At 42.3% G+C, this 72089-nt stretch overlaps 1 long non-coding RNA gene across 1 annotated transcript; it reads left to right on the top strand.

The window, feature by feature from the left end:
• Nucleotides 1-20153: 20153 nt before the first annotated feature.
• Nucleotides 20154-56865, top strand: LOC308475951. Its single transcript, XR_013985576.1, has 5 exons — nucleotides 20154-20337; nucleotides 20562-20608; nucleotides 45163-45308; nucleotides 51260-51379; nucleotides 56702-56865. It is a non-coding gene; the product is annotated as an uncharacterized lncRNA (long non-coding RNA).
• The last annotated feature ends 15224 nt before the right edge of the window (nucleotides 56866-72089 follow it).

Genomic DNA, 72089 nt, shown 5'->3' on the forward strand with positions numbered 1-72089 from the left:
TTCTAGGACTAAACTAAAATGGAGCTACCATGAAAGAAGGACAGTTTTTCACTGAGAGCGGATAAGAGTTTAATAAGTTCTGAGTGTGCACAAACAGTTACCATTAACCTCACTGGCCCGTTCTGATATATGTTGACCATACAGGTACAAAAATGGGACATCAGTTTGAAATATACCTTATTATTTGTTGGGAATGGGGTAAGAATTTGGAATAAGGCTGCTTGACTTGTAATGAAAACAACTATTATCAGTGCATATTCATACTGCAAGCCTGCTTGCAAACTTCATTAGAATCAGTAGTTAGAGACCAAATTTCATGTTCTGTGGAGCAATTACAGTCAAAACAGCTTGCTGAATTGTCTGGCCACAAGAGAATAAGCTGAAGAAAAATATAAATAAAGGAACTGCAACAACTTTAATGTGGCTCTCTGTTGTATATGTGGCTGTTCCTGACTCGTGTACACTTGATAGTAGCGGCTACTTTTACAAATCAATGTTGACAGCCTGTACCTTATTTTTAAATAAAGACTGAAATAGGCTAGGAAACCAAATGCCTTTAATGTGGAAAAAGGGATTTCCACTGGCCCATGTCAGATACTTTTTCAGTATCAAATATGGCAGCTGGCTATAACCTATTTTTATTTTGTATTGTCAAACCTGAAACTTGCCTTTCATTTCCTATATATTGTTTTTCCTGCTTCCTTTCTATATACTTAAGGTGCGTGGGGTGTGGCTGTGGCTGTCTCTTTTGTAGTGTTTCAGTTAGAACTACTCTGAGAATCTTTAAACTGTAGTTTATCAAAGGAGCAGTAAGTTTCTTCTTTGCTGAGTTGTCATCTGCCTGATTGGTTCTGCAGAATATTAGTTTAATTGCCCTTTTTTCCCTTCATTGCCATTCTAGACCATATTCAATACGGGACAAATCCTATAAAGAAGAAACTAGCAAAAAGCTAGTCCGTATAAATTAAGATGTCTTAAAATTACACCAGATCCAAACTCTGTTCAGTGGTGGGTGTGGCCTAAGCCTAGCAGAGGGAAAACAAGCCTTTAAAATAGGCTTTGCTTTACACAACCCTTTTTGCCAGCTTAATTTATGCCAAGTTGCCAGGTCACATTCAGCCTAAATCCCCCCTCTCTGGCCCTGCCCCCACCATGCCACTGGAACCTCCCCTTTTTAGGGTTATACTACTTTAATATCCTCCAGATTTGCTTAGCTGTCTAGGTCCTGGCTGAGCTGGGCTGGGAGAAGTATGTCACTGCATCTCTGCCTGAACTGAGAATGAGGGAGTTAAACATGCATAGCTAATCAGATGTGCTGGGAATCTCCTGGCTCATCCACAGATCCACTGGATCATAACCTGCGCATCCCAGCAGATCTTGCTATAGAAGTGTACTGTAAAGCCAATGGATCTAAAGATAGAGGGCGGTATACAAATTTTATAAATAATAAAGACTTCAGAAAGATGTATGTGCTGCAAAAACTGCTGCAGAAAATTCATTTCAATTCCACTGAAGTAAGGCTCACCGAGTGCCTAATAGGTTGATAATTAACTGAGAATGTATCTCTGCTTTTTTCATGTGGTGTTTAACTTTAGATTACATGGGAGAGATATTCAGTTGCAAATCTCCATTTTTGTGAGAGTGGTCTTTGTGTGCTAATGATTTCCCTCCAGGCTGGAATGCAGACTGTGTGAGAGACTGAGCCCCCCCCCCCCAGCTCTGTTTGATATTTAATATTTCTAAGATGCTGTAGCTGTGCTTAGACCAGTACATGATACTATGCAACTATTTGGATGTAACTTTTTTTGCTTTTGTGTCTACTTTGGAACGAGTTCTGTTAGTAAAACCTTTGAACCATATTTTTGGACTGGACAATTTTTCTTTCAAGAAAAGTCAGTTTTTATTCATTCTATTGCTTACAGATGTGAAATATTAATACCTGCACTTGGCTGTGAGCAGTTTCAGTTAAGGTAAGGTTACCAGACGTCCCTGTTTCCCAGGGACAGTCCCCGGATGTACAAATTAGTCCCCTGACAAAATCCATCTATTTAGTAGGAAGTTGAAAAGTGTCCCCGGATTCATTGAAAAAAAATCTGGTAACCTTAAATTAAGGTTTAATCTTGGCAATCTCTGCCAAAGGCCCTGTACTATGCTTAGCAATGTGTGAATTATGTATTATTTGTCAATTCTGATATGAAGCAACCTGATATGAAGCACCTCCTGGTACATACCAGAACAGGTTGAAGAAATTTAAAAGGGGTTCCTAGACTGGCGGTATCCCTTGCAGAAACCCAAAAGACAAGCATGTAGGCTCAAAATGAAAAGAGAAGGACATTATTTTTTTGAGGGACATCCTCAAAAATAAGAAGGAGGCTCTGAAGAACCATGCCCCCCCCTAAAGCAGTGTTTCTTATACACTTACAAATTACGCGCACGACTTCTATTCACTAATCAAAAGATCATGGCAATCTTAGCAGTTGCAACTCAATATTGTCATCCTGATCCAATCAAAATCCTTTAGCTCTTCAGACCAGCCTTCATCATAATACCATGTGATTATATATAATCATTTTTCAATGTCTTTCTTTCTTAAGACTTTGGCTAATTTTCGTTTTCATTAAATGTCTCCCAATAACCAATATCTACAAAATAATTCAAGATTAATCACAATTGCCATGCCTACTGTTTCTCTTTCCATGTTTAATGCCCATGCATTCCATCAGTTTTCCAGAACGACCATCTGTTACATATAGTACCTGAAAACAACTAGTTCTATACTGTACAAGCTAGGCCCAGGCATTCCCAAATTAGCTAGACCAGGGGTAGGCAACCTAAGGCCTGGGGCCCAGATGCAGCCCAATGACCTTCTAAATCTGGCCCACAGACGGTCCGGGAATCAGCATGTTTTTACGTGAGTAGAATGTGTCCGTTTATTTAAAATGCATCTCTGGGTTATTTGTGGGGCATAGGAATTTGTTCATCCTCCTCCCCAAAATATAATCCTGCCCACCACATGGTCTGAGAGACGGTGGACCGCCCAGGGCTGAAAAAGGTTGCTGAGCCCTGAGCTAGGCCATAGGTTCAAAAGAAAATGGAAACATAAAAACAATACAGTTTTATCCTATTGTTATTTTCTCAATCATATACAGCTAGCAAACTGAATTTTGTGATACAGTTTCTGGTTCAAAAATGCATTGAAATTGTTTTTTTAAAAGTGTATTTTCAGTAAAAAGTTCAAAAATATGTATATGTAAATGTATTTAAATACAAATTTTCTTGCAGATTTTATAAACATATTCATAGGTTACTGTGGAAGCTGGATACAACCAACTTGAACATATGCAAAAGTGGCATAGACCAGAAACTAAATCCTTCTTCCCAATATTATATAAGTGTGTGTACTTGGTATCCTGTAAGCTGATTTTATAGCAATTCTGGAATTCCTTATACTTTGGTAATTACTTCCCCAAAATGTATAATTAGAGATATTAAGACAGAAAAAGACACAAAGGGTCATATTTTCTATTTTCACCTTGTATACAATTTCATTAGAAGTAAGCCAAGCAGAAAATGCTAAGATGTGAAAAATGTTTATTCAGATGGAAAGGGAAGTTTTGATGCCCAGGTTTCTTTTAATGTATTTCCAAATGGTTAATTTGTTTGACCCATGATATCATACTGTGTTTGTGGTTTGATCAAGTTGGCACCATCAGCATAAAAACACAGTTCATTTTAACAAAAATAGTAGAATTTATTGTATGCCCCGCTTTGTGTTCACTGTTTGCCAGCATTTCTGTGTGCTCTGGCACGCACACGGTGTCCCGTTGCACCAGAAGCGGTTTAGTCCTGCTGGCCACATGACCCGGAAAGCTGTCTGTGGACAAACACCGGTTCCCTCGGCCTGAAGTGAGATGAGTGCCACACCCCATAGTTGCCTTTGACTGGACTTAACTGTCCAGGGGTTCTTTACCTCTTTGCCTTTACCTTACCCTGTTTGTAGAGAATCTAAGGATGTATTTGCAACATGCCTTCTCAGGTGAAGGGAGAGCAATTCAACTTCCCCTTTGTGCCACTTTCCTGTCCTGGAAGTATGAAATTTGCACAGATAACAAGCAGAAAATTTACAAGTTAGCAGCATTTGCTTTTTTTTTTTTAAATGATATTTATTGAAAAAATTTTAGAATTACAAAAGAGAACAAAGCAGAAAAAAAAGAAAAAAACAAAGAAAAAACAAACCACATCAAACAATACAAATTCAAAAAACAAAAATACACCACAAACACACAAAAACAAATCCATCATTCTTGAATCCTCAACTTTCATTACCTTCTTTCTTTGACCTCCTCCTCCTCCCTTTTTTTGTATCCTAGTTATTAATTGTCGCAGCAAATCCTTTCCATATTTCATAATATTCTGTCATTACATTACCTTAATCTATTTTCATCTTATCTTATAAAGAACCTTAAAACTTAAAACTTAAATCTTATTTTTACCAACTTCTCATAACCATAATATTCTTACATAATTCTTTAAACATTTTTGCTAAAGCCAAGTAATTTCATTCCAACATTTTTCTAACATTCATCAATTTTATAAAACAATCCTAGTAATAAAAAAAGAAATAAAAACAATCCAATCTTCATCTAGCGTCCCTTCCTCCTGGTCCCGGGTTTTGTCAGTCCTTTTTATCCCATTGATCTAGCACATTAACCTGGTAACCTTATATCCGAGGCCCTTAAGTCCCTTCCATATCCCTTCCGCGGCTCTTCTTCATATTCTCCTTTCACTCGTGGGGACTCCAGCTTGACAATGTTTTTGACCCTTTCCAACAAATCAGCCCCTTTTCCATAGTCCAGACTAAACTCCATGTGGTATTTAAAAACATGTTTCAGAATCCCTCCAAAATTAAGAGCCCCCACAGCCCTAAACATCTCACGGCCCATTGCCAGACTTGAAAAGTCCAAACATCCCTGCATAGGGGATTCTATCCAACCCCCCATTTCCAAACCAGTCCAAACTTTATCTTTCCAAATCTGGCTTTTTCCAAATTCATTTGTCAAATCCAAAAGCTCATGTTCCTGCAGGGCCACAGCTCCCTCATCTCTGGCGCCCAAGATTCAGCAACATCCTCTTCTCTCATCTGTTCTGTCGGGGCACACTCCTGATTTAATTCCTGGGTGGGCTCCATATAGTTTCCCACTGCCTGTTCAAAAATTCTGATCGCATCAGTCATCAAATCCGTCTTCTCATTTAGCTGTTGCAGTAGGGCATTTGTTTTACAGAGAGCACACAACAGAGCTTCTGAATACATTGTGCTACAAGGTCAGAAGTCTATTCCCATGATTGTAATCTGTAACAGCTGCAAGCTCCCTGGAATTGGTTACAGTTTCACAGTCTCCCTCTAGGGGGAAAACTTCTATTTGTTCTTTCTTTTAAGGACAAATCTAGCAACAAAGTTTCCTTTTTCAGATATTTTATCAATATTTGCTCCTTTAAAATGCGAAGGGGAACAGTGGAATCACTATGTTTCTCTTCTTTTAGCTATCTGTCAAAAACGTTTGTCTCTGGTCAATGAGCTTCAAAAAAACGTCAGTCCTGACACCCCGCTCCAGGATCAAGACGGTGGAAAGTTACTTTACTTTAAACTCACTTCTGCAGGTTTAAACAGTCCGAAAGAGATCCCCCCTCTTCTCCTGCTTCCGAAGGGGGTTCAACAATTTTAAATGATGAAAGTTAATCTTTTAGAAGCGATTTTCTGAGCTCTAGTTTACCTTGTCTTTGCTTTAATCTATCTACAAAGAAACGGAAGGCTGACTTCCTGTTTAGACCTTCCCGTTTCAGTGCCAAATTGAAGTAAATTTTTAAGTCCAATTCCTTTCTGCTCGCAAGTCCTTATTTAAAGTCCAATTGTCCGAAATTTAAGTACTCACGGGTGATTATTTTAGAAGCCAAATTGTCCCAGGAAAAAGGCAGTGCTCTCCGGCAACGGCTATGCAGCTTCGCTCCACGGAAGAAGCAGTTGACTCTCAGCACCGTGCCACTTCCCCCTCTTCGCTTCGGAGCCCGTTGGTGGGTTCCTTTGCGGGTTGGGGGCGCGCTAAGGGTGCCTGCCGAGTCCCATGGTCACAGGCTTCATCCGCCTGTGATTTTTGAAAGAGTCCCCACTTTGCCGTAGCGGAAAAGACCCGTTTCGCGTGGAGCTAGTCCCTCCAGATCAGAGGGAGTCCACCATTGCCGAGGGCGCCACCCCGGAAGTCCAAGTTAGCAGCATTTGCTGAGCTGCTTGCTTCTGAGGATGGTGAACTGTTTGAACTGTTTGTTGGCTATGAGAGATTCAGACCCAACTTGGAATGCTGTCCTTTGCATCTGGCAGACGGATCATAGCACTTGTAATCAAATCTGACTGCTTATTGAGGTGCGGCTCCATTTCAAGCAGCAAATTCTTGCCTTTGATGGTGGCTTCTTTCATTACACCTCTGCATTGGGTCTGATGGGGTTGCTAGAGTTTTCAATGCAGAGATAATTACTCAGTTTAGAAGAGTGTAATTTGAGCCATTGCTCTGGATTTGTCTTTTTTTCATTCTGGAGGCACTCTTAAAACAGGTGTGGCCCTCTTAGAGAATACAGTCAAGAACCCCTCCTTTCTCTTTTGTAAAGGCAATGCTGTCTCCCTAGGGGCAGTGGGGCGCTGGCCACCTTGCCATCTGAAATGCTCACCCTTCCACAGTGGGGAGGGAGGAGATGTTTCCGCATTTCCACATCATTCATGAACTATTCATGTAAACCTCTCCAGACATCAGATTAAAGCATGCCTCCAATTTTAATTTGGAGAAAAGAGGGTTTCAGCTCTCAGAAGTTTGGGGATCAGTGTCACACAGTAACGTCCACTTTAAATGCTATAGCTTTTTATTAGGTTTGGGTTTAAGGAAAGCTGGCTATAACTTTCAAGCTGTATGAACTCCGTAATGTACAGTGATTACTACAGCCTCTGCTAGCATATAAAAGGTATTGAAGTTGTGCTAGAGGCTTAGTGAACACCACCACTTGAGACCTTTGCAAAATCCTCACAAGTGATCAGAAATTCCAGCACATGAAGAAGATAGGGGAGGGGTGTCTAGAGTGCGATGGAGCTTTAATTAAAAAACATACTTTGTTTTCAATCCAATTTGGGAACAAATACCAAAAAGAAAAGAAAAACCACAAGATGTAATTTTTTTACAATGCTTGGTGATATATCCAATTCTGAGCTGAAGAAAGAAGCTTATAAGCTGAAAATCTAGAAGGAATAAAGCATGTAAGATAAATAATAAAGCTGTGTTCTGTGCTTAATTCCAATCGTCTCCCAACAACTGGAGCTGCTGATAAGACACACACTCAGAGTAATGATACATAATGCGAGCAAGCAATAGCCCGGGCTGCATATTGAACAAAAAAGTTTGGCAAATGTAGAGCTCCATTAATGTTCTGAGCGATTTTGTCCCAAGGTGGTGTTTGTGAAATATGCTATCATCAATTTACCAGGGCAGAGAGAACAATAAATGTAACCATTAGTAAGTATTTTGTCCACCTAGCATCATGTAAATAACTGTTTTCGATTTAGGTTTAAACTGGAAAATTCAGTGTCAACTCTATCCCAACACCCAGTCCCAAGAATTTTCAGAAATGTGGGTGGTCTCTTGTTCTCAGAGAAATGTCTGATACGACCGTATTCAAATAGTTCACAGTGTAAAAAACAAACAAATCAGGATCGTATTGAACAGGCCATGAAGCTTCTTTAATTCCCCCCATAACCAGAAACTTGAAGGCATTTATGAGGCAAGCATGTGGTCACTAGATTCTGGGTTGCAAGGAGGTTAAAGCTGTGCAGGTTTGCAGGACAGGGTCACTATTCTTACAGAGCCAGATCATACCCATCAACTGCCCCAGAAAAAACAGGACATCCCGTTTTTTCTTGCAAGAGGACAGGGGCCCAAATGGCTGCTGCAATCTTGCATGGTTTCAGGCTGCACTTTTGCGGGGCATGGTGCCTCAGAACACACATGTTGAGGTGCTGTGAGAGATCACTGCTCATTTTTCTGGGGGCAGCAATCTTGCACGTCACCCCAGAATGCATGTTTTGGGGTGCTGTGCCAGAAAAGTGTTTTTTTTTTGAGGGGGGGGGCTGCAATCTTGCGTGCGTCACATGACGCACATGGAAGTGCAGACCTGGAAGATGGCTCCCTGGATTTGGAGCATGTTGTGTTGGAAGGTAGGCCTCGTTGACACTGTACAGGAAAACATCCCAGTAATTAACTGAGGAATCTATACCCCACTTTTCACTATATATCTCAAAATGGCTTACAGAAAAAATAAAACATACAGTATACAAACTTTAAAACATAGATTTAAACATCATAAAATAGAAACATTAGAAAAGTGATCATGGTACAAAGGCCTCCTGAAAGAAAACCATTTTCACCCGGCACCTGAAACTTGCTATGGATGCTGCCATCTTGATTTCTACTGAGCGGGAATTCTGTGGAGAGTTAGGCACACAACACTGCAGGCATTACTACTCGTTGAAGGTTCCTACTTTGCAGTTTAGCACCATGGTTAGTCCAGGGTTCTGGGAAGAGGATTCTATGTACGGAGCAGCTGAGACATAAGTACAAATCTTCATGAAATGCTTGATGAATCAATCCACAGAAGGGTAGGTATGTTAGTCTCATGTAGCAAAAAGAACAAAAAGACTTGTGGGAGCAAGACAAACAAATTTATTATGGCATAAGCTTTTATGGCCCATAGTCTATTTCATCCTGAGGATAGCTTTTCGTGCATCCAGTGAAAGTGGACTGTCATTCACAAAAGCTTACACCACAACAAAATTGTGTCTTTAAGGTGCCACAAGACTCTTTGTTATTTTTAATGAAGGGAGGAACCAAGAAAACTAGAGTGGTCTTGCTGTTATTCTGTTTAGTGCTGATGAAATACTGAGAGTGTAGAAATAATATAAGAAGTGATTAGTTAAGATTATGCTGGCAGTAAAGATACTCATGTTTTATTACATGCTGAGTCTTACTTTGAATTTTATGTGGGGGTAATTTAAGCTGCAGGGTTGTTTATCCTTGTTTTATGAAGGCCATTTCCCCCTCAATGCTAAAAATTCTCATTACCCTGTCACGGCTTCCTCCTCTTTCTTCCCTGTCATTCCATTTAGTTAAAGGGGATGTTCCATGTGTGTCAAGGCCACGGAATGAGCCTTCAGTACGTATCCTAGCATTTTCCTGTACGCTAGGGGAAGTGCGCCGTAGGAGAGGCTTACGCAACAGGGAGATCATATTATCAGATTAAAGCACAGCTCTTTGAAGGTAGTATTCTGCTGCAAATAACTCAGCTGCCCCAAGTAAAACATCCATGTTTTTCTTGAGAAACTCATCATGGTCTATCCAGAAGAAGATTATGTATATACTGGTAGGGGCATCTCTGCCATGCTGCTCACTCCATTCACCAGCCCACAATAACACTGCTGATGTTCTCCTTTACACCCCAAGCAACTACTAAGCTCCCTTTTCACCTTCCCAATTCCAGACCTTCCCTGTTTTCCAGGGACAGTCCTGGATTTACAGAAGTTGCCCCAATTTCTGGTTTGATCCCAGAATGTCCCGCTTTTCCTTAGGACGTCTCTATTTTCCTCTGAGAAATGTTGGAGGGTATGGAGTTATGCGATCCCTGAGTCAAGGAGATAAGTAACTATACAACCTTTAGAAGATATCTGAAGACACCTCTGTGTAGGGAAGTTTTTTAAATGTTTAGTTTTTATTATGTTTTTATAAATGTTGGAAGCCTCCCATAGTGGCCAGAGAAATGGAGGTTTGTTGTTGTTTAGTCGCTTAGTCGTGTCCGACTCTTCGTGACCCCATGGACCAGAGCACGCCAGGCACTTCTGTCTTCCACTGCCTCCCGCAGTTTGGTCAAACTCATGCTGGTAGCTTCGAGAACACTGTCCAACCATCTCGTCCTCTGTCGTCCCCTTCTCCTTGTGCCCTCCATCTTTCCCAACATCAGGAAATGGAGGTTATGCAATTCTATTTCTGAAGCCACTTCTCTTTTCTATTCTGCACTTCCTTGAGCCCCAGCCAATATGGCCAATGATCAGAAATTATGGGAGCTGTAGTGCAGCAACAATCTGGAGAGCCACCTCTATTCTGAAGTTTCAGTGGTTTCAGTGGAGTTGAGTGCATGCCAGTCTTTCTCACTGAAACATGTGGGTCCTTAAAGTGACCGAATTATGACTGCATCATGCCCTATTATTTATTTTAAAATGTTGCAGACTATAGGAAAATGCAAATCCTATACCCACTTACATGCAAATCCTATACCCACTTACCTGTGAGGGAGAGAGGTGGCATTGAAAGGAGTGGCTTCTGTGGCAGTGGGGCACACTCGTCCCAGTGGCTGGCAGCCATTGTTTATTCTCTCAGAAATATTAGAATGAGGCTGTGTCACATACTAGTGTTGACATGAGGCATTCCAGAGGGCAGGGGAATGATGGGTGCTAGTGAAAGCACCATTGTGAAACTGGCAGATAAAGATGGATGGTGGCAGAAAAAGCCCAGGCTCACTCTCACAACTACCGAAACGTTTGAGCTGAAATATATACAATTTAAAAAGTGATGGAAGAATCTTCATCTCAACAAACCAAACCAGAGAGCTGCACATGTTTCAACTTACATGAACCCCCCTTGGCAGCTGTGTGTGTCTCTGTGTGCATGCACACACACGCTGAGAAAATAGATGAGTTGTTAGTCCCTTCTCTTCCTTGGGAAATAGGAGTTAGGGTAGAGTTGGGCGAGGAAGCATACATGCCCAGCAAGTAGGATGCTCCTTTGGCAACTGCCTCATGACCATCTTTCTGCCTGGGAACTTGCTCAGAGCACTGCTTGTGCTTGGGGTTGAACCACTGGATTCAAGTGGACCAGCTGATGTACTGCACCATACCTACCTCTCTGTTTTTATGCTGAATTGATTCACCCTGCTTTTAGTTTTATGGCACTAGGAACTTTAATTGGATTTTATGTCTTTTATGAACTTTCTTGTAAGCTGCTTTGGGTTTGTTTTATGAAGAAAAGAGGAGTTAAAATAAATAAATAAGTCCCTTTTCCAGGATACAAGCCAACTAAGACATAGTTTCCATCATACAGTTTTAGTCAACATGATGTGGTAGTGCATATTTTTCTTTGTTCAATGTCACCTGCTTTGTTGTCTGAATAATTAAAAAATATGTATATGTTAACTTTAATTCAATTAATGACCTTCAAATCTTTCTTTCTTTTTTAAGAGGAAGAAGAAAAATGATAGGGCAATGGTTCCTATTCCTTATACCATTTTCATTGCACAGGAAAGCTGTTAAGTGCTTAATCTTTTTTGCATAGCTGTTCTATGCTTTTAAGAGGATTACATTATTAAGGGTTTAATTATTCATTATTCTATATTTTGCTAATTGGTACAAAAAGTCTTTTTTATATAGCTCTATCCCCTCTTTACAGCCATGCCTCCTGTACTTCTCAGAATATGATTTTTTTCAAGAAAGAAATGCAAGGCTGCCATCCTGAAATTGAAGCTACTGATTGCTGTAGACAGAACTCTTTGCTGGTGCAGTGAAAGCCCACTAAGACGGCCACACTGCACTCCAGAAAGGGTGGCTGGGTTTCTGTCACTGCTGATGGATCATTAATCATAATCGACAGCAAGTTTTTTGACCTCATCACAAAAGGCAAAAAGGTCACTTCAGAGAACAGCACACGTTGTTCAAGGAAGGGGAAGGGGCTAAAACTATTGGAGATTTCTATTTTGTCATCTACACTATTCCTTTCCTCCTAAATTTTGCTGTAACATGAGTAAAAACTGTGAAAGATCCAGGGAGACAGGTTCTGACTTTTTGTTGTTCTTTCTTTTTCTAAGCAGGAAAAAAACATAACCTATTTGTAGTGCCAGTCACTAAAAGATACTCAAATTCTTTTACATAGGAATATAATAGCTGAGACTAAATCCTCATTCCTAATCATGTTTACCTGGGAGTAAGCCCCATGGATTTAACTCTGAGTCAACATGCTTCATTGAACATCACCTTCTGACTCCCTACAAATCAACAACCCCATAATTTGTTTAAAATAAAAGGAAATCTAAGGAGAGCCTTATTTACTTGAGTAAAATGGTAAGGAACCACTATTTCTTGCAGGGCTGAGTGGGAGACAGACAACATCTTTCTCCAGACAGTTGAAATTGACATTATAGAACACAGGTTTCCAGTTTTTGTAGTGTTTCAAATATTTATAACAACTGTTTGACAGTCGAACGAATGACAAGACTGCTTACAGCATTGCAAATGTTGCTTCTGTGTTGTACCTGAATGCCTTGGATATTAGCTTAAGATAGCAAAGCTAGGAAGTTTGTGCTGTCACTAGGGATGGGGGAATAAATCAAATCACTTTGCATGTGGAGGTGAACTTACCTAATACACAGTCTGCAAAACAATGAGCACTTGAATACAGCGATCTTTTAGAATTTGCAGTTCTTCAGATTTTGCAGTGCAATTATCCAGTCAGGTTATGTGCACAAAGATTTAGCAGGGTAAAGTGTGTATGAAAACACAAAAATGCATTATACTAGACAAAACCACATACAAATATGTATATTATGAGGAATTTATATTGGAATGTTGATGAATTTTCAAGAAGACTTTTTCGAATAAAAATCTCAAGCTGATGTTGAAATGTGGAGAATTGAATTAGTGGCATAGTGTGGGGGGCACAGGGGTGGTAGCCCTGGGTGCAAAATTGTTAGGGGTGCAAAATTTCAATACCCGGTGCTGCCTTAATACAGTACAGCTGTGCGCCTCTGTCACTGGGCTCCATTGAAAACAGATTCTCCATGTGAACGAGGAAGTGACCTCTCCAGACAATGAAGTGAATCTTCTTTTCTTAACTCTGCAGCTGCAATCCCCTGGGTGAATGTGCATGTGTATTCAGTCCGCTTCCCTCCCTCCTACCCACTCCCCCCACACGGCCCAAGGCACTTGCAACCCATGCTATGCCACTGAATTGAATTTAAGATTAGAAAAATGAAAATCAGAGCTGAAATTGACTGATTTACCTATCTCTTGCTATCACTCACTGGGGTTGTGAATTGTCACTGTACACACAGGTCCCGCTTACTGAACACAATGCAGTCCCAGGAAATTGTTCCTCAGGCATGCATTCGCACAATGAGCTGACCATTGCCATTATTTGTATGGGAACATTTCTAATCCATTGTCTCCTCCTCCCTCCCATTTTTTGCACGGTTTCTTCTTAAAATGGCTGCTGCCTACTAGCAAAAGAGAGACAAAAGGAAAAGTTGATTTGCCAATCTCTCCTGCTCCATGATTTGTCTAATCTCTCCCCCTGCTCCCTCTTTCCAAGGATTCTGCCTGAAAATGGCTACCGCCAATCAACAAAGCGCAAACAAAAAAGAAAGTAAATAAGTGGGTAAACTCTGGCTGTTGTTTTTTTAAATAAAGTTTTTTATTTATACAACAAGAAAAAGACAACAACAAAAACCACAAATACCAAATTACACACAAATTACAAAAATAATCATAGACACATAATTTTCTTAGCAAACAATAAAACATCTATTGGTCTTAACACTAAAGACCCAACCTCCCGTCTATTCCATATTTCAAATTCACATTACTTATTGCCAATACACACTTTTATCATAATTAAACTTATTCTCAATAAATCTAATTTCTTATATCTACCTTGCAACTATTACTGAAGTTCCTCGAATGCTGCGACAGAATTTAAACTACTATATTTATTTTTCAGATATTCTTTGAAAACCTCCCATTTAGAAACAAATTCCTGTTTTGATTTATTCTTTATTTTTTCTGATAAACCATCTAATTTGGCATATTCTGTCAGCTTTTGGATCCAATCTTGTATAGAGGGGCTCTCATTCCTCTTCCATTTTGCTGCGATCAAAACTCTTGCTGCCGCCGTCGCATATAAAAAGATACCCTTCCTCTTTTGCGGAATATCCAAATCTGTTATTCCCAGGAGGTAGGCCTCTGGTTTTTTATTGAAAGACATCTTTAGCATTTTTTTGCAGTTCTGCATGTATACTCTCCCAGAATACCTGTATTTTCCTACATATCCACCACATATGGTAGAATGTTCCTGAGTCTCCGCATCTCCAACAATTACTTGACACATTTTTATACATTTTTGAAAGTTTCCATGGTGTTAGATACCATCAATGTTGCATTTTTTGAAAGTTCTCTCTAATCGTGTAACAATTTGTGAATTTCCAATTGATCTTCCATAAATTTTCCCATTGGGCCATGGTTATTGAATGGCCAAAATCCTGGGACCACCTCACCATTGCCACTGTTACCTCCTCCTCCTTGACTGTCCAGTCTGGCTGTTTGGATATCTGAATCAGCCATGCATGTAGTGAGTTCAGATAAGTGAATTTTTGGATAACAAGTGGGTGGATAGCAGGACCTGTGTGAACTTAGTTTAGTATCATTTGCCTGGCCACTCTGGGTACAATAAATGAATGTTGAGGATAGAGTGGAATTGCAGCAGGTTGGGTGACCCCTGACTGCCCACCTGTGGCCACTTGGTTTGTACAAACAGTGTGTGCCCACTGTCCATGGGCAGAGGTCCTGCTTCAGCTAGAAATATCACTTGCTGTACCTCTTGCATTTCATGGCTATGTGTTGTAATATTTCATAATATCTTATTAAAGAAGATTCCTTCTTTCTGCATTCAGCTGCTTTCTCTCCCAAGGAATGTTATGGAATGATTTACTTGTTTCATTTACTCAAAGATTTTTGCTCTTTCCTCTTAACTGGTTGCTCAGTTGGCTAATATTGTAGCCCTTTATTCTTCTCTGCCCTGCCTTCTCCGTCATAGGCCTGCATGATTCAACCTCAGCCCTATACACAGAGTTGCAGATGAGCTAATTTGAGTAAAATCAATGGCATTGGTCAACATGCAGCACAACTTGACTTTCCCTTCTTCAATGAAGTATATTGGGTGTGCTAAATTCAGGATGGTGTAATCATTTGGATAATATGATTACATACTTGCTAAATAATTTCCTATGACCCATACGTAGCAATAACCGGGTTTCTAAAACTGTATGCAAAAAGCATTTTCTGAAGACAAATCCAAGCTACCTGGAACAAAGGGGAACACATGGGTTTGGCTTGGCTGAGAGGCATGACAGATGTGGTTTCCACAAGTGTGACCCAGCAGAGGGGGAAGACTTTGCTTTCTTTGGAAATGCTGAGATGCGTTTGGAACGGTGTGAAGATCAGCTTTCTGTCTGCATTATGCAGGATGTGTATTGGATTTTTGAGTAACAGTAGCCCTACTTAGAGCTAAACTATTCCTATAACATTGTAAAGAGGATAGGGTTGCCTTCACAAAACCTGTTCTAAATGGTGCATTTCTAAATTGCAAGCACATTAATTGAATGGATTATCTTGTAAATTTCTACCTCAGCACCACACCTTTTCCTGTGATTAGTGTTTCTGGTCTTTCCACCCTATGTAATTGCAGCCAGGAACACCAGGTTAGGCAGCTGCATGGAGCTGCCATCATGCTGAATACACATTGCCGTCTGTGCTATGCCTAAAAATTGTCTTGGTGAGAGCTTAGACTGACAAGCTTAATGCCAATATTGGTAGACTTGCATTTGGCTAATGATATTTGAGCTTTTACTCCTCTGCCTGCTATGAAGGCCTGTGGATCAGAGACAGACCATTGCCAAGGTGGCAACATCAGGGACATTGAGACTTTGGAAGCGGGAGAAACCTGTCAAAAGATGAGCTAAAATTTGTGAATTTGTCAACTGGTGCAGGGCTGTTTTGGAAGCAACACTGGCAGATTTATGGTTTCAGGTGGAAACAATTTAAAGAAGGTCATTTTGAGTGAGTTTTGCTTGGAGGTTTGTGATTGATTTGGACCAGAAATCCAAAGTGAAGCTGGAACAAGGAAACACACATAGATCAGAATGATTGGAAGACTGAGATAAGCTCTTGTAAACCTAAATCACAATTGATTTATCCCATATATATATACATATACACACACACGCGCAAGAACATTCAATTGATTTATAATGGCTAAATTCCCAGAAACACCCAGTGTAGAAATTTTATTCTTACCTTACAACAAGGTTTCATGATCATTATTGGCAGGGCTGTGTGTATCTTGCAGGTCCCACAGGGAAGATGAGAAAGCACAAATATTGTGGTTGGGTGCAGAATTCAGCTTTGTAAAGACAGCTGACTTTTAAATTTAAAGCGAGCATTTACCTCCTACGGTTACAAAGGTATGTTTGAAAATGAGTGGGTCTACCTCTATCGTCAGTGTCATTCGGACTATTGCTAGGATGTTTAGAAAGGCTTATATTCCAGAAGGTTTACAATAGTGATATTTTGGCAGATACAATAGAAGTAAAGTATTCCATTTTTGGGATTGCAACTCTCCTTACACGGGGTCACCTAGTGGAATTCACTGATGGTGGAACAAGATGAAACATGGGAGAACCTGGCCATGAAGACCACTAAGTGATCTTGTGTCAGTCTAACTTCATAGGGTTGTTGTGTCAATAACATGGCGACAGGGAAACTCAGTGAATATCACCTTAAGCTCCTTGGACGAAAGGTGGGATGGATATAAATGTAATACTTTTTAAACATTATTTCTCCGTATCTCTCCAGCCTGCCTCCCCCTCTTTTGAACTGGAAGAGACCAGGTTGGCCAGGTTTAGAATCAATCACCAATCAATCAATCATCATCATCATAATCTGGGACACAGTCGGGAAATCAATGTCTGCAAACATTTTTCCATAGCAAGGCCGATTTGTGGTTGTCTGCTGGGACAGGCTTGCCTGGGTGGGGTGTGCAGGGAGGGGGCCCTCCATGCTCCCAGACTTCATATATCTGCACTATCCCACTTTTGGTAACAGAATTTCAAATTTGCCAAAGTGTTTTCTAGTCTTTAATCCCCACCACAACCCAGCAGCACACTGTAATTTTAACAAAGCAACAAATGCACTAGCACCTTGAAGACTTAATGAATATATTATGGCATGAGCTTTATTAGAGTACAGCACAGGTTCATCTTTCTTGGTTATCTGTGAAATTTTAATGAACAATACATTTGCTAGGCTTTAGGTAGGCACTGGACTTTTGGGCTCAGCTATACAGCTGCAAATAAAACATTTTAAGTGTGTTTTAAGTGCAATAGACAATGTGACACTTGATGGCGATGGTGAGCCGTATGAAAAATTCAATGTATTTTTACAAACGCTTTTTTTAAAAAGCATTTTCGGAACAGTTTTTATAGGTGTGTAGATTCCACCATTGTTTCATTTTTTTGCTGAAGCCATGGCTAGTTGGCTGCCCCTTTGAAAGTACTGAGCACAATACAATGAGGCTGTGACAGAAATGAAGGGTTTTAAATAAGGTGCCAAAATAAGTGGGCAGGGATTTTATTTAAGTGTGAAGACAAGAGGCTTGGCCGTTGGCTTCAGAGAAGGAAAATGTGTAGGCAATATCCTATCAATTCAAAGCATGCTGCTGCCTAGGGTGGTGGAACTATTATACCAAGAAATCATTCCTATCCACCACAGAATATGAGCAGGGGCAGGCATGGTGAAAAACTGCTTTTATTTAACAAGATGATTCTACAACAGTACCTTAAGCCTGAAATATAAACTTCTGAAGACAGCACAGGCAACAGGAGAACCATGAATGGCACCTTGAGCAATTTGGGGGAGATGCCATTCATGATTCTATTTCTTCCCCTTGGTGTCTTCAGAGCAGCCCTGTAGGCTGTACTGAGAGACAATATTTCTGTTGCCTGCAGATTTCAGAGCTTTTAGATGCCCCTCCACTGACAAATCAGCTTTAAATGACCCAAACAGCTTGCATAATTTAGATTACTAGATTTGACCCATTCTCTTCACATTTCCCTCTTCCAAAAAGAAAAAAATGCCCAGAATTTATGATTCCAACTGACTGATTGATTTTACTTACATGCCATTTTCCCACAACGAGGTGTGCCCAAAGCAGCTCACATCAAACATGCAAAACCTCAAAACTGGAAATACAGATATACAAAATACAGAACATGTCAGTAACTTCAGAATAACAAAAACCAACAATTTAGCAAAACGCTGGATAAATTCAGTATTAACGCCCCCCCCCCCCAGAAAAAAATATCTAGGCTGATGGGTTTACTAAAGTTTGAAAGCCAACACCCTAACATTAGACTCCTTTCCTAATTTATTCCAAATCCCAGTTAAGAGACATGAGAAGGAGGCGATGCCAATAAGGCCCCCTGAATTCCTAGGAGTTGCTAACCGTGTATTTTTCTGCCTGGAGATGGGTGGGAAGGACCACCTGGCAATAGCAATAGTTTTGGCATGGAGTGAAAAATCAATAATTAAGATTTAAAAAAAAGTTTGGCTGAGCATTGCTAGGTTCTGATTGACAGGAAATGTCACCAGGAGTCCTTCTATGAGTTCAAATGGAAAGATAATGAATTGGGGTGGGGCAGGACAGGTTTGGCTTCAAGGTTGTTCTGATTTGTGGGGGCAACTTTCAGGAGTTGCTTGTAATTCCAGCCGGTAGGGCAGTGCCATGGCTCCCCTGGAGGGCAAACCTCCGCTGGGTTTAGGGAAGCATTTTATGCTGCTTTACGTACTTTGCATTCTGTACCTGGAATAGTAAACGGTTCATGTAAATGTCATAATATTTGCTATGGTTAACATGTTTAGTATAAGAAAACCCAGAGGGCCAGAACCCATTTTGTTTTGCTTTGACGTAATTTAGCAGGATCTTCTTTGGATATATTTTTCGTGCGTGACCTGCTGTATGTCGTCTTCCTGGAATTGACAATACAGATGTACTGGGTCCTCCACACAGTGCCTGATGTTTTATTGTTATTGCATTTCATAAAAATTGTCAATAAAAAAGAAGGAAAGAACTTTTTAAAAGGAAATTACATTCATGAAGCAATTTGGGTGGGGGAAATAAATACACTGATATTTTGTTTAATTGTGGCCATAAAAACGTGTTTCTAGTGTGTTGCTATAAATCTGAAAATAAATTAAGTGATATTCCCTCCCCCCCCCCAGTTGTTGGGGGGGGAATAAGGGGATTTTCCAAGGTGTGAAAAAACCCTGTGTGTGTGTGTGTGTGTGTGTGTTGGGAGGGGGGATTTACTTTTTTCTGTTTGGGATAATGATAATAATTTATGCTCCAATACTCATATGCTAGAGATTGTGTGCACATTATATCTTTAAAGCACAATATTTCCCTCAAAGAGTTCTGGGCACTGTAGTTGGTTAAGGGTTTCTGGGAATCATTGACACTCGGTGAGCGGAGGGGTGAACTGCAGTGCCCAGAATTCCTTGAGGGAAATAATGTGTTTTGAAGGTGCTTTCAGGGTACAGTCTTATGCAAGCAGAGTCTTTCCACACCATCTCATGTATGATGTCTATGCCAAACATTTCCAAATAAAATTTAGAGTTAATGCTGGCATAGGTTTCCTCATCCCCAGCTCCCTAGCACAGCAGCAGAAGTGCCAGGAGCTTGTGGCAGACAGATAGCTCAGTGCGCAGAGCATGAGACTCTTCACCTCAGGGTGAAATATTCCTGCATTGCAGGGGGTTGGACTAGATGACCCACACGGTCCCCTCCAACTCAACAATTCTATGATTCTATGTATGGTGGTGGGGTGGTGGTGGTGGTGGAAACTGCTCTTTTTGCTGCTGTGAGAAGGGAAACTGGCAACTGGTTCCAGCAAGTGTCTTCCTTTAAACACATGATGTGAAAATAGCTTCTCGGCATATTACTGCTTTGTGCAGAACCATTACTGGTTGCGGTAAGTAGTGTTGCTTTCGTTGTATTACAGTATATCAATTCTGTAGCAGGTTTTGCTTGTTGAGTGGCTTAAGACTGAAGATTTGGGGCTGAAGCAACACATTTGATAGAAATGTGGCAAAATGGCAAAGGGAGGGAGCGGTTTTGAAAGGGAACCCAGTGAGAGGAGGTGGTGCTTATACCAATTCTATTCCATTTGCATCCCACCTATTTCTCGTGAGGAGCTCAAGGTGATGTACACAGATCTTCCCCCTCCTCAGTGGGTGGTGACTGGCCCAAGGTCACCAAGTGAGCTTCATAGCTGCGTGGGGATTTGAACCCTGGTCTCTGAGGTCCTAGTCCACTATACCATGCGGGTTTTGTGAGTGCAGAGAAACAGTGTGACAACAGGGGCCCCTTCTGAACAAAGGTGAGACATCTTAGGTGCTAAGCATTTGGCAAGGGAAGAACTGTGAATTATAATTTTATATTGCTCTGTACATTGAACACTGCTTTTCTTTTATATACTGTAAAAAATAAATACAATATAAAAAACCCAAATAGTGATGCTGACACAAAACCCCACACATAGACTATATAAAAGAATATTGTGAAAATAATACTTTATTGCAACCTCTTCCTTTTTGTTCCTAGATTTTCTAGCAAGAAAGCAGCTGGTCTTTAAGGGGGCAAAAGCATTGGTAAGTTTGAACATTCTGGGACAGAATGGCCATTAATTAATTCTGATGTATTTTTAGTTATGTGCCATTAAATATGTACAGTGATGTGTCTCTAGTATTGGTGAGATGGAAAAAGGGGGCATAATTAATAGAGGAAAGAATGCACCCTTATGAATAGTGGCTGTGTTAAGTCATCTTCGATGACATGGAATTTCTAATTTGAGCCCTCAGAGACATATTTTAGACTGACTACCCTCAAGCTTGGGAAGTGAGTCTCCCTGACTGGAAAAAAAACTACAGAGGAGCCTTGTTTAGTGTCTCAGCAGGTAGCCGTACATTAAGTGTAATTCTAAATGACAAGAGAAAACAAAGGCCAGGTTGTGTTATTAGAGGCACACTGCCGCTTCCTGACAGATGTGTGCGGCAAGGGAGAGAAGAGAAAAGAGTCCACGCTTCAGATCCTATCAAGCTTTAAATATTTTTGCTTTAAACATGTCAGCTTACGTTCTCTCGCCTTTTTCAAATGCATGATAATGGTGTAAGCAATCTCCTCTGCAAAGGGGAAGATGCAGCCAATCTCAGCACATAAGAGCAACCCTCTCTAATCCTTTGTGTAGGCTGCAAGCATTTCAGCCTTGTCTTTGGGGCTTGTGTAAGGATTTCTCTCCTCCTGCTCCCAGCAATGAAAAGGTCCGTGTAGTCATTTGAAAGCCACTGCAATAGCACAATACCTGATTACTTAATTTTGAGCAAGGAAGTTTACCGTATTTCAGTATTTTGCATATATGATCTGTGATGAGCACTGACTGTTGACCACCAGGGAGATCTCTTTGGAGCACAATTTTCTCAGTCCTGTAATGATGTTCTGACAGTGAGGTAGTGCTATTGGTAGCTGTGCTGTTGATAGTTTATCAAATAGATTGCTTCGTGCTGATTGTGTCGGACTCGTCTAGGCTGCTTAGCTCTGCCTCTGTGACTATAAGCAGAGTAAGCTGGGGGTGGGGTGGGGACTGGATCCAGCCTCTCCCAAACCCCACGGTCCATTTTAACTCAATTTCCTTGCAACACTTGGTGTGGTTTCAAAATTCATGGGGCAAAGACATAGAGCTTTGCAGATACAACCAGTCAGCTGTTCAGCAGTGTCTGAAAATACTGCTGCCTTTGCCTGGGCCTCTGCTACTATTGTCCCAAGTTCAGATATACCCCTCACATTTCCCTTTTAGTGCAAGTCTGTGCCAAATTGCTACACACACTCTATCTAGGCTTTTGAGGTAGTCTGGGACTCACCTGGCTGAGAGGGGGAAAGGTGCCTTTGGGAAGGATCAGCTGCCTGTGGGAGAAGTTCCTCACACAGCCAATCTTCCAAAATGCAACTGTCTCTAAAAGAGGCTACTTTCCCTGGCTGCACATGCCTGAACCCAGGAGGGAACAGGCACACACAGCCAATCTGAGCCCTTTGCAAGTCACCCAAATTTCAGAAGTTGAAGGGACTGCTTAAAATTGACACGCTGGAATGTGTGCAGAGGAGGGTGAGCAAGATGATCAAGAAAACAAGCCTTATGAGGTTGATGGAACTGGGTAAGTTTAGCCTGGATAAGAGGAGGCTGAGAGGAAATAGGATAGCCATCTTCAAATATCTCAAGGGCTGTCACATGGAAGAGGGAACAAGCTTGTTTTCTCCTGCTCCAGAGGGTAGGGCCTGAATCAATGGCTTCAACTTACAAGAAAGGAGATTCTGACTAAACATCAGGAATAACTTTTCGCCAGTAAGAGCTGTTTGACCGTGGAACAGACTCCCATGAGAGGGGGTGGACTCTCCTTCCTTGGAAGTTTCTAAGCAGAGGTTAGATGGTCATCTGTCATGGATGATTTAGTGGAGATTCCTTCATTGTAGAGGGTTGGATTAGATGACCCTTGGGGATCCCTTAATTCTGTGATTTTGTGAAAGAGGAATGCTGGGAGAGAGAATGGAAACTTGGCAGGCCAAAATTGGTTTATGGGCTGGAGGTTTGCCACCCCTGATCTGCAGATAGCCCTGGCATCCGAGCAATGCTCTTTGACCCACAAATGAAAGGCTTATTTCTTTCCCTAGGTTTCTCTATGCATTGCTTCCATGTTTACCTTCAAAGATGGGACTACATTTGAGGGTTGACGTACTCTACTCGAATTCCCCATCCCCCCAGCAAACCAGTGCTATTTTTCTAGAAAAAGAGGTGCTAGAACTCACCATGAACACCACCCTCGTTCTCTTAGAATGGCAATGGCATCCACCTGAGAGGTTCCTGTGAATTCCCTCTGAAAAAACCCTTGGGTATTATTACACTATTATTATGCAAGGTGGTGTAAGCCACAGCACAGTTCCCTGCAATATGGGTATAATATGGATTTGTGACAAATCATTTGTCTGCAATAGCATTAAAAAAAACAACAACTTTACAAGCTCAGGAAAAATAATAAGCCATGTTTGAGTATGAAGTAAGTGTTGGGATACTGCCAGGGAGACAAAGTCCATCATGACTCCACATCGTCTCTGGACGTCCATCGATCTCCCGTAGACACGCAGTATCAGCAATTAGCGACACGAGCTGCAGAAATAGCTTGCCACATTCCAGAGCTGATGCACGCTCTATCAGCAGATAATGCACAGCGAAAGATGCACTCAGGAGAGCATTATTTACAAGTTTATTCAGCGTTGATCAGAACAAAGAAAACATGACTGCCTGCTTCAGTGTCTCAGACACACAGAGAGAAACGAAAGCATAGACACAACAGAAACATCCTGTGAACAGGAAATACACAGGCTGTGACACAAACATCCTGCTCCCTTTTAAGGTGGAACAGAAATATCCTAACAGTAAGACCCAAGTTAAAAAGAGTTGTGAACTCCAATTTTTTTCTTGCAGTCTTTTGTTTTTGAGTTGATAAAGCACTCTCCAATCAGAGCTAGACTAAAATCTTGGATAACTGAATTGTTTTCTATTGGATGGCAATCACTACTCCAGCTGGAAGGATAGAGAGAAAGGCTTAAAAATAAAGCAAAAAGTTCTTTCTACGTACAATGGGTGTTTTCCTCTAGACTTCTTTTTGTCCATTTGGCTATATAGGCTATTCTTCAATGTCAATCATTGTTCAGACTTCTTTCATTGACTTAATACTGAGGCAGGAACAGGCTAATTTCTCACACAGAAAGAGAGAAAGAAAGAAAGAAAGAAAGAAAGAAAAAGAAAATACAGCCTGTATATTTTGTCTTGTTTCTCAGGTTCTACAAGGGCAAAGGATCAGGTTGCTGTTTATTTTTAAAGCCGGGAATCCAGCGTATATGGTTGGGGGGGGGGAGCAAATGCCACCTTAACCCCCATGACCAGCCTGCTGTCTATTCAGGGCACCTCCATCAGCAACTGTGATTTTGTGTCAGGAGCAGAAAATGCATTTTCACAGCTTCCCTGCCTCAAGTACTACTTATTATGCTTTGTCACATGCACTATTAAAAGCATGTATTTGTAGTAGCCTTAGTGCACATCTCAGCAGGAAAAAATACAATATAACATATTGTTTTGTGGACAAGCATCACACCTTATGGTACAATAGTATATATTGTGGACTGTGCTATTGGTTCCTTAAAATTTATGTTCCTGCTACACAAAAGATTGGGAATACCATATTGAGAAATGTTTGCATATAAACAACATGTTAAACTTGATTTGGTGTGACATGAATGCACTGCAGCAAGACTTAGTCTTGCACAGACTCCCCCTCCTTCTGCTGGGCTGTGAGGAGGAGTCTGGAAGGGATTGCTTCCACTTTTGGATCACCAAGGCTTGTTGTGTTGTCTGTAGTAACAAACTGTAAAGGTAAAGGGACCCCTGACTGTTAAGTCCAGTCGTGGCCGACTCTGGGGTTGCAGCACTCATCTCGCTTTATTGGCAGAGGGAGCCGGCGTACAGCTTCCGGGTCATGTGGCCAGTATGACTAAGCCACTTCTGGCGAACCAGAGCAGCGCACAGAAACGCCGTTTACCTTCCCGCTGGAGCGGGACCTATTTACTTGCACTTGATGTGCTTTCCAACTGCTAGGTGGGCAGGAGCAGGGACCGAGCAACAGGAGCTCACCCCGTCATTGCGGGGATTTGAACTGCCGACCTTCTGATCGGCAAGCCCTAGGGTCTGTGGTTTAGACCACAGCGCCACCCGCATCCCAGTAACAAACTGTAGTTAACATTAATTATGGTTAGTTTCAAATAGTTTCAAGCTGTCATTCCTGAAGTTGGCTGGTTTAAGCTAACCTTTGTTAATGTTAACCACAGTTCTGGGTCTACATGACATTGCTTCTGAATTCCTTGCAGCTGCACACGAGGACTGCAATTCACATCATCCCTGCTTGGGGTTGATGTAAGAGGAATCTGTGGATTTCTTTCCATTCACACATTCAACCCCCATCATAGCCCAGCATCATGCTATGAATGCTTTACACTTTAGTTCTCTACAATTTGTAGAACACGTGCACATTATACATAAATCGATACAGGTGGCGACCATTTTAGGCACATCCAATTGACAATCGATCAATCAATCAATCAATCAATCAATCAATCAATAATTTATACCCCGCCCATCTGGCTGGGTTTCCCCAGCCACTCTGGGCGGCTCCCAACAAAATATTAAAAATACAATAAAGCATCAAAAATTAAAAACTTCCCTAAACCTTGCCTTGCCCTGAAGGGTTGCCTTCAGATGTCTTCTAAAAGTCAGATAGTTGTTTATTTCCTTGACATCTGAAGGGAGGGTGTTCCACAGGGCAGGCGCCACTACCAAGAATGCCATCTGCCTGGTTCCCTGTAACCTCAATTATTGCAGTGAGGGAACTGCCAGAAGGCCCTCGGCGCTGGACCTTAGTGTCCGGGCAGAACGATGGGGGTGGAGACGCTTCTTCAGGTATACTGGGCTGAGGCCATCTAGGGTAAGGTTACCAGATTTTTTCCAATGAAAAAACTTTTCAACTTCAATGGATTTTGTACGGGGACGGATTTGTAAATCTGGGTACTGTCCCTGAGAAACGGGGACGTCTTGTAACCTTAGTCTAGGGCTTTAAAGGTCAGCACCAAGACTTTGAATTGTGCTCGGAAACGTATTGGGAACCAATGTAGGTCTTTCAGGACTGGTGTAATATGGTCTCGGTGGCCACTTCCAGTCACCAGTCTAGCTGCTGCATTCTGGATTAGCTGTAGTTTCTGGGTCACCTTCAAATGTAGCCCCACATAGAGCGCATTGCAGTAGTCCAAGCGGGAGATAACTAGAGCATGCACCACTCTGGTGAGACAGTCTGCGGGCAGGTAGAGTCTCAGCCTGTGTACCAGAAGGAGCTGGTAGACAGCTGCCCTGGACATATAATTGAACTGCACCTCCATGGACAGCTGTGAGCCCAAAATGACTCCCAGGCTCCGCACCTGCTCCTTCAGGGGCACAGTTACCCCATTCAGGACCAGGGAGTCCTCCACACACACACACCCCTGTCCTCCCAAAACAGTACTTCTGTCTTGTCAGAATTCTACCTCAGTCCGTTAGCCGCCATCCATCTTCCAACTGCCTCCAGACACTCACACAAGACCTTCACCGGTTCTGATTAAAAAGAGAGGTAGAGCATCCACATACTGTTGAACACCCAGCCCAAACCTCCTGATGATCTCTCCCTGCAGCTTCATATAGATGTTAAAAAGCATGGGGGAGAGGATGGAACCCTGAGGCACCCCACAACTGAGAGCCCAGGGGTCTGAACACTCATCCCCCCCACTTTCTGAACACAGCCCAGGAGGAAGGAGCGGAACCACCGTATGACAGTGCCCCCAGCTCCCAGCCCCTCTAGACGGTCTAGAAGGATGTTATGGTTGATGGTACCAAAGGCCGCTGAGAGATCCAGCAGAACTAGGAAACAGCTCTCACCTTTGTCCCTAGCCTGCCGGAGATCTTCGACCAGCAACACCAAGGCAGTTTCAGTCCTATGGTGAGGCCTGAATCCCAACTGGAAGGGATCCAAATGGGATCCTCCAGGCGTGCCTGGAGTTGTTCAGCAACCACCCGCTCAATCACCTTGCCCAAGAATGGAAGATTTGAGACTGGGCGATAGTTGGCCATACTGGCTGGATCTAAAGATGTTTTTTTAAGAAGCGGTTTAATGACCGCCTCTTTCAGCAGGTCTGGGAAGGTTCCTCACATAGGGAAGCATTCACCACCTGTCACGGTCCGGTCTACGGGCGATCGAAGTCCCAGCTGAGGACATCGGGACTGGGGGCGAGATGGCGGGGTGGAAGCAGGAAAGAGTCCAGAAGCCAGGGGTCCAAGGGTCAGGAAGCAGGGAGTCACGAAGTCAAGGGTCCGAGGGTCAAGAAGCAAGGAGTCAAGAAGCCAAGGTCCGAGGATCAGGAAGCAAGAAGCCAAATGCAGCAAGGCAGGAAATGTGGCAAAGGGCCGAAGGGAAATGCTGATCTTATATCCCTTCTAGCTTTAGCCACCAGGTGCAGTGAGTTACCAAGTGGCCTCACCTGTGCGGCCGCGCCTTGCCTCTCCAGAACATACTTAGGAAGGCCCCAGTCCTGCAAAGCCCTACTGGTCACAGGGCCCGGCTCCTGCATGCACTCCTGACACCACCCTGCGAAGCCCATTGCCCAGCCTTTCCCGGCTCGTTTTTATGAGCCAGGATGGGCAAGGATCAAAGAGACAGGTGGTTGGCTTCACTCATCCAAGCAGCCCTCCCACATCCTTGGAGGTAACAGATTGGAGTTGATACCATGCAACTCGACAAGACAGGACTCTAGCACTCTCCCTCTCTGGCCCTGCTCCCAGGGTGGAGTCTACTTTTTCTGAATCGGAGCAACTTTATCTGCAAAAAAACTTTGCAAAACCATTGCAGGAGATCTTGGGGTCCGTACCAGGCCCTGATGGCAAAGGTGGTTCCATTAAATTGTGAACTACCTGAAAAAGTCTCCCACTGATGTTTTCTGCAGCTGCAACAGAGGCGGTGAAGAAGGTCCTCTTTGCCACCACCACTTTGTAGGCTTGACGTTGAGCTCTAACCTGTGTCCGGTCAGATTCAGAGTGAGTTTTCCACCACTGGCGCTCTAACCATCACAGCGATTGTTTCATTGCCCTCAGCTCCCGGGAAAACCATGGGACTGTCTGGGCTCCATGCAATCGGAGAGGGCGCTTTGGAGCCAGACAGTAGATAGCCCTAGTTAAATCCACATTCCAGCAGGCCACCAGGGAATCAGCTGAAAGGCCATCAACATGGGATAAAACATCCCCTACCACTCTCTGGAAACCATTTTGATCCATTAAGTGGTGGGGGTGGACCATCCAAATCAGTTCCACCTCCCTGCAGAGGGGAAGGGTCGCGTGGGTTCTTTTGCACCCAGAAGAAGGCAGAACGGAGGTGGAATGGGGTTGAATGGAAGGGGGGCAGGCCTTGCTTATATGTGCTCCACTGACGAGCGCAGGAGCTGGGAATGAAACTCCCACGCAAAATGGTTCCAACTTTTTCATACATTGCTTAGCAAAGAATGTTAGTTACCTATTCACCAATGTACAATTGCTGCTGTCCCAACTGGTGCCTCGTTGCTCTTCTTTTTCTGATGTTGACTTCTGTAAGTTGTTGTTAGAAGCAGCCTATATATGTATTTCGGCAAGGGCATTTTGTTATATGTATTCAATGCCTCATTGATGATGATGATGATGAATAAATAATATCTGCTCACCTGGGACTCCAAGTAGGCAACCATTGTTGCATGGCGCGGCCGTGGTGGGTTTAAGGAGGCTGCCATCTTTCCAGGTGTGGCCTGGGGAGGGGATGGCTGGCACTGCCCACCTCTGACTGCGTCAGACTCTCAGGTAAGGGTGAGCAGTGCCCACTCACCCAATCAGAGACTGGCCTATTTAAGGGGGTGACCAGGTGTCGGCTGCCCTCTGGGCCGATAATTTAAAGCTCCACTCCATCATAGTTGTAACTTGAAGCTAGATGTGGAAACAGCACTTTCTGACTGAAATAAGTATAAAATTACAGGGGCAGGAGGGAAGGAAGAAAATGATGTGCGGGGGGGGGGGAGTGAGTAGTTTTTTTCCAATGTACAAGTGTCTCTACTAAATACTTCTGTTCCCAGTGAGTGACAGTAAGATGCATACAATTGAGCATTGAAAAGCTACCCTTCTCCCCCAAATTCTGTTACTAAGGAGACTTGAAATACGGGCAGAAAACTACTTGAAATAATGAAAACACCACTTGATTGTCGTTTGTTAGAAATATTATTTTCATCAAGGAAATAGACTTCAAGGGTGCTCATGTCTCAGACACTCAGATGAGGACGAACCTCGATGAAAGCACGACCCTCACTTAATGCCAGATCATAAAGCAGCTTTGCAAATAGGAGTCAGCATTGGGGCCCCAAAAGGGGGCATCTAAATACCAATTCAAATGTGAAGGCTAAAGCCAGCCTTTCCCTAATATTCTGCTTTATTAGAATAAGGTCCTTGAGGGGTTGGTGTCAACACATTTTCATAAAACTGCACATGACAAAATTCCAGAGAGCAGTCTGTCATTCATATCTCATCTTCTCTCCACAAACGTGTCTTGACTATTAGTATGACAATCTCAGCACATCTTTTCATGCTACTTTCGTAGGCATATGTTAAAACATCTCCCCCAAAATTGTGAAAGTGACCAATGTATTTTGTAATCTTGTATATCTTACAGATAGGGAGCAAGTAGTGATTAAACAATGTTTCCTCTCTTGTCAGCTAACTAGAACTCCTTCAGCTAAGGATGGAAGAGAAATTGGATTCAAATGTAAATACACCCTCAATTTCTCATTGTTCCAATCTTAAATACTGTTCTTCACATTTTGCAGCAATTTGTTTTACTATTTTAATATTTTGTGTTAGTATTTGAGTGATAATTTCTCCTACCAAACACATTTTATATGCAGCTTTGACCAATGTACACATATCTGCAAGTGGTTCTCTCTAATATAATACATTTTTTGCACAATGTTTCCAGTAACATATTTATTTTTATGCATACTTTACCCTTGTACATGCATTTTGGTAAACATTGTGCTTGGAAAACTATACCACAAAATTCAGATAAGTGCAGATTTTGAAGGATAGCTGTGTTCTGGTCTTTGAGATCCAAAATTGACATATTCGTCTATCTCTCCCCTTAGCCACAGTGAGTTAAACCTGTGTTCTAATAGCTAATGAATGTTTCGGATATGATTCTGCAAATATGTTGGGTGAACATCTTGAAACACTGAATTTATATTGATGGGGGCTGCTAATAGATCACTACAAATGTCAAGTGCTGGCGTGTTAAAAAGATCAGAACTCCCAGGATTCAAAAAATGTAATTAGAATTTGGCATTGGTTTAAGTCAACTGATGACCTGCCCTATCGTTTAAATTTGTTTCTGCTGTTGTTCTAAAACGTTGTATGTTCTTGCTTGCAATTATTAAGCAGTTTACTTGCATAAAAAGCCTGACTAAAAATGATTGCTCCTTTTAATTTCACAGATTGAAACAGTCAGTTTTAGTCAGTTCCATGGAGCTCCAGGGCATCTATGGCACCATCCCAACTTGTCCTTTGAAAAAAATGCAACCTAAGCTGATTTTAAAAATTATGACTAGCCCAAAGTTTCCCAATTTGCAACCATGGCTTGCAGGATCATGGAATAATCCAAACTATTTGGATGCTGAAATGAGTTATAGTTCACCTCAACTCAGGACTGGATGGCAGGGATTCACCTTGTGCGAGGCTGAGGGTTGTCTAAATCATTCAAGTAGTGGTTTAGTGTTATGTTTGAATTATAGGCCTTTTCATTTTTCTATCTGTGGGTGGCTTGTGGGGCCACACAATCTCTACCCCAAGGTTAATTCAGGTTTATTCATGTAGTAGCAAACCATAAAATCACCAGTCTGTAGCAGACAGATGATGGGCTGGCTGCAAACCTCAGTAATTCTTGTAAAGAATATGAGTATTTGGAGACTTCCGGGTTGGCGCCTCTGGCAATGGTGGATTTCCTCCGATCGGGAGGAATCCGCTCCGTGGAAAACAGGGTCTGAACCGCCACGGCAAGGCGGAGACCCATCAAAAACCACAGGCGGGAGAAGCCTGTGGACGTGGGATTCGGCTGGCACCTTTGCGCCCCCCCCTACTCGCGGGGAAACCCTGTTTTGGGGATCCGGAGCGACGTGGGGTGAGTGGCGTGGTGCTCTGAATTGACTGCTTCTTTCACGGAGTGAAGCCGCATTGCTGTTGCCGGAGAGCGCTGACTTTTTCCTGTGGACAATTGGATTTTAAACAACTGCCCGTGAGTAGAACGGAAAATTGGACTATGAAATTTCTTAATTAGGCACCGAAAGCGGGAAGGTCTAAACAGGAAGTCCGCCTTCCGCTTTTGTAGATAGACTGAAGCAAAGACACGGCAAGCTAGAGTTTAGAAAGTCGTTTGTAAAGGACTAAATTTTCATCATTTAAAATTACTGAACCCCCCTTGGAAGCAGGAGAAGAGGGGGGAACCTTTTTTAGACTGTTTAAACCTGCAGAAGAGAGAGTAAAGAAAGGTAATTTTCCACCGTCTTGAACCTGGGTGCGGGGTGTCAAGACAGACATTTTGGAGAAGCTCATTGACTATGGACAAACGTTTTTGACAGATAGTTAAAAGAAGAGAAACATATTGATTCCATTGTTCCCTTTCGCATTTAAAAGGAACAAAATATCGACAAAATATCCGAAAAAGGAAAACTTTGTTGCTAGATCTGCTTTTTTTTTTTAAAAAAAAGATGGACACAAATAGAAATTGTTTCCCCTAGAGGGAGCTTGTGAAACTGTTATTAAAGTCAAACTGGGGAGCTTTGCAGCTGTAAAGATTAAAGATCGTGGGACCAGACTTCGACCTTGAACAAGAATGTGCTCAGAGGCTCTGGTGCTTGCCTTTTGCAAGACAAGTGCTTTATTGGAACAGTTACATGAGAAGATGGATTTGATGACTGTTGCGATCGGAAATTTTGGACAGGCAAAATATAGAACCCACTCAGGAATTAATCCAGGAATGTGCTTTGACAGATGAGATGAGGGAGGAGGTTGTTGCTGGACCTCGGGTGGCAGAGATGGAGGGAGCTGTGGCCCAGCAGGAACATGAGTCATTGGATTTGACGAATGAACCTGGAAAAAGTCAGATTTGGAGAGATGGAGTTCTGTTTGGTTTGGAGATGGGGGGCTGGATGGACCCCCCTATGCAGGGATGTTTTGACCTTTCAAATCTGGCTTTAGGCCGGGGGGGGAGCTCGGAGTTGTGGGGGCCCCTAACTTTGGAGGGACCTTGAAACATGCCTTTAAATACCACATAGATTTCAGTGTTGACTATGGAAAAGGGGCTGACTTGTCGAGAAGGGACAAAAATATTGTCAAGTTGGAGTCTCCCCGAGTGAAAGGAGCAGAAGACAAAGTAAAGTACAGGTATAAACATGAAGAAGACCTGCGGAAGGGACATGGAAAAGACTCAAGAGCCTCGGATATAAGGTCACCAGGTTGATGGACTAGATGGATGGGATAGAAAGGACTGACAAAACCCGAGACCAGGAGAAGAAACGATGGATGAAGATTGGAAGAAAGTTTTAAAAAATTATTTAGAAAAGCATTGTAAAATTAATGAGTGTTAGAAAAATATTGGAATGAAATTATTTGTTTTTGTTTTTTTTAAAATAATATTTATTGATAATTTCAGAATTACAGGAAAAATAAAAAACAAAAAACAACACTACAATACAAAAAAAGAAAACAATAAAAAAGAGAAAAGCACAAAATATAAAAACCAATACGACAATACAGCAAAAGACAGCAAAAAAGAAGAAAAGAAAAAACACAAATCCCAAATTGCATATCGATAATTTCCATTTGCTTATTTCGTTGACCTCCTCACACCTCCGTTTTTGTGTTCTAGTTTAGTAATTATTTCAGCAAATTCTTTCCTTCTTTCTCAATTTTTGTTATAAAATTTATCTTAACAATTTAACCTAATAATTAACTCAACAAATCCTTACCATCTTCCCCCATATTCTATTATTCAAATTACCTTAATTTATTTTACCTTATCTTACCCCTAAGTACCTTAAGACTTAGAATCATAGAATCATAGAATCATAGAGTTGGAAGAGACCACAAGGGCCATCGAGTCCAACCCCCTGCCAAGCAGGAAACACCATCAGAGCACTCCTGACATATGGTTGTCAAGCCTCTGCTTAAAGACCTCCAAAGAAGGAGACTCCACCACACTCCTTGGCAGCAAATTCCACTGTCGAACAGCTCTTACTGTCAGGAAGTTCTTCCTAATGTTTAGGTGGAATCTTCTTTCTTGTAGTTTGGAGCCATTGCTCCGTGTCCGCTTCTCTGGAGCAGCAGAAAACAACCTTTCTCCCTCCTCTATGTGACATCCTTTGATATATTTGAACATGGCTATCATATCACCCCTTAACCTCCTCTTCTCCAGGCTAAACGTGCCCAGCTCCCTTAGCCGTTCCTTATAAGGCATTGTTTCCAGGCCTTTGACCATTTTGGTTGCCCTCCTCTGGACACGTTCCAGTTTGTCAGTGTCCTTCTTGAACTGTGGTGCCCAGAACTGGACACAGGACTCCAGGTGAGGTCTGACCAGAGCAGAATACAGTGGCACTATTACTTCCCTTGATCTAGATGCTATACTCCTATTGATGCAGCCCAGAATTGCATTGGCTTTTTTAGCTGCCGCGTCACACTGTTGGCTCATGTCAAGTTGGTGGTCAACCAAGACTCCTAGATCCTTTTCACATGTACTGCTCTCAAGCCAGGTGTCCCCCATCTTGTATTTGTGCCTCTCATTTTTTTTGCCCAAGTGCAATACTTTACATTTCTCCCTGTTAAAATTCATCTTGTTTGTTTTTGCCCAGTTCTCTAATCTGTCAAGGTCGTTTTGAAGTGTGATCCTTTCCTTTGGGGTGTTAGCCACCCCTCCCAGTTTGGTGTCATCTGCAAATTTGATCAGGATGCCCTTGAGTCCATCATCCAAGTCGTTGATAAAGATGTTGAATAAGACCGGGCCCAAGACAGAACCCTGTGGCACCCCACTAGTCACTCTTCTCCAGGATGAAGAGGAACCATTGATGAGCACCCTTTGGCTTCGGTCAGTCAGCCAGTTACAAATCCACTGAGTGGTAGCATAGTCAAGACTGTTAGGTAGATTTATTGCTTTATTGTTGGCGTCCGGCACGCTTCCCCTGCACTCCTCTGCAGGTCGTAAAGCAATTAGCAGAATTGCACAGCGTCCGTGTTGAAAGGGCAGTAAAAGAAGTCCCACACGTTTCTTCTTTCCTAATAGCACTTTATTTGCTCAAAAGTAGCATATTTACAATCCATAAACACCATCTGATTCAAGCTGCATTTTGCGTCCTTCTCTCTCAGAGTGCAGCTGCGTAACAAAGCTTCTTTCACTTTTCACACAGCTCACAGCATTCCAAGCTGCTTTCGTCACGTCCTGGCTTACTTCCCTTGTAAGCGCCTCCTCTCAGCCTCGAGACACAGAAGGTTAACCCTTCACTACACCCAACAAAGACCGCATTTTACCAGCTTCTTTACAAGAATATCATGGGGCACCTTGTCAAATGCCTTGCTGAAATCAAGGTAGGCTACATCCACTGCGTTCCCTTCATCTACCAGGCTTGTAATTCTGTCAAAAAACGAGATCAGGTTAGTCTGACATGACTTATTTTTCAGAAATCCATGCTGACTATTGGTGATCACAGCATTCCTTTCTAGGTGCTCACAGACTGTTTGCTTAATGATCTGCTCCAGAATCTTCCCTAGTATTGATGTCAGACTGACTGGGCGGTAATTATTTGGGTCCTCTCTTTTCCCCTTTTTGAAAATAGGGACAACATTTGCCCTCCTCCAGTCTGCCGGGACTTCGCCTGTTCTCCAGGAATTCTCAAAGATGACTGCCAGTGGTTCTGAGATCACATCTGCCAGTTTTTTTAATACTCTTGGATGCAGTTCATCTGGCCCTGGAGACTTGAATACATCTAAACTAGCCAAGTATTCTTGTACTATCTCCTTAGTTATTCTGGGCTGTGTTTCCTTTGCTGAATCATTTGCTTCAAATTCTTCAGGTCGGGCATTGTTTTCTTTATCGGAGAAGACTGAGGCAAAGAAGGCATTGAGGAGTTCAGCCCTTTCTGTGTCCCCTGTTTGCATTTCACCATCTTCTCCTCTGAGTGACCCCACTGTTTCTTTGTTCTTCCTTTTGCTACAAACATACCCATAAAAGCCTTTTTTGTTGCTTTTAACCTCTCTAGCAAGCCTGAGTTCATTCTGTTCTTTAGCTTTTCTGACTTTGTGTCTACACGTGCTGGCTATTTGTTTGAATTCCTCTTTGGTGGTTTCCCCCCTTTTCCATTTTTTGTACACATCCTTTTTTAATCTTAACTCAGTTAAAAGTTCTTTAGATAGCCACCCTGGCTTCTTTAGGCACCTTCCATGTTTCCGTCTCATTGGTATTGCCTGACGTTGTGCTTTTACTATCTCCCTCTTAACAAACTCCCAGCCATCATGAACTCCCTTTCCTTTTAAATCTTAGTTTTCAAATATACATAGCTCCTGATATCATTTCTGCTAGAGTCGTATAGTTTCATTCCCACATTTCCCCTAATATTCATTAGCTGATTCTAAAATAAAAAATTTCCATTATAAATTCTCTTCCAATCATCATCCAGCGTCTCTTCTTCCTGGTCTCGGGTCATGTCAGTCCTTATTGTCCATTCCAACTAGTCCATCAACCTGGAAGCCTTATGTCCGAGGCCCTTAAATCTCTTCCATGTCCCTTCTGCAATTCTTCTTCATCTTGTTTGTGCTTGCCCTTTTCCTTGTCTTTTGTTGGTCTCTGTCTTAGTTTCTTTCTTTTCTCATTGAGGAGTAGGTTTCTGGGGGATTCCAACCCAAAATTGTCTCCATCACCCTTCATCCAGCTCGCCCATTGCCCACAGTCCCACTCCCCACAGTCCTCGATATAATCCAAAATGTATTTAAAATCAAATTTCAAGGTCTCTCCAAAGCTAGAGACCTCTTCATCTCCAGACTCCCCTTGGCCCACTCCAACTTCAGTCTTCAATAACAGCGGCTTATGCTCCTGTAGGGCCTCGGGTCTCTCCATTTGTACTATTTGAGGTGCAGCCGCATCCTCCTCCATTGTCATCTGCACTTGCCCAGTCAGTACAGATTGATAGGTTAGTTCTTGGATGATTTCTGTATCAATGTTATTAACCACAACAGTCAAATCCATTTTCTCATTCATCAAGTCCATCTTCTCATGCATCTGTTCCAGCAAAGCATTTGTCTTACATAAAGCAAGCACCCAGTCTTTCTCCCAGCTCATCTTTGTTCAAGGTCAGAAAAGACTGTTCCCACAGTCTTAATCTCACAGATGTTGGGTCTCAAATATGCTGCAGCAACAATTTAGCAAGCTCCCTCTAGAGGATACAATCTACTTGTATCCATTTTTTTTTTTTGAAGACAAAGGAAAGTTACTTTCATTTTTCAGATATTTCAGATGTTTTTCAGGTATTTTGTTTCTTTAAAATGCAAAAGGCAACATTAGAATCAACTTGTTTCTCTTCATTAGCTATCTGTCAAAGTGTTACGCTCACAGTCAATGAACCTCTCCAATAGTTTCTGTCTCTGACACCCCGTTCCCAGGTTAGGGACGGTGAAAACTTATCCTTCTTCACTCCCTCTCCTGCTGGGGTTAAACAAAGTCCCCCCCCCTTTTCTCCTGCTTCCAAGGGGGGGTTTCAGTGATTCTAAATGTAGGAAATTTAGTCTTTTTTGACAGCTTCCCGGCTTTAGCTTGCAAAATTTTTGCTTTAGTCTATATACAAAAGAGCGGAAGGCGGACTTCCTGTTTGCACCTTCCGCTTCGATACCAAATTAAAACAATTTCTTGATCCAATTTTCCGTTTCTACTCACGGGTACTTGTTTTAAGTCCAATTGTCCACAGGAAAAAGTCAGCGCTCTCTGGCAATGGCTGTGCGGCTTCACTCCGTGAACGTAGCAGTCAGTTCGTAGCACCGCGCTTCTCACCCCACTTCGCTCCGGAGCCTCTAGATGGGATTCCCCGTGAGTAGGGGGGCGCTTTTGGTGCCCTGCCGAACCCCACGTTCCCAGGCTTCCTCCGCCTGGGATTTCTAGCGGGTCCCCACCTTCGCCGTGGCGGGAAGACCCAGTTTCCACGGAGCCTGTTCCTCTGGTCGGAGGAACTCCGCCATTCACCAATGGCGCTGACCCGGAAGTTGGAATGAAATTATTTGGCTTTAGCAGAAATGTTAAAAAGAATTATATAAGAATATGTTATGGTTAAAAGAATTCGGTATAAATAAGATTTAAGTTTTAAGTTTTAGGGTTTTTTATGGTAAGATAAGGTTAAAATAGATTAAGGTAATTTAATGACAGAATATTGTGAAAGATGGAAAGGATTTGCTGAGATAATTAACAACTAGAATACAAAAAAGGGAGGTGTGAGGAGGTCTATGAAATAAGTTAATGACAGTTAAGGATTTGGGAATATTGGATTTGTTTTTAATTTTTTTGTTTATTTTTGCTTTTTGATTGTGATGCATGGTGTGTTTTGTTTTTTCTTTTTGATTTTGGTTTTTATTGATTTGTATTGTTTAATTGTTTTTTTCTTTTTCTCTTTTTCTTGTTTTTTCCTTCTTTTTTCTTTGTAACTTTAAAATTCTCAATAAATATCATTTTTTAAAAAAAGAATATGAGTATTTGTTGTTGTTTAGTCATTTAGTCGTATCCGACTCTTCGTGACCCCATGGACCAGAGCACGCCAGGCACTCCTGTCTTCCACTGCCTCCCGCAGTTTGGTCAGACTCATGTTGGTAGCTTCGAGAACACTGTCCAACCATCTTGTCCTCTGTCGTCCCCTTCTTCTTGTGCCATCCATCTTTCCCAACATCAGGGTCTTTTCCAGGGAGTCTTCTCTTCTCATGAAGTGGCCAAAGTATTGCAGCCTCAGCTTCACGATCTGTCCTTCCAGTGAGCACTCAGGGCTGGTTTCCTTCAGAATGGAGAGGTTTGATCTTCTTGCAGTCCATGGGACTCTCAAGAGTCTCCTCCAGCACCATAATTCAAAAGCATCAATTCTTTGGCGATCAAGGGAAGTAATAGTGCCACTGTATTCTGCTCTGGTCAGACCTCACCTGGAGTACTGTGTCCAGTTCTGGGCACCACACTTCAAGAAGGACACTGACAAACTGGAACGTTTCCAGAGGAGGGCAACCAAAATGGTCAAAGGCCTGGAAACGATGCCTTATGAGGAACGGCTAAGGGAGCTGGGCATGTTTAGCCTGGAGAAGAGGAGGTTAAGGGGTGATATGATAGCCATGTTCAAATATATCAAAGGATGTCACATAGAGGAGGGAGAAAGGTTGTTTTCTGCTGCTCCAGAGAAGCGGACACGGAGCAATGGATCCAAACTACAAGAAAGAAGATTCCACCTAAACATTAGGAAGAACTTCCTGACAGTAAGAGCTGTTCGACAGTGGAATTTGCTGCCAAGGAGTGTGGTGGAGTCTCCTTCTTTGGAGGTCTTTAAGCAGAGGCTTGACAACCATATGACAGGAGTGCTCTGATGGTGTTTCCTGCTTGGCAGGGGGTTGGACTCGATGGCCCTTGTGGTCTCTTCCAACTCTATGATTCTATGATTCTTAACTTTCTTTATGGTCCAGCTCTCACTTCCATACATCACTCCTGGGAAAACCATAGCTTTAACTATACGGACCTTTGTGGGCAAGGTGATGTCTCTGCTTTTTAAGATGCTGTCTAGGTTTGTCATTGCTTTTCTCCCAAGAAACAGGCGTCTTTTAATTTTGTGACTGCTGTCACCATCGGCTGTGATCATGGAGCCGAAGAAAGTAAAATCTCTCACTGCCTCCATTTCTTCTCCTGCTATTTGCCAGGAGGTGATGGGACCAGTGGCCATGATCTTCGTTTTTTTGATGTTGAGCTTCAGACCATATTCTGTGCTCTCCTCTTTCACCCTCAATAAAAGGTTCTTTAATTCCTCCTCACTTTCTGCCTTTAAGGTTGTGTCATCTGCATGTCCGAGGTTGTTGATATTTCTTCCGGCAATCTTAATTCCAGTTTGGGATTCATCCAGCCCAGCCTTTGGCATGAGGAATTCTGCATATAAGTTAAATAAGCAGGGAGACAATATACAGCCTTGTCGTACTCCTTTCCCAATTTTGAACCAATCAGTTGTTCCATATCCAGTTCTAACTGTAGCTTCTTGTCCCACATAGTGATTTCTCAGGAGACAGATGAGGTGATCAGGCACTCCCATTTCTTTAGGAACTTGCCATAGTTTGCTGTGGTCGACACAGTCAAAGGCTTTTGCATAGTCAATGAAGGAGAAGAAGATGTGTTTCTGGAACTCTCTAGCTTTTTCCATAATCCAAGCGCATGTTTGCAATTTGGTCTCTGGTTCTTCTGCCCCTTCGAAATCCAGCTTGCACTTCTGGGAGTTCTTGGTCCACATACTGCTTAAGCCTGTCTTATAGAATTTTAAGCATAACCTTGCTAGCGTGTGAAATGAGTGCAATTGTGCGGTAGTTGGAACATTCTTTGGCACTTCCCTTCTTTGGGATTGGGATGTAGACTGATCTTCTCCAATCCTCTGGCCACTGCTGAGTTTTCCAAATTTGCTGGCATATTGAGTGTAGCACCTTAACAGCATCATCTTTTAAAACTTTAAATAGTTCAGCTGGAATACCATCACTTCCACTGGCCTTGTTATTAGCAGTGCTTTCTAAGGCCCATGTGACTTCACTCTCCAGGATGTCTGGCTCAAGGTCAGCAACCACACTACCTGGGATGTACAAGACATCCATATCTTTCTGGTATAATTCCTCTGTGTATTCTTGCCACCTCTTCTTGATGTCTTCTGCTTCTGTTAGGTCCTTACCACTTTGGTCCTTTATTATGGTAATCTTTGTACGAAATGTTCCTTTCATATCTCCAATTTTCTTGAACAGATCTCTGGATTTCCCCATTCTATTGTTTTCCTCTATTTCTTTGCATTGCTCATTTAAGAAGGCCTTCTTGTCTCTCCTTGCTATTTTTTGGAAATCTGCATTCAATTTCCTGTATCTTTCACTATCTCCCTCGCATTTCACTTGCCTTCTCTCCCCCGCTATTTGTAAGGCCTCGTTGGACAGCCACTTTGCTTTCTTGCATTTCCTTTTCATTGGGATGGTTTTTGTTGCTGCCTCCTGTATAATGTTACGAGCCTCCATTCATAGTTCTTCAGGCACTCTGTCCACCAACTCTAAATCCTTAAACCTGTTCCTCACTTCCACTGTATATTCATAAGGGATTGTAACTTACTGGCCCAGTGGTTTTTCCTACTTTCTTCAGTTTAAGCTTGAATTTTGCTATAAGAAGCTGATGATCTGACCCACAGTCCCAGGTCTTGTTTTTGCTGGCTGTATAGAGCTTCTCCATCTTTGGCTGCAGAGAATATAATCAATCTGATTTTGATGCTGCCCATCTGGTGATGTCCATGTGTAGACATGTGTTGTTGGAAAAGAGTGTTTGTGATGACCAGCTTGTTCTCTTGGCAGAACTCTATTAGCCTTTGCCCTGCTTCGTTTTGAACTCCAAGGCCAAACTTGCCAGTTGTTCCTGTTATCTCTTGACTCCCTACTTTAGCATTCCAATCCCCTATAATGAGAAGAACATCCTTCTTTGGTGTCATTTCTAGAAGGTGTTGTAAGTCTTCACAGAATTGGTCAATTTCAGTTTCTTCAGCACCAGTGGTTGTTGCATAAACTTGGATTACAGTGATGTTAAAAGGTCTGCCTTGGATTCGTATTGAGATCATTCTATCATTTTTGAGATTGCATCCCAGTACAGCTTTCGCCACTCTTTTGTTGACGATGAGGGCCACTCCATTTCTTTTACGGGATTCTTGCCCACAGTAGTAGATGTGATGGTCATCCGAACTGAATTCACCCATTCCCGTCCATTTTAGTTCACTGATGCCCAGGATGTCAATATTTATTCTTGCCATCTCATTTTTGACCACATCCAGCTTACTGAGGTTCATGGTTCTTACATTCCAGGTTCCCATGCAATATTTTTCTTTACAGCATTGGATTTTCCTTTCGCTTCCAGGCATATCCACAACTGAGCGACCTTTTGGCTTTGGCCCAGCCCCTTCATCAGCTCTGAATCTACTTGTACTTGTCCTCCGCTCTTCCTCAGTAGCACGTTGGACGCCTTCTGACCTGAGGGGCTCATCTTCCAGTGTCATAACTTTTATATGCCTGTCATCTTTGTCCATGGAGTTTTCTTGGCAGGGATACTGGAGTGGCTTGCCAGTTCCTGCTCCAGGTGGATCACGTTTGGTCAAAACTCTCCACTATGACCTGTCCATCTTAGGTGGCCCTGCATGGCATAGCTCATAGCTTCTCTGAGTTATTCAAGCCCCTTCGCCACGGCAAGGCAGTGATCCATGAAGGGGATTCTGAGTATTTACAACCTATTTATTAATATTGTAGAGCCAATAATGCTTAGCTGAAAGCAATTATGTTGGCCCAAAAGCTTTCATCATTCTGGTATGCCACCCTACAGTGTCTTATCATGTTAACATAAATTGTTTGTGGGAGATCACAGTAGGAGCTTCTGAAACTACAGTGCCATCCTGTGCATGTTTACTGAGCCTTATTGCTAGTAACATGAGCACAGGGTTGCTGCCTTTTAACCAGTAATAATAATACTTTTTTATAAACTGGAGTTGCAGGTTTTTTTTACTGTTTTATATATAGCTTGATTAATTATCTGGTTAAATACTCTTAAGAGCTCCTCTTTTTGACTATATAAAACATTAAGTTAATTCTTGTCACACCAAAGTATAGTAAAATATTTGTACTGTCTTAATTGCTCTGTATTCCATCTTGAACACTCGTGGTTAAAAGTAAAATCAAATAGCCTAACTGAAACAGTATTCTTTTTGTCATAAATGAGGTATTTGTTTATTCCCCTCACAAGCTCCTATAAAGTGAAATGAGAAGAAATCTTAGCAAGCAGGACATGGTTCCCCCAAAGCACATACATTTATTCTATTTTTGACGGTTGTATACCAGTAAGGATGGAGAGAAATTTGTTTGGTCTGCATTTTAACATGGGTTGAGCTAATGCACTGGTCCTCTACTTAAATGCAGATTTGAATGCCACAATAAATCAGATTACTCACTAATTTTTGCACTACAGTTCAAAAAGTGTGGACAAAGATGTGTATCTTACAGAAAGAATGCATTGAAAAATGCTTTGAAAACCATATGAAATGTGTCTCAGGAAACAAATTCATTCAAAACGCATATTTCACCAGAAAGTAGAATAATTCATAGAATCACAGAATCATTGGAAGGGACCCCAAGGGTCATCTGGTCCACCCCCTGCAATGCAGGAATCTCAGCTGAAGCATCCATGATAGATGGCCTTCCAATCTCTGCTTAAAATCCTCCAAGGAAGGAGAGTCCACAACCTCCCAGGGGAGACCATTCCACTGTCAAACAAAAAGTTCTTCTTCATGTTAGTTGGAATTTTATTTCTTGTAACTTGAAGCCATTGGTTAGAGTCCTACCCTCCAGGGCAGGAGAAAGCAAGCTTTCTCCATCTTCCATGTGACAGCCCTTGAGATATTTGAAAATAGCTATCATATCTCAGCCACCTCTTTTCCAGGCTAAAGATACCTAGGCTAAACATACTGTTCCTCATAAGGCTTGGTTTCTAGACTCTTAATCATCTTAGTTGTCCTCCTCTGCACACCTTCCAGCTTGTCAACATCCTTCTTAAATTGTGGTGTCCAGAATTGGACACAGGATTCCAGGCATGGTCTGACCAAGGCAGAATAGAGTGGTACTATCATTTCCCTTGATCTGGATCCTATACTTCTGTTGATGCAGTCTAGGATAGCATTAGCTTTTTTTGCTGCTGCATCACACTGTTGACTCGTGTTGTGGTCCACTAAGACCCCTAGATCCTTTTCACATATACTATTAGTAAGCTGCGTGTCTCTCATCTCATATTTGTGCATCTGGTTCTTCCTGCCTAAGTCAGAACCTTACATTTATCCCTACTGAAATTCATTTTGTTTGTTTGGACCCAGTTTTCCACTCTGTTAAGGTCATTTTGGGGACGCGGGTGGCGCTGTGGGTTAAACCACAGAGCCTAGGACCTGCCGATCGAAAGGTCGGTGGTTCGAATCCCCGCGGGGGGATGAGCTCCTGTCGTTCAGTCCCAGCTCCTGCCTACCTAGCAGTTCGAAAGCACCCCAAGTGCAAGTAGATAAATAGGGACCGCTTTCTAGCGGGAAGGTAAACGGCGTTTCCGTGTGTGGCGCTGGTGCTGGCTCGCCAGATGCAGCTTAGTCATGCTGGCCACGTGACCCGGAAGTGTCTTTGGACAGCGCCGGCTCCCGGCCTCTTGAGCGAGATGAGCGTGCAACCCTAGAGTCGGTCACGACTGGCCCTGATGGACAGGGGTACTTTTACCTTTTTAAGGTCATTTTAAATACCAATTCTGTATTCTGCAGCATTAGCTTCCCCTCCCAGTTTGGTGTCATCTGCAGATTTGATGAGCATCCCCTCAATTCCTTCATCCAAGTTGTTTATAAATTCAAATGTGAATTTTTCACGCATTAAACAAAATCTGGAAAAAACAAGGTAGAATGGGCCCGTCATGGAGCACACGTGAGACTGCTGCTCTGTCCAACCTATTTCATAAGTGAGCAGCCCCTTTGTGATTCTGCTCTGCAATTTCAACTGTAGCATTCAAAGAAAAATCTGCTCGAAAGAGTAGATCTCTGTTTGTATTTTGTATGTCTCATTTTTGGAAGGAGTCTCATAATGTTCCAGCATTGACACAGTTGCTGGTAGCCTACAAATCACAGAAATAAACAGCATTCCCCTCTCTTCACATTCACATCACTGGACTAAAAGTGAATATATACTGCCTGGAAAAAATGCCTTCTCTTCTATCAGATTACTAGTGTTCTGTTTTTTGAAAATGTTGTTTGGGGCCTGCATTGCTTTTTGCTGTGTAGCTCTTCCTTTGCAACAGATTGTCACATTTTTTCAGGGTTACCTGTATCTTCTTTGCTTGAACTGGCTTTATTCTCCTGAGCAGCAGGGCTATTTTTCACAGGCCATTTTCCCCTTAAATGTCTCCACCAGAATTAGGACTCAGTGTTGGAAAGGAAGGATGAACCATGGCTCATGTTTCTATCAGATGTACTCATAACCAGGGGAGCCATTTCAAGTTTCTGTGAGTGTTACCATTCACTCTGCTAGCAAGGTAGTAATTGGACAGTCTTCTGATTGAACTCCCTTAGGAAATATATACCTAGTATATTTCCAGATGAAATGACACTGCAGAAGGGACTTTGGATAGCCACCAGTCTTGCGTCTCATCAAGAGGATTACAGCTCTATTAGTATGGCATCCAATGTTATCATTAGTGTTAATTCTGGGGATCAGGCCAAGTGCTAGCATGGGAATGAAATACCAAGGCTTGCCCCTGACATTTCCTGACCCTCTTTTCACACTGTTCAGCATTGTTTTTCAACAAATTAGATTGATAGATTTGGGGGTGGGGAAGAAATGTCCCTTTACTTTATGTTTCTGTTTAATAATTGGCAGGTTGTATCTCACAGTCCCTTTGCTTGGTACCCTAGGAATTACTGTGGCAGAAATAATAAGAGCAACAAAACCATTTTGGCTCCAAGGCAGCAATGTAACAAATTGAGCCATGCTAATGACTAATTTGTGTTTTCAGTATCTCTCTGCTACAGAAGACAAGCAATAGGTAATTTCGTTGGCTTCCTTTTCTTCAGTTTCCTCTTACTAATAAAAACAAGCCATTGCATTATATTTCCTCTTCCCTCAGCAATGTCAGGCACTGCAAGTCAGACTGTGTGACCCTAATGGAAAGCATGTAAGGCATGTTGTGTAAGTCTCAAAGTTGAAGCACTTTCAGGAAAAGTACATCCAAATCCCACACATTTTCAGGGGCTTTCATCCCAAGTGTGTGCGTAGAATGGTTTAGCAGAGAATGCAGCCATGGGTAGCCAATCACTTGATCCATCACTGGCAGCTTCTGCTGGCATAATCTGGGTAATTGCGTTTGACTGCTGGTATCAAGAAAGACAAATCGAGAACTTACGTAGGCAGGACCTGTTTCACTTGGAAACCTGCTCAGAATTAGGGATGTGTCAACCACTGATAAATTTCACTAGCCTTATCAAAAAGTCTTTTGGTTTTCCTTGACATTGAGATGTTTCATTGCGTATGAAAAAGCATTCCAGTTGTGATCCAGCTGTTACATATCTGATATTAGGCCATAGTTGAATGGATCAGGGAAAGAGTTACTAGGAATCCAGAAGACAAGGAAGGGAGTTCCACCATGGTTTCAACTCAAGCTCAGTTTCTTATCTGTGTTCTGGGCAGAACAAGATACTCTGACTAGGAGTGGCAGAGGAAACAGCCCTTGAGATATAGGAGGCAGCTCCAATTTTCCAGAAACCCAAGTACACCACGGCTACCCAAATGCCCCAAGAAATCTTCATATGGTCAACTGCATGCAAGCAGCAAAGGTTTGTTTAAAATTATCTCTGTGTCTGATTGATTGATTGAATCTTATTTGCATCAGCCATCAGCCATAGCAATAAAACAACAATACTATATACAAAGAATAGTAATAAAAAGTCAATTCTATAAAACACATTTTAGGGTTTTGAATCAGTAGTCAAATAGTGGATCTTGTTCTGATTGCCCCAGCTAAAAACCTTGCAACCTTTGCTGTCACCTGCTCATCTTGATCTGCCAAGAGAAAGGACACTGTGGCAGTGGTTGGGCAACCTGGAATGGACAATAAAAGAGGGGTGATAATCTCATTCCTCAAGTTTTTTATTAAGAGTGCAAGCCAGAAGGGCATGTACCACCGATTTGGTACTGCCATCTCCACAGGGGCATAAGCATTTTTTGTGTGGAATCTGTTGGAATCGTCCCTTGAGTACAGCTGAGGGCAATACATTCAAACTTGTGACAGTAAAAGCACGCCTATGTTTTAGAATTGCTAGGTTATACAGATAGGGTGCCAGAGAGTCAAAATGGGAAGGTGGAAAATAGTCATACCATGGGCAAAATTTTCTTATTGTGGCCAAGTTGTTCTGTGTCTGATTTATGATGTGGGTAGATATGAATGTTGGGAAGGCATAGACATGCATGCTTAGGGAGATCATAGAATCATAGAGTTGGAAGAGACCACAAGGGCCATCGAGTCCAACCCCCTGCCAAGCAGGGGCTTAATTCAGGGCAAGGATGATTTTGATGGTTTCCTCCCAGGTGAGTTCATGGCTCAAAGTATGGGGTGCTTCTGAGTAATTAAAGCTACTTGGGGTGGATAAGTTATGGGTGCAGCCTGCAGGAGCTAATTTCATACAACCATCTGAGATGGATTCACCTAGTTCAAACCTGTCCTGAGACTCTTTGGGCAGCTGTGCCTAGCCTAGCATGTTGCTTTGATTGCAGATTTCCCCAATCCATCCAGATTATTTTGTTTGAGTGTTCTTAAAACCTGCCCAATCAAGCGTGCATCCCCTTCTGAGTGTAATATTTCCTAGTTCAGATGTAGCATGCATCTGGTGTAAGGGACATACCCCTTTGGGGGTGGGTGATGAATTTTAACAGGGAGAAATGTAAAGTATTGCACTTGGGCAAAAAAAATGAGAGGCACAAATACAAGATGGGGGACACCTGGCTTGAGAGCAGTACATGTGAAAAGGATCTAGGAGTCTTGGTTGACCACAAACTTGACATGAGCCAACAGTGTGACGCGGCAGCTAAAAAAGCCAATGCAATTCTGGACTGCATCAATAGGAGTATAGCATCTAGATCAAGGGAACTAATAGTGCCACTGTATTCTGCTCTGGTCAGACCTCACCTGGAGTACTGTGTCCAGTTCTGGGCACCACACTTCAAGAAGGACACTGACAAACTGGAACGTGTCCAGAGGAGGGCAACCAAAATGGTCAAAGGCCTGGAAACGATGCCTTATGAGGAATGGCTAAGGGAGCTGGGCATGTTTAGCCTGGAGAAGAGGAGGTTAAGGGGTGATATGCTAGCCATGTTCAAATATATAAAAGGATGTCACATAGAGGAGGGAGAAAGGTTGTTTTCTGCTGCTCCAGAGAAGCGGACACGGAGCAATGGATCCAAACTACAAGAAAGAAGATTCCACCTAAACATTAGGAAGAACTTCCTGACAGTAAGAGCTGTTTGACAGTGGAATTTGCTGCCAAGGAGTGTGGTGGAGTCTCCTTCTTTGGAGGTCTTTAAGCAGAGGCTTGACAACCATATGTCAGGAGTGCTCTGATGGTGTTTCCTGCTTGGCAGGGGGTTGGACTCGATGGCCCTTGTGGTCTCTTCCAACTCTATGATTCTATGATTCTAGGTCGGGGGGAGGTGTTTCTTTTCTAAATTTATATGTCTCTCCACTAGCCTGATTCCTGAGAAGCCCATAGGCAGTGCTAAAGAATTTCACTTTTATTTAGTGCCCCCCAGAGGCATCCAGAGGACCAGGCAGATCCTAATGTCAGCTGCAGCAGGGCTCTAGATTCAGCAGGGCAGCCAGGTGGCTGCTGCTGCACATCTTCCAACGAGCTGTGCTCTGCGCCCCCAAGCAGAGCAGGGTGCCCACCTCTGTCTGAGCCAGGGTTGCCAGCAGCGCACACAGCTTGGGGGGGGGGGATGGGAGAGCTGTTCCTGCGAGGGCCAGAGTGTGTTTTAGGTGGCTGGCAAGGAGCCTGTTACTCACCACCTTTTGTGGAGAGAGATCTGTGAATGCACCAGTGGGCTGCCTCCTAATTATCTGAAGGCTAGAAAGACAAGCCCAGGCTCCCCCCCCCCCAATATATTATAGATAAATTTTAATCCTTTTTTTCTACTTCCCCCATGAAAAGCCATCTTTGACTGCAATTTGGAAGGCTTAATCCACTTTGGAGGCACATTTCATTCACTTTGACCAAAGAGGGAAAAAGTGGTTGGGATTATTAGATCCCCCATTGCAGTGAGTGAAGAACATAGAGTTTCATTTTATACAAAACCAGAATAACAGTTCAATGTGTGTGTGAGAGAGAGAGAGCGAGAGAGCACAGAGTACTCAGAAACAGATTGGATTTTCTTTTTTTAAATGCACAGATACCAGGTGAATCTTGGGGCCTGTGCACACTTCTAGTAAATGTACACCTTCAGCAGACAGCACAACCTTTCCCCCCATAGGAAGGGCTACTTGCTGTGGAATTATTCAAAAGTCCAAAATCTGGTGAAAAATTCCCAGCTGTCTGGAGGACATCTCCTGTTCTTAACTCACAGTGATGAAATATCAGTTAATCTTTTCTGATTATCAAGTGATCAGATTAACAACGGATGGTCAGCCAGTAGCTGTGACAGTATTTATCAGTTGCTTCCACTTTTCCCCAAAGCACCAGATGTGACATGAAACAAAACCAACAATACAATTCATCAACTGCTAAATTAAACATTCAGTAACTACCTGGAGATATCCACATGCTCTGAAGTTAGACCATTTATTTTGCCCTTCAATATATGTGTGATTCCACCAAGGATAATGGAAAGTAACACATGCACTTAAAAAAATTACACCTGAATGTTGCATATATGAGATCCTTTACAGGACTGACATTGTGTGTGATTCTGACCATTTGAGCTTCAGCTCTTCCCCTTCAGTTGGTCATTAAGCAGAGAGTTCAGGCATATTCTTCCTCGTACTGCTGACAACAGAAATCCCACTGAGACTATAAAAAATTGTGTGTGAAAGGCTGAATAGAGCCTGGCTGCCCATTTGTATCTGTCTGCTTTTAAAGGTCATTACTCCAGATACACCCCCATCTTGCACAGCCGTCTTGCAGCTGGATTTTTGACCATTCATTATTCTCACTCTTGATCCTTTATAACCTGTATACAAAGAGCTGGAAAGGCAGAAAGGGGAAGGCAAGGCAAGGCAACAGAATGAAAATCAGTTTGCGCTCCCCAAATCAGTAGCAAACATTTCCCAGTTAAATACAATTGTTTAATGATGCCAATAGGAATGGCTTTGCCAAGTTAAAACATAGAAAGTTTTCACAAAGACAAAATAATATTTTAGATATTTGTATAATACTATGATACTTCTGCTCCCTTGGTGATGCTCAGCAGGAGAACAAAGCAAAGTCTATGAAGAAATATGTGGTGTTAACTGCTGTTAAACCACCTGCCCTGTCTCATGAGTAATCATCATGGAGCTTCTTAAATTACATTTGGTGACTGGAGTTCAGCAATGGAGTGTCTTAAAACTCATTCCGTCTAGAGCCTGCCCCTGAAGAATGGGCCCACCATTCAGTTTCGGGCTCAAGCTACATGTTACATTGGTTTTCCCCCTCCTTCAGTTCTTTTTTTAAAACAACAACAACAACAAAATTTACCTGGGCAGACGGTCAGTTGAAGTGGAGAAAGGGTATGTGGAGAATTCATACTTATTTTTCATCTCAGGGTTCTTCAGCACAAACACTTCCTCCTCCTCACAGAAGGAAAAAATACGGGCTATCCATAGGTTTTCTGTAGCTTGGAGTGAAAAAGCAGCTTGAAGAGTCTGGTTTTTCAAACTGAAAAAGGACCAGAGGAGAAAACACCTCCATACTCCCTTGCTCTGACTCACTGCCTGCCCAGACTAACAGTTTTAAAATGCAGAGGGGGAAACCACAGAGCCCCCCAACATGTGTAGTTTTTGCCTCAGCTGCAGTGTAGATGATCTCCCACCAGATCAAAAGTATGAATGATGCTTCATCTGCATTGTGGGCAACATCCTTTAGTGAACAGACGGAGGGCAATACCTGAACTGAATCTCATATGCCCAAACACAAAATACACACATGCACCATGCAAGTGTAAAATGTATTCAGAACGTTTCTGCCCTGCCTGCCTCTCCTAGGCTTGAGGCTGCTCACAGCAACATTTGAAGCAATTGGAACATTTGAACAATTGAAATGCACTGACAAGCTAGTCAGACAAAGGAGAATCCCTTCCCACAGCAAGAGATTAAATGCAGTCAGCCTCCACACCCTGCGCTCTGATGGGCTTTCTCTGAGAGACAGTTCTTCTGAGAGGCCCAGGGCTACCACTGAGAAAGTCTTAAGTCACATTTTACAGAGAGTGTCTTTCCTTGACATTTTAAAGCACAATCAGTCTGACTGTGTTTGAGTAGAAGGAGCCATGGCGGTTGCTTAATTTGTTCTCCTCCTGTCCTTTTCCAGTTCAAAATTGCTCTCTATGAAGCTGTTCTTCCCTGCCCCAACCACAGGGAAACATAAAGGAGTTCTATATTTCTCCTGATACATTTCTACCTGTGAGTCAAAATGCGTGGGGAAAGGTGAAAAACGACCAGCGGACAAAGGGTTACACAGCTTTCCTCCTCTCCCGTAATTCTTCCTCCACCCACATGTTCAGCTGTTTTTTCTGTTAATAATAATAATAATAATAATAATAATAATTTATTATTTCTACCCCACCCATCTGGCTGGGTTTTTCCAGCCATTCTGGGCGGCTTCCAACAAAAGATTAAAAATACATTACAACATCATTAAATACTTACTTAAACAGGGCTGCCTTCAGATATCTTCTAAATGTCATATAGTTGTTTATTTCTTTGACATCTGATAGGAGGGCGTTCCACAGGGCGGATGCCACTACCAAGAAGGCCCTCTGCCTGGTTCCCTGTAACTTCTCTTCTCGCAGCGAGGGAACCGCCAGAAGGCCCTCGGCGCTGGACCTCAGTGTCTGGGTTGAACGATGGGGGTGGAGATGCTCCTTCAGGTACACAGGACAGAGGCCGTTTAGGGCTTTAAAGGTCAGCACTAACACTCTGAATTGTGCTCAGAAACGTATCTGTGAAGCAGCAAAACATGGCGTTCGTATAATGTGGAGTTTGAGCCACAGGCCCTTTGGCAACTGTGTACACCAATATGTGAAGGGCTGCATGGGGATGAAGGGGCCAGCTGTGTCCCCGCCCACCTGGCCAGCCTCTGCTAGGTGGAGAGTGACAGTCTCACCATCAGGCACAACCAGTGATGAGAGCTTTGAGGCCCTTCTGCTTCATGTGCTTCCTCCACGAGAGGTCTGAAGGGCAGCAACATGAGAAAGGCTCCCTGCTTGTGGAATGCTCTCCCCAGGGAGGCTCAGTTGGCGCCTTCATTATACACCTCTAGGCACCAGGCAGAAATATTCCTCTTTGGCTGATTAATCCCCTTTTAAATGTGGTTGTGGGCTGTGGGGGAGTTTTTGCCATTGATAACGTCATTTTCCACCTAACCAACTGGGAAGCAAATGGAAGAAAAATAAAAACTTGGTCAATAGAGTGTCATTCTTACTGTGGACGTTCTCCCCAACCAAGAGGGATCTAAAGAGCCTCATTTGTGTAAATCAGCCTTAACTTCCTTTACTAATGGATAATAATTCCTCCTCTTAAGTTGTTGGACATTTTTGGTTGCAGAATGAGCCCCTAAACTGATCATCCAGAGGCATACCTACCTACATAGCATAATGGATTTGTGATAATTAACCTCCAGTCTATTTGCAGCGTGAAAGGACTCCAACACCGCTTGAATCTCAGGTAAGACTCTGGTCAGAAAGAGTAGAATATCATATTCAAATAAAACGAGAACGTATTCTTTACCATTTTCCGATATCCCCTCCATCTTGGTGCTTTGACAAATCAGGTTGGCCAGAGTTTCCATGACTATAATGAATGGCAGAGGCGCCAGGTTGCCCCCAAGACTGGGCGGGCCCAGAGAGCCCACGATGGAGGAGGCCGAGCGCGCGGGAGGAGCCACTGGACCTGCAGCGTGTGTGGCATGCATAGGGTAGCCTCGAGATTGAGGGGTCTGCTCTCCTGAAAACAAAGGTACCTTCAGCCTCCCAGAGCTGCCACGCCTGCTACCTGGTGGCCCAATGCAGATGCATTTTGCAGCTCCTAAAGACAAAAGGAAAGTGAATCAGTCATGGGTAGTATACTGGTTTCTTTCTTTCTTTCTTTCTTTCTTTCTTTCTTTCTTTCTTTCTTTCTTTGAATAACTTGCATTGGGTTTTATAAACAAGGATCATAGGAATAATAAATGATTTAAATAAATAAATGGACCAAGTCTTCACGTGCCATTTTTATATCACAAAAGTAGCATAATAAATTTGTAGTAATGTCAATGCCAAATGGTTTATTATTAGTGGAAAATATGTTCTTGGTTTTTGAATTGGTTTAAACAAAAGCAAAGGGAAAACAGAAAAAATGAAGTTAACAAATAAGTGTGGTTTACTGTTCTGACTTGAAATGTAAATATTTGGTGTGTTTATTTTTTGCTAAGGTTTTAAGGTTTGTTTTATTTTCCTTTTAAAAGTGTGCTTTGCTGTCATGCATATTTTGTGTGGACAAGCTTATAAATGGAAACAATTTGAAACAGTGTGAATCAGTGTTTCTCAAACAGGGAAATTACAGGAAATATATACACATACTTTGTGAGGCATTTGATGTAGGCAACGGGAAAATATGAAAGAAAAAGAAAATTCTCATTAAACTGGCAAGGCTCTCACAAGACCTTCAGAGCAAATTCCCCTAGTTAGCTTGAGAAAAGATGAACTATGGAACTCCTTAACACAAATAAAATGCTGTGGCAAAGAATTTAGCAGTTGCCAAAGATGGATTGGATATCAACAGAGATACCAGTAATTGCAAGCTGATTATGCCCAAACTCTGTCTCCATCTGCCACCATTTACAGCTTATCCACACTTCCTCTTCTTCTGCTGCTTTCCTCTGGAAAAACAGCTCTTTATCGCTCAATCGGAGCAAACAGCAATCAGGTTTTCCATGGATTTAGATTTAGCTCTGATTTAGAGCTAAAGAGTGGCTTTTCCCTGGGAAAGGAGCAGAGCAAGGAGAAAACTACTTGGACCTGTGCTTTCTAGGCATGGGACAAGCAGAAGTGCGGACAACCCCTAAGTGACTGGCTCTGCCCCTTCACCACTCTTTTGTGAAGCAGTAATTGTCAGCTGTCTCAAATGGGCCTTGAGGGTCCAAAGTTTGACAACCTCTGGTGTAAACTTACTCTCTATAGCTATAAAAAATGTACATGAGTCTCAGTGCAATTCAAGAAAAAAAATAGATAAAATGAAATTAGAGGTTAAAAGAGTCTGGTTGCATCTGTAACTTGCTAATTCTTGTTTTCTTGTCAAATTGTGACAGACAAAACATACTAAAAATCTGGAAGGAGATGCTGCACACATTCTGTTCATGAAATTTATTTCTGAGCTCCATTAAACCTAGCCAGACTAATAATTGATGTGAGCATCCGGTGGGGCTAGCTTATAAGTCCTGGAACACTCTTTCTGTCTAGTATCCATGTCTATAATTCTTTCACAGAGGGAAGTGGCAGAATTTGTTATTGTCTTAGAAACCTGGACACTCTGCTATCAGCCAGAAACACAATGTGAGTCATTCAGTTTTCTCCCCTTGAAGCAAGCTGGTGCTTGCCTAATTGGTATTTGAGGAGCTTGTTGAAGGGAGCAGGCTGACTGATAATGTCGTACATGGGGTTTTCCCCCCAGAGTGCCCAGTTGTCCAACTAGCGTAGGAATGCCATCACTTTTCTGAACGTGCAACATGGGGCACCACAGTTCTCCTTAGGACAGGAGTGGGGAACTGTGGCCCCCCAGATGCTCTTGGTGTGGACTACAACTCCCCCTATCCCTGACCATGCCATGAGGCAGTGGCAGGGGGAGGCCAGTACCACCTGGAAGACACAGGATCCCAATCCTAGGCTTAAGACATGTTTCATGGGTACCAGAATTTTTGCTGTCTTTCATATTTCTTCCAGAGCCTTGCAGCCAAGGATTTAGCTGTTTTTGTTATCAGATTAATATTTGAATTTCAGCTCTTCTTAGCTCTGCAAAGTTGCACCACGAACATCTCTGTTGTTTGCCTATCGTCTTTCCTTTCCCTTTCAGAAAAGCCACTCTATCCTTCTGCTCTGCCCCTCATGGCCGGCTTCCAGCCTTGTTTCCCAGGGCCCCTGATTCATCTCTGATCCCTTTTCTAAGATCCTTCACCTGTTCTGATACTGCTATGATCTAGGCAGCACTGCTGTGTGCTGGTGTTATAATTGTCTGTGGTGTACAGAGTTTTTTGGTCCCATCATGGCAGCAATTCATGCTAATGGTGGACACTAGTATGCCAAAAACAAAGCTCAATAGATTAACTAAAAAAGGCCCTGGGAGCCTAAAGCAATCACTTGCAGAGGAGGCTTCCCATAGTATTTCTGGAGGAATAATTGCTCTTTGATGTCCTGAGGGTAGGGGGAGTGGGATCACACACTTGCCATCTCCATTTCCAACCTCCATGTGTTCCGTTTACATGCATTGATTCGTACAATGGAACAAGTTATTTATGTACAATCAAGAACCTTGGAAAAGCAAAGATCCCAGTCATGTGCATGTATACACATATAAACTATGCCCATGCTGAACATTCTTGTGTCTGGGATTGGGAACAACACAAGTGATCTGACTTCCCATCCCACATGTTCAATGAAACATTTGAATAGTGTTACCCTGCCTCTATTATCAGATGTTTGCTATTGAAGAGGTTTTGCAGAATTTTGGCGCCCTATAAAAATATGTAGAAAGCCAGTTTGACAAACACTGGCAAAGGATGGGTAAAATAAATGCATACCATGAGCAATGATTGCTGCATTATATCTCCTTCAAATCTATGAAAAACTATTGTCTGTACACAGCCTCAGGATACTAATATTCTGAGGTATTTAATTGTCCAAGTTCTTAAGCAATTATGAAGATTAGCAAAGTCTATTAGAACTTCTAAGTAACCTTGCATCCACTTTCTATACAAGAAGTGATTTACTTGATTAAAATGTTGCCACTGGAAACATTAAAAAAATGTAATCCCCTTAATGTATAGTCATTCAGCTGTCGTAACGATTTCAGGCAGTGTTGTCAAGATTTTCAAAGTGACGAGGGCTTCAAAGTTTCAATACTCAATGGCTAAACAATAAGATGCCACATAATTTTGATGTCAGTTTTGAGTCACTTCTGAACAGCATGAATCACAGAGGGCCAAACTACCGTAGTTGTGATGCAATTAGCAATGTCTAGGTGCAAAGCCCCCAACTAGAAACGGGGCTCTAGCAGGGTGTGGGGCTCAAATCTTTGTCTCTGCTGTGCTCCTATTTTCACTGGAGCAAAGCCTCCTATTTGCAATAGGGAGTAATTGTATTGTGTGATACTCTCCTGCTTACAACAGTGAGCACTTGTGCACACATTAGCACTGAAGCCCAGTAACAGACAATAGTGAGTGAAACAGACACACAAAGAAAAATTGTACAATAATTAATAAGGCACACTGGCAGATAAATTAATAAAATAACAAAATAGCTTGAAACGGTGTAAAGGAGACTACAAACTCAGAACTATTCTAAAGAACAATTCTAAGCTATTCTATTCACTGGCTCTAATAAGAACAAATAAGCTACACTTAGGGAACAATCCAATATCATGATCCACTGTGTGAGGATGGTTAGGATCCAGTGGATCTCTGGCTGAGCCAGAAGGTTCTTGGCACATCCAGAGGAAACCAGCTTAACTCCCTCAGGCTCAGCTCTTCCAGAGATATGCCAGTGTATCTCTTCCCTTCCATCCCAGTGGACTAACAAGCCTGACAGATCTTAAGCCAGTGTAAGCCCTGAAAAATGGCATTCTGGTGGCACGACATAGCAGGATGTCAGGGGCATTTAGGATAAGGTTACCAGACGTCCCTGTTTTCCAGAGACAGTACAAATCAGTCCCCATACAAAATCCATTGAAGTTGAAAAGTGTCCCCGGATTCATTGAAAAAAATCTGGTAACCTTAAGTTAGGATGGATCTTGTGCCTGTTCAGCTTGGTCATCTGACTTGACAATTCAGTGTAAATTCAGACAACCAAAAAGGTGGTGTAATTCATAAAGGCTCACTTTCACTCTGCTAGGCCTGGGCAGGCTTAGGCAGCAGTAGCCCAGCTGCTGAACAGCTTGGATCTGGTGAAATGTTATGCCTGTTTAATTTAGGCTAAGCTTTTTTCATGCCAACTTCTTGTGTAGAGGATGGCTCCCTTAGACAGACCCAAGCAAAACAGAAAAAATAAAGCAGAATTAAACTCAAATGAACAAATGAAAAAGAGCTGTAGTAATTTGGAAGAAAGGGACGTGGGTGGCGCTGTGGGTTAAACCACAGAGCCTACGGCTTGCCGATCAGAAGGTCAGCGGTTCGAATCCCCGCGACGGGGTGAGCTCCCGTTGCTCGGTCCCTGCTCCTTGCCAACCTAGCAGTTCAAAAGCACGAAGTGCAAGTAGATAACTAGGTACCGCTCTGGCGGGAAGGTAAATGATGTTTCTGTGCGCTGCTCTGGTTCGCCGGAAGCGGCTTAGTTATGCTGACCACATGACCCGGAAGCTGTCTGAGGACAAATGCCGGCTCCCTCGGCCAATAAAGCGAGATGAGCACCACAACCCCAGAGTCGGCCACGACTGGACCTAATGGTCAGGGGTCCCTTTACCCTTTACCTTTAATTTGGAAGAAAAGGGAGACATGAGTAAGGAACTAGGCTGAAATGATGTGTCCAGCAAAAGCCTCCAGCAGAACTTTTTAACACTGCTGCCCTTCAAAGACAAAGAGCAAGAAGCACGAGACAAAAACACTATTTGATATCTGTCAATTTCCCTCCCATAGCACTGGGATTTTTTAAGGTTGGGGTAAATCATTACAGTCTTGACCTGCCTGCCCCAATGAGGCTCTCTTGGCTCCTGTCCCCCACCCTGACCTTTGCCCTCTCTTGCCACCACTCTGGCATTTTCTTTATATTGTCAGCCTAGAGACACTCATTTTGCATTTCACAGATACTCATCTGCAATGTTTTTTGCTGTCTGAGACGCCAAGGAACCATGAAGTGCTTTGAGGGAGATCCTGCTTCAACCTGGAGCACCTTGTACACCTTGGACAAGCCCAGAAAACCTCTGAAGCCCCCCCCCCCCCGATTTGGCCTTTGGGCTTCTACGTTAAAAGTGAGCCATTGCTCAGGACATTGCATATCTAAAAAAGTGTTAATTAAACTAATCAATAAATATATTTTTATCTCTAGATTGACAAACGCATGTAATCTTTCCTAATGTGATGGCCTTTAAATATCCAAATAGTACAAATTGTCCTTAGATTAAACAAGAAAATATTATTCCGTGGGCATCACTGAAGCCAGGAGGGAGTGGTGGTTCTGTTAAATTCTGTTGTTGTTCCATGGATTAGTTTTGCCTTGTGTTCCACTCCACCTACCCTTCCAGTCAAACTTGGAGAATTTTTAAATTTTTAATTTCAAAATTGATGCATGAACAGTTTGCCATGTTCTCAGTTTGTATTTTTGTTGTTGTTGCCATTACAGGTTTATTTGTTTATTTCATATTTTCTTTGCTTGGATATATCTCCTAATCTGATTGTGAAGCTGTTGAACAGGTGATCTCTCTGACACTGTTCCTTGGTGAGTGATTGAAGTTGCTGATGAATGGGGAAGGGGTAGAGGTGATAAAAAGACGATCACTGTACGTCTAACTATGAGACTCACTCACTGGATCATCACCTTGTCGTGGTGAGTGGGCTTGCACATTCCTATGACCCTTGTGAGTGAAGCCATTGGGAATCTCGTGCTCCCAGCAGGGTCACCCAAGGCGGTAAGGTCAAAGGGAAGGAGCTAGACAAAGAATGATCCAAGAAGTCCTCAATGGCAGAACAGGCGGAAGATAACAAGTGGTATGTTACAATGGCTGTGAAGGCTACAGCAGATAAGACTCTACTGGTCGTCGTGACTACTCATGCCATCGGAACAGAGCCTTACTGTGAAGACTGTACATTGGTCAGCGTGCAATGATCTACACACATAAAACAAATTCACACACGGGCATCTTCCAAAACCCTTCCCAAACCCAAGCCCCAAAAGTTCCATGGTGATCGGCAAATGTTAACGGGGGCAGAATCATGAAATCTGAAAGTCCCTAGCCATGAACATGGGTGGTGGATACAGATTCAGTCATTCTGACTCAAGCAATGAGGCAGTTGAGCAGCTCGGCAGCTGTATCCATGACTGAGAAGCCCTTTTTAGGATCCACTCTGCTCATCCTGAAAAGGGGGAGGGGCTAGAAAAGGTGTCCTAAACATAGTCTGCTTCCCTTTCCCCCTGACTGGATTACGGCAGCTAGTGGGGTCACCACCTCGCAGTCATAAAAGACAGTGGAGCATTGGAACATGGAATATACGGACATTGTCAGATAACACAGACAGCGAGCGTCCTGAAAACAGAACTGCCATCATTGCAAGAGAGCTGTGAGATTTTAACACCGATATTGCAGCACTTCAAGAGACTCAAAGAGCAGGCAAGGGACAAGTGAAGGAAGAAAAAGGAGGCTACACATTCTTCTGCAAAGGTCTATCTGAGCAAAAACATTGAATACATGGGGTAGGCTTCACTATCAAAAACAACCTTGTGAAGCTCCTGTCAGAAGTCCCTACTGGCATTAATGAGCGACTCTCAACCCTTCTAATAAAGCTCACCAAAAACCAACAGGCTACTATTATAAGTGCTTATGCATCAACATTGGATGCTGATGAAGACATTAAAGAAAATTTTTACTCTCAGCTAGATACCATCCTATCAGAGATGCCTAAGGAAGATAAAATTATCCTCCTGGGTGATTTTAATGCAAGAGTTGGGCGAGATTTCGATCTGTGGCCTGGGACTATTGAGAAAGAAGCAGTTGGCAACAGCAACCAGAACGGAATCTTAGTTTTGACAATATGTGCAGTGCACAACCTTGTTATTACCAACACACTCTTTCGACAGAAAAATAAATTTAAAACTTCATGGAGGCATCCTCAATCAAACCACTGGCACCTCTTAGATTATGTTATTTTCCCTGCTAAAGATCGTCGTGCTAAAGATGTGCTCCTTACCAGAGCTATGATGAGTGCCAACGACTGCTGGACAGATCACTGACTAATACTAATATGACTAATATGACTAATAATACTAATATGAATAATATGATAAAGATTATACCTCAACACAGGCTTCAAGGAAGGAAACCAAGGTGCAAAATGAACACTCAAGCCCTTCAAGATCCCATTAAGCGGGATTCGACTCTTAAGGACCATCCGCTTTCAGAATTCCCTTATAACTTTGAGGAAGACCAGAGGAACCAGAGTTCAAATCCCTACTCAGCTATGGAGTCCACAGTGACCTTGGGCCAGATGGTACGTCACAGCCTAACCTATGTCGCAGGGTTGTTGTAAGGGCAAAATGGAAAGGATGGAGATCCGTGTTTGCCACTTTGAAGGAAAGGTGAGATAGAAATGTTAATAAAATAAAACAAAGTAATATGTGTGTGAAAAGGTATCACCATTCCTTGGGACCAATGAACAACAAAGTACACATGCAGGTCTTGCTTTCTGAACAAAACGCATTCCCAGGAAATTGTTCAATAGGCAAGCATTTCCATTATTTCCTATAGGAACCTTTCTAATTCATGATTTGTCTGATCTCTCCCGCCTTCCATGACTTCTGCCCAAAATGTCTGCCACCAAGCAGCAAAACACAAACAAATAAGGAAGTGGGCAAACTCTGGCTGTTTGGATATAAGAATCTGTCTCTCATGTTATGAGATTTGGGTATAATTCCTTTGTGTCCGGTTAACCAAAATTTCAGATAATGAGTGTTCTGATCGTGGGATCTATGTGGAAAGGATTTTATACATGTGCATTCACATTACTCAGCAAGTCGGGTTGTTTGCGGAGGCCAGTGTGGTATAGTTTACCATTGCAATCCCTTTCATCATGAGTCTTCCTTGATATCTGACACAAAATACTTTTTAAAAAATGTATCTGGATAAGTTACATCACCTAAAACTACAATGCTTGCCCTCCTCCAGCCTTTGCAGCTCTAAGAAAGGCATAATGGAAGCTGCCTTTCCATTAGTGCAGTTGATAAAGTTAAGATTCTCCTTAAAGAATCAAATGCTGCTACAGATTTATGCCAGAGTGCTGATTTGGAGGCTTGTAATTTCTTTTGTTCTGAAGATACAGCTTGCATTTAATAAGGATAATTGTTTGGATGTTTAATATTCTTTGGAAGTTTAATATCCCTCCGGCAAATCTAAAAAATGTGTGAGTCTCTGATACTTGACGATGACCTTCACCGCTATTATAGGGATTTATATATGTCTCAGTAAGTGAAATGGTGCAAGGAAAAGAATGTGTTTCATTGTTCTCATGGTGACCCAGAGATAAAGAGACAGCAGCCAAGTACTGTATACTGTGGGCATACCTCAGAGAATACGCGTGTTCCAACTTGCCATACATGTGATGTTTTCCCTTTAGGATTTGATGGGAAATGGCTTCATGTGCGTTTATCCTCATAACACTTTCTCAGACAGAGAGAATCCAAGGTGTAGCTCAGCGGAAGAGTGTGGGCTTTGGGAGCACTCAGACCCCCAGAATGAACCCTAACTTCAGGGCACACCTGGTGGGTGCCTAGTTCCCCAGGGAGTCAGGGACACTTGCTGGTCTCTTGTTGGGAGGCCAACAATTTCACATTTGAATTCTCAAAGAACTTTCAGGGAGGCATCACCCAGACCTGGCAATTTGTTCTTAAAGCCTAGAACTTCTTTTTGTGCCATCACTCTTTGCCTCAGTTCCTCAGCCTGCATATACAGTGGTACCTCGGGTTACAGACGCTTCAGGTTAGCGGAGTCTGTAACCTGAAGCGTATGTAACCCGAGGTACCACTGTACTGTGTTGCTCTCTACTTGACTTTGGCACTTGCATTTTGGCCTGCAGTGCATTGTTCTGTCTGAATTGCCGTACTGTGCCTCTGCACTTATAATGCTTATAATTTTCCCACATTCAAATCATACTTTATTTCACCTTCAGCTTCATCCCAGGGGGGAGATTTGTTCCAATCAGTCCCTCCACAGCTCCTGTCAGCTTTCACCCAAACAATCAGTTTAAAAGCTGCTCTGCCAGCTTTTTCATTTTAAGCACAAATAGTCTGGTTTCATCCTGGTTCAAGTGGAACCCATACCTTTTGTACAGGCGTGGCTTGTCCCAAATTGTTCCCCAGTGCCTCACAACCCCTCCTGATGCCACTGTCACACCCACACGTTGATACTAGACAGCTGTGCCTGCCTAGCTGGTCCTGAATGTGGGACCAGCAGCATTTCAGATAAAGGTGCCTTGGAGAATAACCAGCCACTGTTCACCAGACCTAGGCAATTGTCATCTCCCAGAAAATGCAGACCTCTTCAAGGTAGTTCTGTTGTAGTTTTAGTTGCTGGTTTTAAATAATACCATCAGTCTACATGCCACTTTACAGTGTAGCCTGCACAAAAGACAGGTCTCTACTCTCTGCTCCAGGGAACCTGCAGTTTAAATTTTAAGACAGGGTCTAAAATGTTAAAGACTGATGGATTAAGACAAAAAAATGTTGTTAAGAATTTCATTTTGCTAAGGGTAGTAGAGCTGAAGGAACAAAAATCTTGTAGGATCCTGTAAAATTAACACCTCAAGGTATAACAGTTGACTAAACCCTTCTGTTAGGCCACAGTGCTGGACCATCATGTCAAAGGATCTAGTCCTTAACCAGTTTTTGTGTTGCCATCATTCTTTATGCCTGCCTTCCACATCAGAACTTTAATTCTGATGTGATGGGATGTGGGTACATCCTCAACCAACAGCCTGACCTACCTGCTTTTTTCTTTTTGCTGCAACATTCAGATAACTGGGCACAGAACTGCAGATTTAGTCAGTAAATCATTAGAAGAGCCAAATTCCTGTCTAGAAAAGCTTCCTGTTTTTGCTGGGGCCAGCCTATGGGAAGCCTGCAATCAGGACATAAGTTCAACAGCATCCTCCTTACTTGTGCTCTCCAGCAACTGGCATTCAGAGACATCCCACCTCCGATGTTGCAGACAGTAAACAATCACCACGGCTAGTAGTCCATGACTTTGTCTAACCCCCTCCTAGAGCCATCTGTTGGTGCCCATTACTTTCACTTGTAGAAGTGAATTCCTTGGCTTAAATGTGTGCAGTGTGGAGATGTACTTCTTTTTATCTGTCCTGATTTTTCCTACCTACATTCAGTTTAATCATGGGATAAGAGAGGGATAAAAACTCTGAATTCACTTTCTCCACATTAGACATAGTTTTATATGCCCCGTTAAGTCCCCTCTTCCACACCCTTTTCCTAACCTTAAAAGTCCCATACACTGAACCCTTTTCTTACAGGGAAGCTGCACCAGCTGCGTTAGCATTTAGCTGGCTTGTTTCTGAATCTTTCCAGCTCCATAATTACAAATAATGTAAATAAGGCAGAGAAGAATTGGTTTCCCTTCCCTATGTGCTGTTTTGTACAAAGAGCAGGCCCCAACCCCCGTTTTGTATGTTAACTTTGCTCCGTTAACTCAATTTAACTTATATTTTGGGGAAGTGCTTCATACTGCCAGGATGGGGGAAACAAAAGTCGTGCAATGATCACCATCAGAGTCTCCTTTTAAATTTTGATCAGTGAGGTTCTGAGCATGTTTGCAAGAACTGCCAGCCTAGCATCACAGATAAAATGCTCAACCAGATTGAAGACAGAACTGCTGGGCAATGGGGTTTCATGTGTTATTATCCTTTTTCTAAATGTCACTCTTAAGTATATTTTGCTGAAGTGATGACAAAGGGGATCTTCCATTTCATTTGCTAATATTAATTTATTCCAAACAGACAAGTTGGGTTTTGAAATAACTTATCTGCGGACAGTATTAAGGGCATTTGGGAAATAGAGAGATTATGTTAAGTACAGTCTTGTCAGTGACTTGTCCATGCTCTGTGTGCGGAGGCAGATGTGTGTACAATATAAGCATGGGAAGTCATTATAAGATTAATTTTGGCACTTGGAATCACACCCTTATTTCTGTCTCTTCGTTTGCTGTCTTTGCAAACTAACAGACATGCATCTAATGCACCTCTCCTATATAAAGTTTTGTAGAAAATATGATGTAGCAATTTCATTTTCCTAGCCAAAGTCCTCACTGCTGTGATCTTTCAGCTTTTTTTAAAAAATAAAAAGTTCTCTGCTTTTAAACACATTCCACTAGGTTCCTCCTGTTTAATTATCATGTTGATGCCTTTACTTTTCTCTTCAAATGTCATTTTAAAATGAGATCAGATATAAATCTTGTAACTGGAGCTCTTCTGAATGCTGCTACATCCTCAGTAAAGTTTATTGTGAATATCTGCCTCAGAAGAAGAGTAATATATAACATTAGCACATTTGGATTATGTATGATCCTTTTGTTAAAGGCTGACGACGTGATTCCATTACCAGGGGCAAGTCTGTGTAGTTCTGGTATGAAACCCCATCTTCTCAAGAGTCTCAGCTTCCATGTGATAAAAGTGCCATACCTAAGGACTAGAAAGCAGCAAATACAACACCATTTTTTAAAAAAGGATCTGCTGGGGGGATCCTGGAAAGTACAGACTGGTTAGCTTAACATTTGTCCCTGGAAAACTGGTTGAGGGTATTGTTAAAGATAAAACAACCAAGAACACAGAAGAACAAGCCTTGTCAAGCAGAGCTAACATGGCTTCTACAAAGGCAAGTCCTGTCTCACAAACCTTTTTCCATTCTTTGAGAGTATCAAAAAGCATATTGGTCAAGGTCATCTGGTTGATATGGTGCACCTGGACTTTCAAAAAGCTTTTGGGGTATTCTTGTGAATCAGTTGTTTGTTAAGAGGCAGCAATATAGGGAAAGTTCTCAAACTAGAGAGACGTAGAAAACGGAGTCTCCTGAAGATCACTGTTGGAACCTGTGCATTTTAACTTGCTCAAAAACAATCTAGATTTAGAGGGAATCAGTGAGGTGGCTAGGTTTGCTGATGATACCAAATTGTTCAGGGTAGTTAAAATAAAAAGAGATTGTGAAGAGCTCCAAAAGGATACAGTGGTACCTCAGGATGCGAACGGGATCTGTTCCGGAGCTCCGTTCGCATCTTGAAGTGAACGCAACCCACGTCTGCACATCTGCGCATGCCGCAATTCGCCGCTTCCATGCACGACGTCATTTTGACCATCTGCGCATGCGTGAGTGGCTTCCAGGTCATCACAGAGCACAACCCGAAAGCACTCAACCTGAAGTGTATTCAACCCAAGGTATGACTGTATTTCCAAACTGAGTGAATGGGCAGTAAAATGGGAACTGCAATTCAATGTAAACATGGTGGGTGGGGGGTAAGTCTTCATTTCACCTGTACACTCATGTGGTCTGACCAGGAATGAGATCATGGGGTCATAGTGGATATAACTCAATAAAGTTGGGACTTCCGGGGGCGGCGCGAACGGCAATGGCGGTCCTCTTCTGAATGGGAGAGGAGGCTCCGCAGGCAACGGGTCGTCCGCTACGGCGAAGCGGAGACCCATTTTGGAAAACCCCAGGCAGCAAGAGCCTGGGGTCTTGAGGCTCGGTGGGCGCCTTGAGCGACCCTCCAAGCGCTAAAGGAACCCCGTAAGGGGCTCCGGAGCGTGGAGGGGGGTTGCGGCGCTGAGAGCTGCTTCACAGCCTGTGGAGCGAAGCCGCGCTGCTGCTGCCGGTGAGCGCTGATCCCTTTTCCTGCTAAATTACGGATTCGGACGAAAAGCAACTAACTTGTGAGTAAAAGACTGAATCACTTGAAATTAGAGACTTTAAAGGAAAAATCTAAATTGGCTTGAACTTGGCTGAAAGCGGAGAGACGTGGAAACAGGAAGTCCGTCTTCCGCAGCCATTGAACTTGAAAAAAGCAATCAGCTGGAGGAGTGGAGGCTGAAAGAAAGAGATTCTAAGCTTTACAGATCTAAGCATCTATTGAACTTGCATCTTAAAGTAAAGACTTTAAGCTAAAGATTTGGGATTATTACTTGCACTTGACTTTCCTCCTTTTATTGGATTACAAATTAGAAGGTGAAACCCAGAGTCAGGAGCTGCCTGAGCACTAAGGGAGCTGTCAGTACTGCAGATTTGGATACTGTATATTGGAACTTGCAACAATCTGAGGGTATTGAGACCTTTTAAATTTGAAACACTCTTTTTGGAGATAAATAAGCACTGTCTGTAACAAAGTGACCATTTATAAACTCTGCTAAACATTTGTATTTGAAGGTTCTTGGACATTAAATTAGACTCTGAAAGACATTTTAAGCTCCCTCTAGAGGATTGGATTAAAACAGTGACTTTACATGCACATTTTACTTTCGATTCCCTAGTTGTTTGCTTGCTCTGGACCTTTCCATTCCCATGGGAATAACTCAGTGTGACCTTGACTGACAGATAACGTTGGAATGAGTGGCACAAGAAAAAGAGGGAGAGCCAAACAAACAACTTTAACAACTCTAACCTCAGCCTCGCAGACACGTAGATCATCTGTACCTACTTTGCCCTCAGAAGTAGAGGGAGAGGGTGAAGCAGAGCAGTTACAATTGGAAGATATGGCCTCAGGAGTATCTGTTTCTGTTCTAGACAAAATTTTTGAAAAATTGGAAGCTTTGGACAAGAAAGTAGATGCGCAATCAGCAAAGATTGACAAAAATACAGAATGTCTAAATAAACTAACTACACAAGTGGCACAGAATGCACAAGCAATTGGACAGTTAACGGAGGCCTCAGCAGAAAATCGGAAATTGGCTGAGGACACCAGACAAAAATTAGAAAATTTAGAGCAAGAGGTAAGACCACTCACTAAACAAGTTGGGGAACATCAGATTTATCTTTCTATGATAGAACTGCGAAATCGTGAGAATAACTTGAGGATTAGATCATTACAAGAGGCAGAAGAAGGACATCTAACTGAGTTTTTGACCAAAGAATTCTCCAAGTTCTGGAATTTGGAAGAAAAGGACTTTAAAATCGTGTCAGCTTTCAGACTTGGAAGATTCATAAAGAAGGAGAGGCCCAGAGACTGTTTGATAACATTGAGATCAAAGGAGGAAAGGGATAAGATTTTGGGCCTACATTTCGTAAAGTCACTGGAGGTTTTGGATAGAAGAATTGAAATCTATAAAGATATCCCAAGACAACTGCTGGATCTTAGAGCCGCCTATTCTGAACTTGCTAAACTACTAAGGAGCAACGCAATTCCATTCAGGTGGGAATTTCCCCAAGGAATATCTTTTACCTTTAGAGGGAGAAAGGTTAAAGTAAGAACACTGGAAGAGAGAGACAAATTCCTGTCTACATACGGAGAGGACCTTCAAAAAGGAATTGAACTACCTTCTGGGCCTGAGGCAACGCCAGTACCAACACCAGCACCTGTGGAACCTGAAGATCCTGAGAACAAGATACCACCCCTTGAAAAATAACCAGATAATTCAGGATGTCTCTGCAACTGTTGAGCTGGAATATTAATGGTTGTAACATTCCGAAAAAAGGAAGAAAATATTTCATATATTAAAAAAAGAACAATTGGACATTATTTGCCTACAGGAAACACATGTGACAAGGCTCCACAGAAAAGTGTTAATAAATAAAAGATTGGGCCAGGAATTTATATCGTCGGACAAAGTTAAGAAGAGAGGCGTGGTGATATATGCGAAAGAGAGCCTGTCACCTAAATTCTTATTTAAAGATGAACATGGAAGAATTTTGGCAATTGAGATACAACATCAAGGAGAGAAATTGTTGATATTAGGAATCTATGCACCTAACGAAGGGAAATCGGAATTTTACAAGAAGCTGCAGGACACAATGCTGGATTATCTGGACTACAACAACATCATAATGATGGGAGATATGAATGGGGTCGTATCAACTAACATGGACAAGTCACAAAGTCAAAATGTCACAAAAGACGGCAGACTACCTAAAACCTTTTTTGAAATGACAGACAATATGGATTTGATTGACATCTGGAGGACAAAGAACCCACTAGGAAGAGAGGGAACATTCTTTTCTGAAGCCCAACTGACCTGGACAAGAATCGACCAAATATGGATTTCTAGAGGCCTGGCACCTAAGGTCAGAAAAGTGGAAATCTGCCCAAAGACCTGTTCCGACCATAATGCAGTAAAGATGGATATGACACTATTACCAACTGGATCCTTTAGATGGAAGATGAATGACAATTTGTTTAGAGATCAGGAAATTACCAAGAAGGCCCAAAAAGTTTTGAAGGATTACTTTGAGATAAACATGAATAATATGGTGGAAAAAAGAATAATCTGGGACGCAAGCAAAGCTGTAATGAGGGGATTCTTGATACAACAGAATGCAGTAAAGAAAAGAATACAAAGTGAGAAAAAAGATAAGATCTTGGATAAAATAAAAGAATTAGAGAAGAAATTAAGAGTGAATCCGAAGTCACAGCCAACTCTGAGAGAAATTAAACTTTATCAAACACAATATTCTAAATTGATAAATCAGGAAATTGAATGGAAGGTTAAATTAATGAAACAAAAAACGTTTGAGTCGGCGAATAAATGTGGAAAACTGCTAGCTTGGCAGTTGAAGAGAAGACAAAGATTAAATACTGTTACAAACTTAGAGGTTGACGGAAAAAACATCCAGAATCCAGTGGATATCAGAAAGTGTTTCCAGAGATATTTCAAAAAATTATACACCCAAGGGCCGCAAGACGATGTAGAGATTAAACAATTTTTGGCAAAAAACGGACTATCTAAATTGTCACAAGAAAACAGGACAATCCTGAATTCTAAAATAACACGACAGGAGATCGAACAAGCCATCCAGAACATGCAACTTGGCAAATCCCCAGGACCAGATGGGCTGACCTCCAAGTACTATAAGACATTAAAAGACTATTTGATACAACCTTTGATGGAGGTCAGCAATGAAATTATGGAGGGGAAGAGGGCACCGGAGTCGTGGAAGGAAGCGTTCATCACATTAATACCAAAGTCGGAAGCTGAAAAGACACAACTTAAGAACTACCGTCCCATCTCTCTTTTAAATGTGGATTATAAAATATTTGCAGACATTTTGGCAAATAGATTTAAAAAAGTTTTAAATGAAGTAATTCACAAGGACCAGGCCGGCTTTCTCCCAGGTAGACATCTGTTTGCAAATACAAGGAACATTATTGACATTTTGGAACTTTTGCAAACAGATATAAATACAAAAGCAGTTTTAATTTTTATAGATGCGGAGAAGGCCTTTGACAATATCTCCTGGAAATTTATGATGGGAAATTTAAAAGAGATGGGAGTGGGACGGGGTTTTGAGAATGGGATTGAGGCGATATATTCAGAACAGAAAGCTAAACTGATAGTTAATAATGTGGTTACAGAAGAGTTTAAAATTGAAAAAGGGACACGACAAGGTTGCCCTATTTCCCCTTTGTTATTTATTTCGGTTCTGGAAGTGCTATTGAACATGATTAGAGGGGATCGGTTGGTGGAAGGAATTCAGGTCGGTCAGAAACAATATAAATTAAAAGCTTTCGCAGATGACCTGGTTTTGACCTTGCAGAAGCCAGAGCCTAGTACGAAAAGAGTATTACAATTGATTAATGATTTTGGTCGGGTGGCTGGATTTAAACTAAATAAACAGAAAACTAAGGTTTTGGGGAAAAATTTGACTGATACAGAGTCAGAACGGTTTCAGAATGAGACGGAACTTAATGTGGTTAAAAAAGTAAAATACCTAGGGGTAAACATAACAGTAAAAAATCTAAGTCTATTTAAGGACAATTATGAAAAATGCTGGACAGAAATCAAGAGAGACTTAGATAGTTGGTCAAAATTGAAACTTTCTTTGTTAGGCCGAATTGCTGCAATCAAGATGAATGTATTGCCAAGGATGTTGTTTTTATTTCAAACACTTCAGGTTTTGGACAAAACGGAGTGCTTTCAGAAGTGGCAGAGAGACATTTCTAAGTTTGTCTGGCAGGGCAAAAAGCCCAGAATTAAGTTTAAGATATTAACCGATGCAAAACAAAGAGGGGGCTTCGCCCTGCCAGACTTAAAGTTGTATTATGAAGCCGCAGCGTTTTGCTGGCTAAAAGACTGGCTACTTCTTGAAGACACTGATGTGTTAGATTTGGAAGGGTTTAACAATGCCTTTGGATGGCATGCATATTTATGGTATGACAAGGTTAAAGCAAATAAGGCCTTTAAGAACCATATTGTCAGAAAATCATTGTTTAATGTCTGGACAAAATATAAAGACTTGCTGGAAAATAAAACACCAAGGTGGCTTTCACCTTTGGAAGCCAAGGCCCGAAAAAGACCCAATATGGAGGCTAAATGGCCAAAATATTGGGAAATACTAGAAAAGGATGGAGACAATTGGAAATTGCAGAGTTTGGAGAAAATGAAAGACAAAGTGCGAGATTGGTTACATTACGCTCAGATTAAAGAAGTTTTTAAAAATGATAAGAAACTAGGGTTCCAGGTGGAGAAGTCGAAATTGGAAACAGAATTGCTAGAACCAAAGATTAAGGTACTCTCAAGGATGTATAACTTGCTGTTGAAATGGAATACACAAGATGAAACGGTTAAATCGGCTATGATAAGGTGGGCACAGGACATTGGGCATAATATCATGTTTGAGGACTGGGAGAGGTTGTGGAGTAATGGATTGAAATTTACTGCATGTAACGCTCTGAAAGAAAATGTAATGAAAATGATTTATAGATGGTATATGACCCCAGTCAAACTTGCCAAAATTTACCACCTGTCTGATAATAAGTGTTGGAAATGTAGAGAGTGTGAGGGAACGTTCTTCCACCTCTGGTGGACTTGCCCTAAAGTGAAGGCGTTCTGGGAAATGATTTATAATGAATTGAAAAAGGTATTTAAATATACCTTCACTAAGAAACCAGAGGCTTTCCTTTTGGGTATTGTCGGCCAAGGGGTGGCAAAGAAGGACCAGACATTTTTTATGTATGCAACAACAGCAGCAAGGATACTTCTCGCCAAACATTGGAAAACTCAAGATTTACCCACACTGGAAGAATGGCAGATACAACTGATAGACTACATGGAACTGGCTGAAATGACCGGCAGAATCCGTGACCTGGGAGAAGAGAGGATTGAGGAGGACTGGAAGAAATTTAAGAACTATTTACAAAAGTATTGTAATTTGAGTGAATGCTAAATAAGATGCTAGATTAAAATAACTGAGCACCACTAAATTTAGAAGTTTTTAAGAAAATAAGTAAGACTGTGAAAATTTAGCTCCTTTCGAGAATTATAAGATTATGAAATATAGAAGGGATATAAGAATTTAAATAAGATGATAAATTGCTGACAAAATGTTACAACGATGAAAGTGGGAGCGGGAGATGTGAGGAAGTCCAAAGAAAATGTGAAAATATGTTAAGATAAATGTTATATTGTTTATTATGTTTATTTTTATTGTAAAACCCAATAAATTGCTTTAAAAAAAAAAAAAAAACTCAATAAAGTTGTTGCCCCAGTGTGCAGCAGCTGTGAAAACAGTGGATTCCATGGTTAAAAAATAGAACTTTGGAACTTGCTCAATAGGAGACAATGATGGTCACCAACTTGGATGTCTTTAAAAGAGAATTAGACAAATTCATGGATGATAAGGCTATCAATGGCTGTTAACCTCCACAGCTATGTTCTACCTCCACTGTCAAAAGCAGTAGGCCTCTGAATACCAGTTGCTTTGAATCGCAGTTGAGCAGAGTGCTGTTGCACTCAGGTTATTCTTGCAGGCTTCCCATGGGCATCTGGTTGTCCACTGTGAGAAAAGAATGCTGGACTGGGTGCTCCATTGGCCTGGTTCAGCAAGTTTCTGCTCTAGCCCATACAGCCTGTGATATATGCTTGAGTGTGGGGCGAGGAGGGGGGAATGCCTGCTGAAAACCTAGACGCCAGTGGGAGAGAGGACCTGCCATCCTGACTGATTGCTGCATTTCCAGGTTGGTTTCTGGAACTCAGGAGGTTTGCTTTGAATTGCAAGCTGGCAAAACTTATGAATGGGAGCCTCTTTTATGACAGTCACTTCATGTTCCCAGAGATCAGCAGGGAAGGAGATTTGTGGTATCTGGTGCTCCTCTGATGATGATAATAATATAATAATAATTTATTATTTATGTCAACCATCTGATTGGATTGAACTGGCCACTCTGGGTGGCTTCCAACAAATTAAAACATCAAACATTAAAAGCTTCCTGACACGGGGCCACCTTCAGTTCTCTTCTAAAAGTCAAATAGTTGTATATTCCTTGACATCTGATGGGAGGGTGTTCCACAGGGTGGGCGTGACAACTGATAAGGTCCTTGCCTGGTTCCCTGTAACCTCATTTCTTGCAACAAGGGAACTGCAAGAAAGTCCTCAGAGCTGGATTTCAGTGTCCGAGATGAATGATGGGGGTGGAGACGATATTTCAGGTATACAGGGTCAAAGTCATTTAGGGCTTTAGAGGTCAGCACCAGTAGTTTAAATTTGTGCTCAGAAACATACCGAGAGCCAATATAGGTCTTTCAGGACCTGTGTTATATGGTACTGGCAGCCGGTCCCAGTCACCAGCCTGGCAGCTGCATTCTGGATTAATTGTAGTTTCTGAGTCACCTTCAAAGGTAGCAAAGCCCATGTAGAGCACATTGTAGTAGTCCAAGCAGGAGATAACCAGAGCATGTACTACACTGGTGAGACAGGGCGCAGGCAGGTAGGGTCTCAGCTGACATACCAGATGGAGCTGGTAGACAGCTGCCCTGGACAGAGAATTGACCTGTGCCTCCATGGACAGCTGTGAGTCCAAAATGACTCCCAGGCTATGCACCTGGTCCTTTAGGTAGTTACCCCATTCAGGACCACACCTTCCTGCCCCTTGCCTCCAGAAACAGTACTTCCATCTTCTTGGGATTCTACCTCAATCTATAGACTGTCACCCACTCACCAATTTCCTCCAGACACTCACACAGGATATTCACCACCTTCACTTGTTCTGATTTAAACAAGAAGTAGAGCTGGGTATCATCTGCATATTGGTAAACAACCAGCCAGATGATCTCCCCCAGCAACTTCTTATAGATGTTAAAAAGCATGGTGAAGAGGACAGAGTCCTGTGGTGAGTGCTCAGGGATTTCCTTATCATCCACTTTTTGTACACGACCCAGGAGGAAGGAGTGGAACCACTACGTAACAGTGCCCCCAACTCTCAGCCCTCCTAGACAGTCCAGAAGGATACCATGGTTGATGGTATCAAAAGCTGGTGAGATCCAGCAGAACCAGGAAACAGC

This window comes from Podarcis pityusensis (assembly GCF_964106645.2).
Source record: "Podarcis pityusensis genome assembly, chromosome: 4".
Classification (NCBI taxonomy): domain Eukaryota; kingdom Metazoa; phylum Chordata; class Lepidosauria; order Squamata; family Lacertidae; genus Podarcis; species Podarcis pityusensis.